Raw genomic sequence first — 72,089 nt, forward strand, 5'->3', positions numbered from 1 at the left:
TGATGAGATATTGAGATCATTTTATAGCTTGGGCTCGAACTTGCATAAGATACATGAATATGCATATCAACTTGATGAGCTAGGTAATGCTCAACTGAACCAAATTAAACTAATTTTTGAAATCCATTGTAGTCTCATAGATATTACGTACTACTCCCTCCGTCCTTTTATTACATGCCTGTATTCTTTTTTGGGGTGACAAAAATTAAGTGTATGTTTCTATTTATAGGTTGTACTTTTTGCCAATATTATTCTTGTTTTGATGATTTGTCATCTTTTTTTTTGTACTTTCAATTCCAATACTTTTCCTCTCCTAATTTTCAACTACTTTTTCTTTCTCTATATCTCTCTCTAACCCCACATACATATTTGTACTCTAATTTTTCGTTTTAAGGAATCTTTAACTTTCTCAATTACCGTGCAAAATGAGAAATAGGCATGTAATAAAGGGACAGAGGGAGTACTTTGTAAGGTAGATAATTTATTTATAAAATTATTTTGTACCTTTTTTATGGAATGTAGTGAACTCTCCTCCTACTTGTTTGAGTTGTCCAAACTCATTTTATATTATTTTAAATTTAACCAACTTAAAATCATAAACAGTCCAATATTTAATATATCTGAAATTGATTATTTTTTCATACTCTATGAGTCTTCACTCAAATCCATCACAACTCAACCCAACTCGATGTTGATTTCTAAAAGAAAAAAAGCTTGAAGTTGTTAGCAACACTTATAGAATAATGGGGATCTAATAATGTGGACTTTGATAAAATTGACCGACGCTTTCGTTGGAAGATCACGTGCAACAGATTGGAAAAATTCCAACTTCTCTTTCTTAAAACCTTTTCAATAACAACTAACTAAAAGCTAACACCATGTTCTCATATGCTTGGATTTTCTACGGTGGTCTATTTTATAGAATTGTTTAATTATTTCATGACTAATAATCGTTTGCCACTAATCATTCTTACAAATACATCGAACTTTCGCACTTAACAAGCACTACTCCTTGATTACTCTTTTATAATTTCATGAGACAAAGACAGCACCGCCTTCTACAAATTACTAACTACTATTTTTTTCATTTTTTACTTTTTATGATTCATTTAATAATTAATATGATTATTAAGGAAAGCTTTGGGTGGTAAGTCATAAAATAGTTGCTAGAGTGACAATGTCCTTATTGGCCATTTTGTATACTCATACAGTTTTAAAAAATCAACTAATTACTAAATGTTTCAGGGTTTTTTTGGAATCTCTCGGAAAATTGGTCACGCTCGCCGGCAATGAGACTCGGACACCTGCAAAACCACGGAACTCTGGTGATCGGAGACCCGTCTCTGACGATCAAGTTAATGATCGGAAAACGGAATAAGCTAGAGAGAGAAAGTATAGAGAAGTTGGAGCTTTTAGTGCTCTTTTTAAGGTTATACATTCACAATCCACCCATCCCATCATCAATGATTGAAATATTTATAGGGGTGGGAATCTGTGCCCCTTAGGGTAAGTGACCTAGGAAAATATGCTCTGATTGGTTGTGCAATTAGTGTAGGGCACCTGTTCTTCTAGGGCGCCGTTTTGCGGCTTTCAAGGGTAGTTGGGCCTCCTAATGTGAGGAGGCTTTTACTCTCTTTATTGTTCAGGTGCTCTTATGCTTTTTATACGTATCAGCTTCTTATAGTGACACGTGTCGCCTCTTGATTGGGCCACGTGTCACCATGGAATTGGACTACGTATTTGGGGTATTTTTTACCCTAAACACTAAACACTTTTATACAATCATCTAAGACAATTAGTTAGTCAACTCCGTAATTAATACAATCAGCTAGTTAAAATTAGCTACTACGGTCACATCTTTTAGCTTTTCATCAAATATGATTTTGACCTAATTAGCCCTTTAAAAAAAATCTTGTGCCTTGGTTAACTGTTAAAAGTATGTAAACACTTGTGTAAAAAAAAAAAAACAAAAAGTAAACACTCATATAGTGTAGACCTATAAGTATAAGCGAATTTTCAAATTTGAAGAATATATCAATAATGAACTAAACCATGAATGCCACATATGAAGGGTATAATCGTATAAATGACAACATAAGTTGCAAGAAGAACTAAATGATGGAGAATTTACAGTTTTATATTATAATCTATACTACATTATAAAAGGCGTTCCTATAAAAATATGATTATTGCAAGATTTGAACCCACGATCTCAAGTTTAAATTTTAACATGTTAACCACTAAACTATTACCATATTATATGTCATTCAATAAAAATTAAATATCAATAAAGATTTTTATCTTGAAAATAATGTAGTAACTCGGGGCATCGCCCGTGCCTAACACTAGTATTATGATGAAAAGTTGATTTAATGAAACTTTGCATTAATACATATTTGACAACTATTGTCACGATAACATTTATTTTTAACACATTAGTAATGTTGGGGTCTAAAATGACAAAAGTACCCTTCTCAAGGATTAAGCTCACCGTAATAAAGCTCGTTAATCCTAAATCATCCATCCCTTCATGCTACAATTATAGTTTTACCCCTAATTTGCAAAAGAAATACATCTTCGTCACATCAAAGTATGATAGTCGGAATAGCTGATTTATTCTAGCGAGAGATAGTCGGAATCACCCCTCTAACGATCGAGTAAAATTGTATTGGTCAAATTAGGATGGTTAACATTTTTCTAGTTCTAGACGCATACTCTCTACCGTCTCTCCCTAGATATACAATTTGACTTGATCCTCCCTAGATATACAATTTGACACGATTGTTGGAGGGGGTGTTTTTGAGATCAACCCCCGGGCAGCTTATTCTAGACAAATTTATATTGTATAATTAAACGTATTGTTAATGTGAAACAATTACTAAAAGTTACCGTGCATGGTACGGGACCTAACCTAGTATTATTAAAACTCATGACAAGACATGCAATTCTGTCATGTGCTGCTAATTATTTTGCCATAACTTGGCATATGATGTGACACTACTTCAAACCAATCCATTAATGATCAATATTATTTCCTCAAACAAAATTTGTTAGCATTAATGTTTGAATCCATGACCCTATGTTCATTTGTTAGCATTAACTAGCCTTTTGGCCCGTTCAATGCACGGGTTATTACTTGGGTTAATTATATTCATATGTAGGTATGCTTTTATACAAAGTAATTGTTTCTTTTCTAAAACTTAAAAGAAAAAAAGAGTGAGGGTAGAATTATGAAAGTACATGAAGGAATTGTTAGATATATCATGAAGAATGTGGGATATGAAATGACGTATTAGTTTTAATTATATTTAAAGTCTAGAAGATGAAAAGACAATTTTTATAATAGTTCATATGTTTATGTAATGTGTACAAATTAATTGAACATTATTTTATTATGGTGGAAATGAAACACTTCAGTTTCTTATGTGAATTTGCAAGTTGTAGAATACATAAAGACTTAAACATACATATTAAGGGAGGTGACATGTGGCATATGGAGTGATGAGTGACTTGTGAATTAAGATGACATGTGTCATATGAAAAATTTGTGGTTTGTGTTTTAAAATACTAAGTATAGATATAGATGTTTGAACCCCATGACCCTATGTTCATTATGATTAAATATATTTAAAATGATCCAGGGTATTGCCTGGGTTAAAAACTAATTTATATTCCAGAAACAAGTACAACTTAAAATGTATTTATAGTACTATATAAATAAAAAGACTTTTTGGTTGATAAATTTTGATTTTCCTAAAATACCCTTCAACATTTTAAAAATTACATTTTACCAAAAATAAGTGCAATTAAAATTAAAAAAAAAAACTATCTAATCATAATTCATAATTACCCCTCTCATTTTTGTCTTAAAGAAAACATAAAACAACTAACCATCTTAAAAAAAAAAAAAACCATTTAAAAAAAAAAAACAGAGAACTGATCTTGATGCACACTTACGAATTTTTGTACGTCTCTTAGCTTATATAAAATAATTTAAAAACTTAGAACTATTAATAACTTAATAATAAAACAGACACCAAAAGTGACACGTGTCACATCATGTATTGCCCCCCCCCCCCGGCCCCAAAACACCCCTTCCCTTTTTAAACTTTTCTTTTTTTGGTTAATATTTGATTTTTATAATTATATCATTTCAAATCCTTTATATTATCATTATGACAAATATATAAACCTTTTTTATTTGGTTACCTAAATAATTATTTTCCATTAAAAAAAAACCTAAATAATATTTCAACTTCTTTGAAAATCAATCAATCAATAACTTAACACTAAAACAGACACCGGGAGTGACACGTGTCACATCTTGGTGTTGTTTTTTCCCTCCAAAACTCCCCTTCACTTTTTAACCTTTTTTTTTGTTAATAATTGATTTTTATAATTATATTATTTCAAATCCTTTATATTATCTTTATGACAAATATATAAACCTTTTTATTTGGTGTTCATAATTACTTTATATACATGTACCTAAATAATTATTTTCCATTAAAATAAAAACCTAAATAATTATTTCAACTTCTTTAACAAAAAAATTATTTCAACTCCTTTTTTTAACTATCTTTTAAATGGAGTTTTATTAGATTTTGCCAAAAAGTTATAATAAATTGATTCATATGATAAATTTAAAGAAATTACTTTAAAACATCAATTATTATTTCTTTTTTTTTTAAATACCTCTAACTAATATTTTATTTCAATTCAATATAACTATACGTTCGAGTAAATTACAATTTTGTTTATGAAATTTTACTGCCATACATACATATTATCACAAATTGATTTATAGAGTATAGTATAGCTATAAAATAAATGTTGTGTTTAACAAATGATTTTTTTTAGATATAAAGGTGATATATTGTTTGTAATTTTGTGTATGTCTGCACTTTTACTAATAATTTTAGTTTGTTGTTCGATTGATTTTTGATGTTTATTAAAAATGCATTTATAAATAAGTACTCTAAGGTCGTGTTCACTTCACCTTAAGAAAATAATATTAAGTAAAAATAATTTCAGTTCAGTAAAAATAAGTTCAGTTCAGTAACATTAAGTTCAGTTTAGTAAAATAATTTCAGTTCTGTAAAAACAAGTTCACTTCAGTAAAATTCAGTTTTCTTTAAAGAAGAATTATAATAAAAAAAATCAGTATAAATAATTTCAGTTCAGCAAAAATAATTTCACTTCAGTAAAATTAATTTAAGTTCAGTAAAAATAATTTAAGTTAAGCAAATTTAATTTTGTTTCAATAAAAAATAATTTCATTGCAGCAAAAATAAGTTGAAGTGGACAGGGCCTAATATGGCCACTAGATCTAATCAAGCCCCGCCTGAAAAAATTTTGAGTTCGGGCAGACTAAAAAATTCATTTTATATATAATTTTTTGCTTTGCCTATGAATATAGATTATTACATTATAATTTCTATATATTCAATTAGTATGTTTTATCAAATTTTTATTTGTGAATATATTTAATTTTCTTAAAACGAAAAGAGTATTAAAAAAAAAGGTGGCCTATTTTGCTAGGCTGCTAGCCGCCATTGCTCTCAAGTAAACGCAACACGGAGTTCCAACTTCCAACTCAACGAGTAAAAGAAAAAATCTGAATGTGTCGGTGCACTTTACATGGCATTAATGCATAATAGGACCAATACCCTCTCTCGTTTGTCCCCACACTCCCACCGTCTTGTTTTTAGTAGTTTATTTAAGGATTGAGAGCAATAATTTTTTGGTTTGGAGTAAACGTGAGTAATAAACAACTAATAATGGTATCTTCCTAGAATATTTCTAAAATGAGTTGGCTTAAGACAACTTCTCTAATAGACCAATATTGTACCTTTTACTTGTAGCAAACTAGGCAACTAGCAATGATCACAAACGTCCAAGTAAAGTGATCTTTTAACTCTTTTGGTGTTTTAAATGTTGACTTATTAGTTTAATTATCTCCAAATTAATTCATAACCCCGATGTAATTAGACTTGACATAAATTTGTCTGACGTAAAACAAGTTTAATCAAACTTTAAATTGATTAAGCGCACCAGTAACATTTAACTTAATATAAAATGAAGTATCGCCTTGTACTAATTTACCACAATAGTAGCTATATACAATTTACCCCCCCTCTATTTAATACTTAAGCTATATGCATAATACGTTCCAACAGTTATATCGCTTATTCTCTATCAATTGATGCAAGGATTCTCAATTTTACTTACAATTCAATGTGTTTCATGGAGGATTCTTGGATGATCAACACTAGGGTTTGACTAAATTAATTGTTGACTTGTCTCTTTTATTTAAATAAATCCAAGCGTTCTTGAAAATTGTCATTAAATATATAGTACGTGGTTGAATTGAAGCATTAAAAGTAGCATGGTTGAGGCCCAATTAATGAAGAAAGTTTTCTTCATTTATCCTCTCAATAGGTATGTTTGTCTCGAAGGGTTGAGATAAACTTGCAGCATCGTATGTCAAAGAGCATTTCTTCATCGTATGGGGTCAGGTGATCGAAGCTATTGAGTTCATAGAAAAATTTGGAGGTTCATAAAAAATAGAGCAATTTCACACGAATGAATTGGGTGAATGCTTGGATACGAATTCCTCAACTTTTTCTTATATATAAGTGAATTTGATCTTGATTGTTTAATTGATCCAAGGGGTATAAACTGTCTAAGACAACTACTAACTAGGGTATTGTTAGCCACCTATAAAAGGGAGAGAAACACTTTGTAACTATTCACAACTTTTGCCAATATCAATATATGAGAATTTATTCTCTTACTACATCTTTGCCAACGATCTAAAATTTTGTTGTATGAAGATAAAAAACACTTGATTCATTAATCTTTGTGATTAATAATGAGTTACATTTATATATACTCCCTCCGTCCCCGAATTTGGGTTGATTACGCGGGTATTAAGAAAGTTAAATAAAAAAAAAAAGTAAAAGTATGTTGGAAAAAATTTACATGGGGTTTGTAAAAAAAAAATAGGAAAAATTGCCCAAAATAATCCGACCTTTGCCTCATCCGCCTAAAATAATCCCACCTTTCGATTATTTTTTTAATAATCCGACCTTTTATACCAATCTGCTTCAAATGGTCCCAAGTGACCTACAACCGGTTGACTAGGTAATTTTTTTTCTTATTAAGTTTAATATACACTTGTCACAACATGATTGATTAAAATTATAACTTTTAATTTTAATTCTGTTTAAGAAAAGATTATTACTAATTAATTTTAATTAACAAATTTAAAACTGACTTTTTAAAAAATTAATTAAAATCTAACACCACCACCAGCCTGAGCCAGAAACCTCCCCGCCCATCATCGTTCCAGGCCCCAGCTCCGGCGCCCAGATCGGTCATCAGCCCAGCGCCGATCGATGCCCCTACCCCGGCTCCTTTCGTCAATTCTAAGCCACCAAACGTCCAAACCAAGGCGCACGTAAAAAGAAGGGGTGGTCCTCGAAAACAAAACTAGGGCATGGGAAGGGGAGGGGGGCCGAAATCGGGGTGAGGGGAAGGGGAAAGGGCCGGAAAAGGGATAGGGGAAGGGAATGGAGTCAGAAAAGGGATATGGGAAGGAGGGAATGAAGGTCGGAATTGGGAGGAAGGGTTTTTTCGATGGTGGTTGGTGGTTTAGGGGGAGGGGGATAGGAGTCGGCGGTTCAACGGGGAGAGGGGAGAGAAGTCGGCGCGACACTCCGACGCCGGGCGACAGGCAGAGAGGAGGGTTGGTGGGGGTGGACAACCGTGGATGGTGGGTGGGCTGGTGGCCGTGTGGGGGTGATTTTTTTTTTTTTTTTTTAATATTTAGTTTTATGAAACAAGTGGTTTTTTAATTAATTATTAATTATAAATTTTTAATTTTTTCTTTTATTTTTTAAACCAATCAAGTGCCGACACGTGTCTTGTAACTTGCTATAACAAGCTAAATGACCGGTTGGGACCAATTAAAGCGGATTGGTATCAAAGGTCGGTTTATTAAAAAATAATCGAAAAGTGGGATTATTTTAGGCAGATGAGACAAAGGTCGGATTATTCCGGGCAATTTTTCCGGGCAATTTTTCCAAAAAAATAAAGAGAGAAAGTAATAAAATTACATGGAAAATCAAAATTTTATATGGGAAAGCTAATTTTGCACAAATATTGTTGTAAATTGGTGGATGTTTTAATGCAAATGGGTCATTCTTTTTGGGACTAAAATTAAGCCAAATAGGTCGTTCTTTCAGGGACGGAGGGAGTATATATATACAAGTAAATATTTTTTTTTTATTACAATTGTTTGATTTTCCTATAAAATAAATCCAAGCTACAATCCTTATAAAATTAATATCATTCTTGAAAAGTGAGCAATTTCACCATACATTAATTATTTTGTCGATGATTATACGTCATTTAACTTTACATCTATTAATCAACTTGTATTCATATATGCCCTATAAATCAAAGACTATCTAAGGTCGAGACTACAACCAAAACTTTTACTTCACCAAGTCACTCTTGGTCTACAAAAGGAACACTACTTCAATTTGAGTAGAGATTAATCTCTAATTCACAAAAAGTATCACATGCATCCACAAATTTTGGATGATCCACCAAATCGTATCACAAATAAATCCAATTTCCATGATTCTATTTTCAATGTAAGAAGACAGAACTTCTACATCACAATCAAGTAAAACTGTAAAAGGAGCAAAATTTACTTAAAAAAGGATAGAGGTTAAAATAAGGATCTGTTCACATTTACTGAACTGAACTGAACTAATTGGAGCTAAACTGAACTGAATTGAACTGATTGGAGCTGAATTGAATAGAGCTGAAATAAATATTTTATGAGAGAAGAAAATAAAAAGCTGAATTGAATTGAACTGATTAGAGCTGAACTGAAATGAAAATAAGCTGAAATGAACAGGCCCTAAAAATTTACAAAACAAACTAATAAAATAGAAAGTGGCTAGATTTACATGGAATGGATATAGTACATCAATTGATTAAATCCCCTCATTCCCTCAAACCAACCCACCACTTACTAAATACCATTTGTACATGTTTACTGTTTAAAATATAGGATATAACAAGCTAATGCTACAAATTAAAAGAGTGGAGAAGGAAAAATATAGGGTGAAGAATTCACATTTATGATTTAGAGATATTGGATACGTGATGTTGTGGGGAAAACCTTGAAAATAAGATTCGAACTATCCGAGATATAAAATGTGTTACGGTCAATTTGTTCCTCAAGATTAGAATCTCTCCCAAACACTAATGTATTTAAGGCCTTAAGGGTGATGGATTAGAATCATAATTTAAGGCCTTAAGGGTGATGGATTAGAGTCATAAGAGATTTGCTCAAAATTGTAATTATATATTTATTAATGCAAATCTAAAAGAAGAATATAATACAACACCATGTGTCCTTTCTTAATAAGATACGAGTAGCTTTATATAAATCTAGCCTTTTGACTCGTTCGATACACGGGTTATTATTTAGATTATTTTTCTTGATATGTGTTGCATATTTGTGTTATATGTATTGATGTTGTTTTGGAATTTAGTTAGGTATATATACATATTTATTAACTTTTTTTTTTTTTTTTTTTTTTTTGACAACAGCAGAAGCAAAGGAAAAACAAAACAAAAGAAAAACTAAAATACATCAAAAGTTGCCGAGGTAGAAAAGCTGCTTGCATTAACTTATTATGGGGTTATGAAATGATATATTGGTTTAGGTTATATTTCAAGTTTAGGAGATGAGAAGACTAATTTATTGTTTATATAATGTGTACGAATTAGTTTAACTTTAATTTATTATACGGAGTATATTAGAAATGAAACACTTCATTTTCTTACTTATTGCAAGTTTCAGAATGCATAAAGACTTAAAAAGGGAATATAAAAAGGAAATATTAAGGAAAGTAACATGTGGCATATGAGTGATTGATGTGTCTAGTTTATGTAGTATTTTACCCCCGTCCCTTGGTCATTATTAGTAGTGTTTTTGGCTCTTTAAAGCCACTTTTATTACTAATATGTGTTTTCTAGTGTTTTCGTAGTTTTGGTTGAGTTTTGTAGGGAATTGCATCTTTGGAGTACTTTCCTGGGATTTTATGGAGCAACTACGAGCATTGGAGGAGCACGGCCATCTTTCGTAGCCCAAGATTGGTTAGAGTAATCAAACCGGTGAATAAGGGCTCGACTTGTGTGAAGACGAGGCATTTGGACCGAATGATTAAAGCCCCAAAGAGGATATTTGGTTTGGGCCAAGTTATGAGCCTAAACGAGGAGTCCAAGCGGCCCAAGGGTGTCCGCCCGATGGTCCGCCCGATGGTTCGCCCGGTGGTCCGCCCGATGGCGCGCCCGATCGGGCAAAAAAGACTTATATCGCAGCAGCCCTTCGCCCGATCAAAAAGGCGCGCCCGGTCGGGCGCGTGTCTCTGATAGATCTTTTAAGCATCGTTTAGTTTGTTTTAGTTTAGGATTCTTGCTTATTATAAATATGTTTTCGTTAAGCAAGTTTAGGATTCTTTTTTGACACTTTCTTATTTCTCTCTTTACTTTTGTAATTCTTTCTCTTAGACTTTCTCTCTCTACTTAAGCTTATTTTCTCTCTCTACACTTTATACTTTGTTCTTTACTCAACTCTTTATTCTGATTACTTTGGTAACGATTTCTTTTCTCTTAATCTCAGTTATTTATTTTATTCCTTCTATCATGTTTTATTTTATTGCTTTAATTAGTTTAGATTTAATTATGTGTGAGTAGTTCTCTTTCTAGGGTTTATGGGGATCCATAAATAATATGAAGGGGTAATTTATTGTCGTTAATTATCAATGCTAGATTAATTTCCTATTGATTGATTTAATGCTCTGTGACTAGATTAGGCCTGATCTTTTATGCATGAGTTTGACAATATTGATTCGAGATTCGAGAGATGAGAATTGATGTTTAGGTCTAGTTTCAATAGGCAGGTTAATCTATAAATGGTTAAGTCGAGATTCGAGAGATGAGATTTAATACCGGTAGATTAATTCTGTGATTGTAATACGTAGCGAAAGCCCTTTATTATCTGGTTAATTGATGCATTAATGATTGGTTATTATGTTTTACCCTGGAATATTATTTATTGGTGAACCTATGCCCTAGGTCTTTAATTCATTGATTCCTCTTATTTTATTCTCCCTACTCATATTCTTCGTAGTATAATCTTTAAATCACAACAAATTGTTACTAATAATTTAGATTGCTATTAATTAATTAGGAATAGAAAGACTAGTTTCCCTATGGATTCGATCCTACTTCCCTATCTACTTTAGTTAGAGGACTTAGGTAATTACTTTTGATTAGGTGATACGACTTTAGCCTGTCAGTGATTATGGTGACATGTGGCTTAATATAGATTTGTGGTTTGTGTTTTTAAATACTAGAGTATAGAGTATAGATAGATAGATATAAATATAGATATTTATTATAAAAAAAGGATGTTACAAACTTCATAAACATAACAATCAAATAAATGAGAATATCAAATAAATAGTTTTTTTTTTTTGAAAGGGGGGAGAGTAAAATTCATTAATAATAAGCCATACGGCACTTACATAAGAAATCGTAATCGAATAATACAAAGACAAAAGAACCAATTACAAGTTCAAAATAAAGGAAACTACAATTGCACGTGCATAATGACTTTCTAAGATACTCTTGGCTCATATAACGCTGTCCTATGCAGCCTCTTGCAAGGGGGTCTGGCAATATGTTGTAGTTTCTGACGAGAACCTTCATTGGCTCAAAATCCTGTACTCCTCGACCTGAAATCAAAATTGGTGTCGTACACTTCACCCTTGATAAGACAATCTCCGATTTAAACACATATATCGGCATGGAAGCATAACCCTTTAGCCCAAACCAACAGAAGATCAAACCAAAGCCCCATAGCCAAAAAACCCGGTTCAAATCCTGCACTAGAAGATCGGTATACCGATCTGCACACCCCATAACACACCAACACACCACACAAAAAGAAAAACTAACAGACCCAAAAAACACACAAAGACGGAAACAGGAAACCCAAACACTACACACACCACTAATAGGAAAAACAGGAACAAACTTAAAAACAAGAACTACGAACGGAACCCTAATAACCCACCCCGCCGCCACTCCGAGCACAACCACCAAAGCTCCGAGGTTCACCAACCTAACCCACCTACCGCCTGACAATAAAACCCGAACCACCAAGGCCCGCCCGAGAAGCCCAAACCCCCCACACCCCTGAACCGCGGCCGCGACGACCCTACGCGAGGGACTTAGAGGGATCTCCCTCCCCGTTCTCGAAAAAAACGACGCAACGACGGACAAAACGGAGGGGCATAGACACAGCGGGGAAGCGGAAACCAAAAGCGGCGGCAAGCCGGCAGCAAGGCCGGTGAGGAAACGGAGCGGCCGAAAATGGGAAGCGGTGCATGATTCTAGGCCAGAAATACAAAAAACCAAAACGAAAACTAAGACGCAAACGAGAAAGGAAAAAAACCACCTAAGGGAGTAGATCGGAGGCTCGCCGACGCTGTGGCATGGGCGGTGAGCCGCACGCCGGCCGGCGAGCCTCATTTTCGGAGCAGTTAAGGAAGCCGAAAGGTTTTTGAGAAAGAGAGGGGGGGCGCTAAAGAGAGAAAGGTTTTTGCATATCAAATAAATAGTTAGTAACCTTCAATTTAAGGTGGACTAGCTACCGTTTTCATAACACACCATCAATTTGGGGGTTTCAAGAAGTTGTTTGTTTAATTCAATTCATAACAACAAAGACAAATTAAAAATTCCAAGAGAAACTTAAATAAGGCTTTTGAAGCCATAAATCCAACATCCCTCGGTCCCTACTTACCTATATTTTGACTAAGCTATTCACACAGCTCACTTTGACCATCTTTCTATTTTTTAATTATTTTTTATGAAAGTAAAAGTTAACAAGTATTCGGTATAATGTTGTGTCTATTTAAATGTATACTCTCAAACATTTTCTTTTAATTATAACATTTTGACTTTCACGTTTATTAATACATAATTAAATTAAAACCCATATCTAATTATAGTTGAGTAAAAAACATAAAAATTTGATAGTGTAATAGAAATTGAGATGAATGTAAATATGACATGACTAGCTATATATTGCTCGACATGTACATTAGCAAACGTATACAAATGTTAGAACAAAAATATTATAGTGCTATTTTCCAAATGTTAAAATTAAAAGAGAATAGAGGAAGTATTTTATTAATATTAACTATTCTATAATTTTTATTAACATGTAATCATATATATTGATGATTAAAGATATGCATTGACAAAATATATCTTTTATTCTTTTTAAAATTCTATAAGTAATTTGAGACAAATATCTATCTATATTATAGTTTAACTGCATTTTTTCTTATCTTTTTACCACAACACCTCCAAAACTCCATCCTTGCAATTCTAGATTTTTTTTTTTTTTTTTTTTTTTTTTTTGAGGGAATGCAATTCTAGATTTCTAGTCTATCTATATTAAAAAAAAAAAATATTCATTTTTAAAAAAATAACCAATAATTGTCCATTTTACTTAATATAAAAAAAAAACCTTATAGTATTATATTTTCTAACAAATTTTTTTAAAAACCCCGATAATGCAAGATATATATCCCGTAAGCACGAGTACATTCTAGTAAATAGAATTACCGAATATTTCCCCTCCCCCTACCTACCCTTTAAACCCTTGTCCTCAAATTTTAAGGCAACCACGAGTCCACGAGGCATTTCCGAGGGTTGGTGTACTCTATGGTCTCTAGCATATACTTCTTATAGCAGAAAGTAGCAACATTTATTGATATGTGTATACTTTTTATTTTTTTTGTGGGTTATATACTTATATGTGTATATTATAAAGTAAAAAACAGTCTATATTAATCAAAATTCATAAGTGGTGTTACATCAATAATAACTTCCAATAACAGAGTCCAGCCAGCCACGAGTTCCATGTGACGTGAACGCGGTAAGCCGGGTAACAATTAGAATTAGTTAGATTGAAACTAGCACGTAGTAATTAATTAATAACTAATTTGTTGGCTAATAGTTCTACCGTTTATGGTGAGGCCAATCACACTGTACGACAAGCTGATACACTAAAACACTAACTGCGTAATCCTTAATCGACTAAGTAACCTCTGGCCAATCGTGTAATCTTTATTCGAGTAACTCCTAAGTCCTAACCGACCAAATCCATAAGTTTATAACCGACCAAGTAAACCAGACCACATATGAAAATTTGTGATAATTCTAATATTAAAATATAAAATAAAATGGAGGACAAAATCGTCAACAAAATAAACAATATTTATTATTTTATTTATTTATTTTATTATTATTATTTTTTTATTCTTAATTGTGTATATTTGTTCCTGTATATATATATAGCGAGCAGCCGGTAGGCAATACATACAGAAAATACAGGGAAAAAAACGTACGCTTTTCTCTTTATTGTGTTCTTGAATCTAGCATGCTCTGAAATTCTCCATTGAAGCGGCTTTTCAGCTTTCTCTCCTCCATTGAAGCAGCTTCTAAGGTTGGACTTTGTTTTAATTTTTGTTCTTCGTTTTTTGTTTTTGTTTTGGTTTTTTAATCGTCGAATTTCAATGTTACAATCTTGTGTTAAATCGATGATTTTGTTTAATTTAGGGTTCTTCTAAGGTCGATTGATTATTGAACTAGTTGTTATAATTTGATTACTAAGAATTTTAACGTGGAATTTGTTCTAGAATTTTGATTTGATTAGTGATAATGTGTTGTATGATTTTGTTTATTATATGTTAGGATTGAAGTATGAAAATTGAATCTTTATCCCCGGATCTGAGATTTTGAATGCTTTGATCAAATTCTTTTTTTTTTTCTTTTCCAATTTTTGATTTTATTTTCGAATCAATGATTTTGTGGATTTCAGTGAATGTTAGGCTTGTTAATTTCTATGTTGCACCTTGGATCGTGTGCTATGATGTGAAATAGTGATCAAGTAAATAAATTTCTGTTTGGAATGTTGTCACTGGGGCTGTGCAATTTCCGATCTTGGATCAGAAAAATTGCGATCTGTATCCGATCCATGGATTGGATCACAGTATCATCGGGTTTTTGGATCGGATCACCGGATATTTTGAGAGAATTCAATCCGTATCCGACCCAAAAACCCGAGTTTTTTCTAGGATTTTGGAAAATTATGTTTGGATCACCGGATTTTGGGATTGGGTGAAACGGATCAGACATTGTTGCACAGCCCTGGTACACTAGTTGTCTCAGTATGTGGGGGAGTGTGTGCTCTGAGTGTGCATCTTGTGGTTCTTCGAGATTTGTTATGTTTTTGTATAATATGAGTAGGATCTGACTTATTTCATGGTTATGGATTGTTTGTTGTAGAAGGTGGTGCAATCATGTCTTCATACACCCCAAAGAATATTCTAATTACTGGTGCTGCTGGATTCATTGCGTCTCATGTCGCAAACCGACTCATTAGGAGTTACCCTGATTACAAGATTGTTGTTCTTGACAAGCTTGATTACTGCTCAAACCTTAAAAATTTACGTCCCTCTCAATCATCCCCTAATTTTAAGTTTGTTAAAGGGGATATTGCTAGTGCCGACCTTGTAAACTACCTTCTCATCACTGAGTCTATTGATACTATTATGCACTTTGCTGCACAAACCCATGTTGACAATTCTTTTGGTAATAGCTTTGAGTTCACCAAGAACAACATTTATGGGACCCATGTCCTCCTAGAAGCCTGTAAGGTCACCGGGCAAATTAGGAGATTCATCCATGTTAGTACTGATGAGGTTTACGGAGAGACAGATGAGGATGCTGTTGTGGGTAATCATGAAGCTTCTCAGCTTCTTCCAACAAATCCATACTCTGCTACAAAAGCTGGTGCTGAGATGCTTGTCATGGCTTATGGAAGATCATACGGTTTGCCAGTTATTACTACCCGTGGAAACAATGTGTATGGCCCCAACCAGTTTCCTGAGAAATTGATCCCAAAGTTCATTCTTTTGGCCATGAGAGGAAAGCCTCTTCCAATTCACGGAGATGGGTCTAATGTGAGAAGCTATCTCTACTGTGAGGATGTTGCTGAGGCCTTTGAGGTCATTCTCCACAGGGGAGAGGTTGGCCACGTGTACAACATTGGAACCAAAAAGGAGAGGAGAGTCATTGATGTGGCCACAGATGTATGCAAACTGTTCTCAATGGATCCAGATGCAAGCATCAAGTTTGTTGAGAACAGGCCGTTTAATGATCAGAGGTACTTCCTTGATGATGAGAAATTGAAGATTTTAGGGTGGTCAGAGCGCACCACTTGGGAAGAGGGCCTGAGGAAGACAATGGAGTGGTATACCAGTAACCCTGATTGGTGGGGTGATGTCTCAGGAGCATTGCTTCCTCACCCAAGGATGCTGATGATGCCCGGTGGGATTGAGAGGCATTTTGAAGAAGCAGACAATGAAAATGCTGCTTCTTCTGAATTTTCCAACACCCAGTCTAAAATGGTGGTACCCCCTGCGAAAAGTGTCAGTTCTCCTCGTAAGCCATCTTTCAAGTTCCTGATCTATGGTAGAACTGGGTGGATTGGTGGTCTTCTTGGCCAGTTGTGTGAAAAGCAAGGTATTACATTTGAGTATGGAAAGGGCCGTTTGGAGAACCGAGCATCTCTTATTGCTGATATCCAGAATGTCAAGCCTACTCACGTCTTTAATGCTGCTGGTGTGACTGGTAGGCCAAATGTTGACTGGTGTGAATCTCACAAACCAGAGACAATTCGCGCCAATGTTGCTGGTACTTTGACTTTAGCTGATGTCTGCAGAGAGCATGGGCTTTTGATGATGAATTTTGCTACTGGTTGCATCTTTGAGTATGATGCTGCACATCCTTTGGGCTCTGGGATTGGCTTCAAGGAAGAGGATACACCAAACTTCACTGGTTCTTTCTACTCAAAGACCAAGGCTATGGTATTATTTCCGAGTCCTTTTCTCTTACTCCCATCCCTTTCATTGCAAATTTCTTTTGTTGACTTGTATAACTACTCCGTATTACTTGAAGTGCTATCTTAGTGGACTAACTTATTATTATATCTGACTTATTTTTTTTCAGGTGGAGGAGTTGCTGAAAGAGTTTGATAATGTGTGCACCCTTAGGGTCCGAATGCCCATTTCTTCTGACCTCAACAACCCACGAAACTTCATCACAAAGATCTCTCGCTACAGTAAGGTGGTCGACATTCCCAACAGCATGACTGTTTTGGACGAGCTTCTACCCATTTCCATTGAGATGGCAAAGAGGAATCTCAAGGGCATCTACAACTTCACAAACCCAGGGGTGATTAGCCACAATGAGATTCTCGAGATGTACAAGAATTACATGGACCCAGAATTCAAGTGGGCAAACTTCACACTTGAAGAGCAAGCCAAGGTTATTGTTGCTCCAAGAAGCAACAATGAGATGGACGCCTCCAAGTTGAAAAAGGAATTCCCTGAATTGCTGCATATTAAGGACTCGCTAATCAAGTATGTTTTCGAGCCAAACAAGAAGACAAACTATTCTGCTTGAGTGAACTTTTCTGCAGAATTAAGAGATGCCGTAGTAAGCAGTATTGCAATTTTTTTCAAGTAGGCATTGCGGTTGCATAGCGATATTCTATTGGGTCTTGCGCAGAACATTCATTTATTTTAGCTTCATATTGTGCTGTTTTTATATACCTAGATTGCCTGTTCGTAGAGTTTTTATTAGGTGTTCACATTTCCATCTTTTACCATTTTACGTCTTCTGTTTAAACGTGATTACACTTCCTCTTCCCGTTCCCGGGAATTTGAAAAGAGATAGTAGCTTGTTACATATAACAGTTCTGTTATTTGCTCACCCATTTGTAACTTTCATATATTTATTGATTGTCAAATTGTTTTTAAACTCGTTTATTGTTTAGATTGTATTTACGTTCTTTCTCTGTTGATCTGTATTTCAACCATATTAGCGCGCCCATCTGATGTTTTCCACATTTCCGAGTTCTTGTATACTTGGGGCTATATTGCTCATCTCTTGTCAAATACTCCAAGCATAGCTCGACTTCTGGTAAAGGGCCTTATTTTCTGCAATGATTTGCAATGCTTGTTATTCTATGTTTCCACCAGTCCACCACCATGACTTCCGGAGTCGGAGCTATTCTTCTAACGCCTCTTCCTCATAAAATAAAAACTACAGTAATTAAATCTGTCCATACTCTGTCATTTATTATATTAAGTGTAAATTGGCACAATAATGTTTATTTATTCTAAATTTGTCTCTTTTTTTTTCAGCTTCTTATGTGTAACCCTTACGACTATATTTAGTACTCAATATCATTTTCCTTTAAAATTAAAGAATTTGCGAGAAGAAAAAATTGGTATATGTGTAGACTGAGGAGTGAGTTAGGGTTAGTGGGTTTACAAAAATGAAACTGACTTCTTTTGAAATTTGGGATTTTTTTATTTATTTATTTTATTTATTATTTTTTTTTTATATATATAGAACGCATTTTTAACGGGTTTCAGGTCCAGACCTGAAAACCCCGGGTTTGGACCTGATCCGGACCGGGACCGGAAACCTTGATTTTCAAGGACCGGGACCGGACTTGAATCTACAGGTCCGGGTCAGGTCGGTTTTCAGGTCCGGTCCGGTCCTGTTCATGTACACCTCTATGTGTAGTAGTGTGAAAGTGTGTCACTTAGGAACAAATTAAATAAGTGATTATGAAAAGTGTGTCACTTAAAAAACGTGGTAAATCAAACATTAATACCAAACATTAATTGATAACAATATACTCAATCCGTCCCCTTTTGATAGTCCTTTATGGGCAAATTTTAGTCTAAAAATGTTCACCCCATTTGCTTTTTCCAAAAACCATTAATATTAATTTTTTTTACCAAAATTCCCTCCAATTTGCAACAATACTTGTGCAAAGTTATATTTCCCATGTAAATTTTGTTTTTCCATGTACTTTTATTACTTTTTCTCTCTACTTTTTTGCATACCCAATGTCAATTTACCTTTTCAATGTACTATAACTATTCTTCTTTGTGTTTATTAATTCCCGTGAAAAATGCCCATAAGGGACTATCAAAAGGGGACGGAGGGAGTTTTTTTTTTTTTTTTTTTTTAAATGCAATAAGGAGGGGTGATTTAATTAAATAGTCCGTAATAATAACAATAATAATCAATCTGCACCGACCCATAATCAATCCGCACCAACCCAGCATTGACCCGACCATTAACCAGTTCTACTTACCCTCACAATCAAATCAAACTACATATATTTCCCTTTTTTTTTTTTTTTTTTTTTTTTTTTTTTTTTTTTTTTTTTTTTTTTTTTAACAAAGGATACAAACAAGAAATTACATATATTTCCCTAATTTTGTGTTGCACACACCTACACAAGCCACCATTAATATTTTCAATTAACCCTTCTCTATTGTGTCCCATTCCTTAATTATCACCTATATTCAGTTGTTATTCTTATTTTTTTTTTCTTTTATTCTTTAGTTATCACCCATAGACCCTTTTATTAAGTTTTTAATCTACCAAAACATAATTATTTATATCTTGAGTTGAAAGAATACTAAATTTAGTAACCTTTAAAAAAAAAAAAACCCTAAATGTAACCCAGTAGCCCAAGGATAGAATATACAGTATATTATTATCTGTAGTTTAAAAATCAAAGATAATGCACGTATAAGCATTAACATAATGTATATTTTAATTATTATAAGTCTTTAATCAAAAAAGAAATATTAATATCAATCTAAAATCTAAATTATTACTTTTGGGTTATTTTTTACTTGCCTTGTTTCATTTATCAATTATCATGCATGTTTGCAAATGCTGAACTTTAGTAATTCTAATAACTTTGATTCTCCATAAGTAAAAATTATAAAAGTTACAAAATATATATTATGGTAGTATTTATTGTGACGAAGATTTAACAAGATCCCACATGAATATGTTCTTGCATATAACACAAATTCTCCGACTTATTATTGTGCATATAATTCACAAAAGACAGTCAAATAAAAGGTGATAAATAGTGTAAACGTTTAAACGGATCAGTAAAAGAACGGAGGAAATATGACAAATTACACGTTAATTGATATAATTAATGTTAGATTAAACTTTATACGTTAAATTTTGACCTCCTATATGTGCAACGCTAAGAATTAAACGTATTATATACCGATTTCAATAATTTAGAAAACGAGAGTTGTAAGAAAATTGTATGGAAATGGAACTACAACTCCACCTCCCCATACTTTACGGATCGATAATCCTAAACGACCTTTTTTGTCAACTGCCTTATGAATTACACATGCGACCCACTTACTAAATCATACAAGTATCATTCTTTTAAACAAGTAGGAATATCATCATAAACACATGACAACATAACATGCATGAAAGAAATAATTTTTACCTCATTAAAATAAATCTTATATGTCGGGAAACAATTATATGATCATTAAAAATAAATAATTATTTTATCTTGCTAACGTGTTAATGTGTATGATTAAACATTTAACATAATATTACCCAAAAAAAAAATAAAATTTAATCAATCGTGACAACTTTTTTCGAACATTTCAAATATGATTTTAACACACAACAAGTATTGATCGGAATTGGATCGAAATCTTGAAAGCATAAGTTTATACGTAGATGTTATGAGAGATGATAGTGCTAGTTTTGCTAGTTATACTAGAATGATCAAGACAATATACATTGATTATTAGCATTTCTATAATGTAGAAGTATTGTGACTTCCTTTGATTGATTAATGTCGCTACTACATGTTATTATAACTACACTACATGACTACAACATATTGTAATATTGTATATCAAAAAATGGGATCACAACCTGTTTCAGGCTTGAAGATCTCCATCGATTGTGGCAGTTCATCCGATTGCTCGATTATGAGAGCGCATTACAAATATAATCTACTCATTTAGATTAGTACAAAGCCGTAACAATACAGGCTATACAGCTAATTGAAGCTTTACAGCAATTGCAGACCAACACTTTTCTTCTGCCATTTGATACTGTCAGAAGATTATTCGAAAATCCAGACTAATAAAATCAGTTAGCAAATTAGCAGTCTGAACTACTCCGTATCAGACACGCCTTGTACTACGCTCTACAACTATTCTGGTTATTCATGATGCCTATATGTAGCAAGAATTAACGATGCTATACAAGAATTGCGACTAGGGTATAAGGTCAGGATTATGAAGTTGATGTCACAGCTTCAGCTAATTTTGTTAAAAGTGAGACGACGTCATCTGAAGATCCTACTGTGTAACGAGCGCTGGTACGAGTTCTCCCAACAGCACAGGAGAAATAGTTATCTTTCTTAAGGTCCAGTATGTTCCAGATGGTCTTCTCTGATGATTGCTTCTGTGAGAGCCCACCATCGCCATTATTTGTCATCTCCTCTGAGTTTGAGGTTGAATGTTGGGTCTTTCCATGCGATGCTTTTGATCCACCTGGAGAAATTGGTGATGGCCATTCAGGAAATTGGTGGCTGTCATTGTCATTGGGAAGCTCTGGCTCAAAAAATGTGTATACATCTTCATCCTGGACACAATCAAATAAAATCTTTATGTCAAATTCAAATAAAAAATATCAACAACTAATAGAACAAAATATATGAGCACAGGGTTCAATCAAGAAAAATGCAAGTGAAGACTCTAAACAAAATCGTAGTAAGACTAATTCTGTGCAACTCATCTATCAGCCAGTTGCATGGAAACATTAATTGTTTCATACGTAGTATGGGATAACATGGTGTGCACAATTAAAATTTTAGTCTTCAGCATGCATGTAAAGAGGAAAATGACAGAATATGATAATTGGTAGCCTATTGGAGGGAAGCAATCCGAACAACATTACAGAATGGAAATAAGAAGACCTGTAACAGATGAGATATGGATAGGTTCAATACTAAGATGAACAGTTTACATTTTTAATGAATTGATGATAGATGTCCTTGAGTTATGATTAAAAATGACACTCAGAGTTGGCTTAATTTTCGGGCTTATCTGAGTCAGTATAAATGACCTAGATGAAATATCCAGTACAATGAAACATACACCCATTGGCAACACAGTTTCTCCACCTCAAGTTTAACTACTTCAACCTATATGAAAAGCAATCATGCTAGCAACAATCATATCAGATCTGTATTTGCAGACTAGGGCTGATTAACAAACGAAGTTTTGAGAAGAAAAACATAAAAAATAAGTGATTCTATACCAATGATAAGTGAGGTGTTGATGAGAGTTCCTTAGTGAATGGGCAAGGAAGTTTAACCGTGAACTATTCTTGTAGTACCCAAATACAATTTTACATGAAAGAATATGGTAAGCTATATAAAGGTGGGAGAGAGAATGGATCAATGGAGGGCGATTAAAACAATAAATAAGAGCGCTCTCAAAGTCCATCCTTAGTGATTTTCTTTAAATTGGAAGGAGAGGTGGAATAGTGAGGAATAGAAGGATATATGTACTTATATTATAAGAAAATATTGCAGTGACGAGAGATGAGCTAAAGTTTGTCATGAAAACTTTGGATAAGAAGTATATAAGGAAGTAAATTTATTTTGAAATCAGAGATCAAGTGTCAGTGGCAAATCTGGCAATGGCCTCAAAAATATTAAAATTGAACTTCTCAAGATGATTGTGTTTTTAATATAGTAGTATCTTTTTCCTTCCCTCTTCTGAAGTATTTAAGACACCTTATTCAGTCTTTATGCATTTTGGAACCTAAGCATGTTGGAACCTAAACTTTCTATAAAGAAACATTAGTGTGTTCCTGAATGGCGATTAAAAGCATTGGTTTGCTATTAGACATGAAGGATCAAATAAGGGCATTTAAACTTCACCGACCTATCATAAAAGGGTAACAAGCCAACAGGGTCAATTCAAGTACTAATCAGCTAATGAAATTATAAGTAAGAATGAATCATGCTTTAAATAAGCTTACAATAGACTAAGAACATCCATGGTGGGTTCTTAAAGGTCAATGCCTTTGACTTTATGCTGATATAAACATTAACAGATAAAATAGATACGAGAAATAATTTCTCAACTTGTTCCCATAAATATTTCAAACCTCAGATAGTGACGCCCCATGAGTTCTTTGATCATTGGCTTTAAACTAGTTAATCATATACTTAAAATAGAGAGTACTACATCAATTAACAAATATACTTATATATTTGGCACTGAGCATTGTGGCTTTTCTTAGACATCTAAACTTTATATGACCACTAAAATATTCATATAAGTCAACTCAATCCTGCTATCAATCCTCAGTAGAGAATAGATTAAACATCTTATCACACTCGTCTTGTTTTACTGCATGAAAAGCTATTATACAGCACCAAGTAGGATCTCTTGGAAAAAGATAGGGTTTAATGAAGGAGATGTTAGGACCCAACAAAAAATAAAAAATGCAATTACATTTATTTCCCTCAGCTAAAGCAACCAAGCAAAATGCTGGGATCAAAGATTTGAAATATACCTTCTCCAAAAAATGACCAATGCATAAGACATAATCAATTGGTGACTTCAATGGTTTGCTGTGCACTATCTCTCCTAGTATGAGATCAATAGCAGAGCCCTGCACTCAGAAGCACAAATGGAAAAAAAATTAGCATGTAAAACACCTTCCCACAAATGAAGATCAATAAAGCAATGTAAATAAATTTAAAGAGAAGAAAATTCACCTTTGTAATACCTACTGGTCGAACCTCAACAGACGTACTACCTGGCACAACTTCTACAGGTGCATTTGAAATAGGGCCAGTCCAAAGATGATGCAACATATCTCTTGCTTGCAATTTTCCAAACTCGAAATCTGCAGAACCCGAATCAAAATATACACGACAAAGAAACATGGTTTTAAAGGTAGGGGCCATGAAGCATACCAGCATATTTATAATTCCATAGAACGGAAATGTCACGATGCTCAATAGTTGAACGAGGAGTTCTTTCCTTGAAATACTCAAAAATATGCTGCACAAAATCAAATCAGACATTGACTATAGAAAGTAGATCATAATTAAAAGCAAAAATCGCTCAGAGAACTTGGTCAAACTTTCATATATGAGGTAGGGACAAGATATGTACATATACACTGGGAACCCAATCCAGGTTCAAATGTTCAGGCATTGTCGTCTTCCAATCTCCTCTTGTATGCCGTAAGAACATTCCATGTTCTGCTGCCAACCACATGTCATACTCCCCAAAGTTCTAGACAAATAAGATCAAAAACAGAAACTATACATGTTAAAAATAAACACCATGTCCAATCTCATATCTAATGATATGACAACTTGTTACTCAAAAAATAGCAAAATAACAGAAGTGACTCTAATTGAACCACAAAGCATACCAAAGAAGCAGAAAAATTATTATAAAAAAGGAAAAGAAAAGAAAAGCGTAGGACAGGTTAATACATTAACTAAATCAATTCTGCGACTTCCACTGAGTATAACAATTGTTGAATTTGGGTCTTTGCAGAGAGCACTCAGAGGTCCTTTCAGCTCTGGATTCAATTTAGAGTTCATGTCTTTCACTTGGTCTCTGCCCCTTCTACCAGAACTATCAATTGGCTCAGTCAAAGCAGCATTGAATCCCTGTGATTCAGAAGACATCTTAGTAAAGACAGATGTAGTAGCTTAATGAAAATTATCAAACAAAGGTTTACATCCACTGGTTGTGGAAGAAATGGACTGTTAAAAGACAAAACTCTCTAAAAAAAGAACATTAACAATCAAAAACAAATCCCAAAGACTCAAAAGGTACATAGACTAATTAATTCAACATCAACATGTAAAATCAAAAGAAAAGCATTCTGAGAACATGACAGTTAAAGATTGAATAGCAACATTGGATACCATGACAGCGGACCACTCCCTTGGTTGTATTAACTGCACTTAAGTAAAAATTGATACACTGATTACTAAAAGAGGTCAATGGTGGTATCTTTTTGCAGATAGAGAATAGGAACCTGAAACCTGAAAATGATGGAGGTTACCCACAACATTTTCATACAACGGAAAATATGCAATATGACAATTATAGTAAAGCTGTAACTTTATATAAGCAATACATCCCAATTCTAGTTTGATTCAGTTCACCATAAAAAAACTCCAGCTTTAAAATTACCCTAATTCTAGGTCCTAACTAAGGAGTTTCTTGCTGGGCCAGTCAGGATCTGAAATTGTAACAGTTGAGTTTATTAAAAAAAATGCTAGGAAGGAACCTGTAATTGATATAAGAAAAAGTAGAGAGCTTAAATTAATCTCAGAAGGAAGTGAAGTATTTTCCAGTTAAGTCCATTTTGGTGGGTGGGAGTTGGAATCAATAATAATAAGAATAATAAAAATAAAAAGATGCATTAAACTCTAATATATGAATTGATACGGTTGTATTGAGTTAGTTAAGGATACAAATAGGATTCTGTCACCTATTTACCTCCCTTGGAGAATATACATAATGGATTTTAAAGTGATTTTTTTTTATTTTTTATTTTATTTTATTTTTTTTAATAGGAAAAAAGATCTTTTAGACAAATGGCCAGTTAAAGAAATAAAGTTAATAATAGGTTAAGGGGGACAAGAGCAGGAAAAAATGACATAAATTTCAACTCTAATTATTTCCATGCAAATAGTTACAATATAGGAACTATAGTCAAACCAGGGTATAAAGCTTGGACCTCACTTGCACATATCAAAGCTACAGCACGGAGGTACAGCTCATACATGGATATTAAGACTAGCACAGCACACAAAGATTTATAGTTCTGAACATTGATTCAGCTTTTTTGAAAGAATTGGTATAGACCATGGAGCAAACTATGTATAATAACAATAAGCAGCAAAATCAACATAGAAGAATTACATAAACTTGCATGCAAACTTGCAGCTAAATTAAGCGAAAAGGAAGGAGTACACATAAGGAAAGTTATACAATACCAGTATGAGTAGTCGGTTGCTACAATTCAGGAAATTGTTCACCGCTAAGTCGACTGGAAGTACAGGGCGGGTTTGAGTTATCCTCAGTTGAGCCTCAACTGTTTCATTCAGCTCGCTACAAAACGAAGCAACAATTAAAATGATAAACAACCAAGTCAGAATTTTAGGAAAGCCTAACTTCCCAAACTTCTTTTGTTTACAGCTGAAACAAAGGAGAACAGAGAGAAAGGACAAGCTGTCCATTAAGTACAAACCATATTACAGACATCATTGTAACAGTTTGGTGCTCTATAACTTTCTCATCAGTGTATCGGCTAGGTGCTATTTAGAAGGTCTTGTTTCAAGGTTTCATCTTATTATTTTCCATTATAATTTCATTAAATAAAAATTACACTCATCATTGAAACAGCTTGGTCCTATTTAGTAGGTCTTATTTCAAGGTTTCTTCCTACACACACACACCCAATCTTGACATTCAGGTGGCCATTGTTTCATTAGTTGTTGAGGCAGGGTTTGGGTCAAGTTGGGTGTCATTTCAATGTGTAAAGGAGATGGAGGTGACAGGAGGTTGTGGATGTTAAGACTTGCAGGATTTTGGTGGTGTTTGTTGTGTTCTGTGTGAGATGGGAGTTTGTGGGTGGTGGCATAAAAACTAGGATGTGAATTGAGGTCGTGGTAATGGGTAGTAGTTGTGTGAGTGTGTGTGTGTGTGTGAGAGAGAGAGAGAGAGAGAGCGAGGATTGGTGGCTGCATCTCTGTTTTTGTAAAATAAAAAATAAAACTATTTAAAATGCCAAAAATTTACAGTTTTGTATGGAAAAGGTTTGTGGGGGCATTTAGATGGAATAGTATTTAGGGAAAATTAGTTTTCATATATTATTAGGTAAGGAAAGATCCACTTAGGTTTTATTTCTGAATAAAAAGTCTTATGTTTCATACACGATTCATTCATTCTCGACAATTTGACATAAGTTCGAATGTTTGTTTCAGGTGGCACAGATGCAATACAGTTTCACAAAATAGGGAGGGTACATTAGCTAGCCAGAATGCAGCATTTTTCAAATAAGTCAGTGTTTGAGAACGATATTTCAATTACCAGGGTAACGAAAAGTATTTTATCGAACAACCAAAATTTTCATAATTAACTCATTTCTGGAATAACTGTGAAGTTTTTATGTTATCCTTGCACAATCCTACTGTGCCAGATTTTTAAAGTTGTCTTATGCATGTATTTGATACAGTGAATGGATTTGATGTCCATGGAAATTTAACACAAGTAATAAACTAGAAAGAATAACCGGAAAAATGACTATATTCACATACCTTACAATAAATTCAGCCCACTCCTGAGGAGTATGCTCTGTAACATGTGAAAAGTTAATTTGGTGCCTATTTGTTCTCTCTTCATCTGACATATCTAAGGCTTTACCAATTGCAGCAGCTACCTCTGTGATATTCCATGGGTTTACCAAAAGAGCGCCAGCTCCTAAAGATTGTGCAGCACCAGCAAACTATCCACATAAAAATTTATGTTGCACTCAGCCACTAAGGACAAGAAAAAGGAAAATAACTTTGGGAACAACCTATCAAGAATTAGGAAAGCATTTTCTTATAACACCTCACTAGTAGTGTAATATGTTTAGATAATGATGAATTCAAACTTCTTTAGTATATTCTTTCAAGGAAATATTCTTTAAGATTCATAATTTGATTCAAAATGTATTCTCCTATATAATTTGTTAACTATAAGTATTGCTAATTGACTTTTCCTCAAAAAAAAAAAAAAAAAAAAAAAACAACTTAAAGCTACAATTTGTAGATTAATATGGTCAAAGTTTTCTAGCTCATAAACTCACACCATATTTAAATACATAAGCTGAGGACAGAACTCATCATACCGAACAATAATTAGCGTAAATTGTCACATTAGCTCGCTAAGCTAAATGGTGAATGACGGTAGATTCATGGCCTACTTTAAAACTCACATCATGCATCACTAAAACACTATTTACCATGAATGTGCGTGTGTGCATGAGGATGAAACTACAATTTTGAACTACAGGTACGTAAATTTTTAATTTTCCTAAAGTCAATACTATAAATATAGCTACCTGATAAAAAATAAAGTACGTGTACAGTTCAAAAATTATGTACCTAAAAGAAGATGAAACTGTAATTCAAAAGTTATGCATCTTAAGCAGACAATTAATGTACCACGTGTTTTAAAAAATGTATTGTCCTTCTCACCCTTCTCTTTGTAAGAAATTTCTCATTGGATTACTTCCTTGTGTGTGTGTGTGTGTGTGTGTGTGTGTGTGTGTGTGACTGGAGTGTGTGATTTATTTAAAATGAAAAAAAGGCAAGACATGAGTAATACAACAATGAGGCACATATGTAGTGGCCAATTGCAAGATTCATCACTGATAATATCCAAAACTAGACTAATCTCTAGAGAATGTGATTAGATTGCCGTCCTCATATGCATATACATGGAATTCAATAAATATTAACAAAAGTAAATAAAATAGAATGGGCCAGTCAAGGTTCAACACCACCCAAATTGTCATGTTCAGAAAATAAGAGATTTACATTATCATGCATTTGGTTTGACAACAATTTTTTGCTAATATTGTCAAAATCGACCTCAGAAGTGTCCTCATTTTGGTGCATGATGCATACATATAATATATATCTGTACAAATCTTAAGTCTTACCTCACTAAGAATGAGCACTCCCTTTTTTTCATCTTGGCAAGCCACGAACTCATAGCTGACCAGATTCATGCCATCTCTCAATGAAGTGACCAGTGCCACATCTGTGAAGTGATGGTTATTATAGAAAAACAATATGAGTGAACATAAACGTGCAGATAGATGTTAGCTGATATTACAGTAAACCAAATATTACAATAGTGCCATGAGTCCTGTACTTTGGCTACAAATATTGGCATCTCAACCAGATTTTAAAACACAAACACCTCAACAAACACTTGAATTTAACTGTGGAACAAAAATTTTTAAACACCCAAGAAATTAAAATAATTTAGATGTCAGTGATAGACTTATACCAGTCACTGCATATAGAGCACAGAGAGCATGGAAATCCAGAGAACAATCCTGCAAATAGATCATACATCTACTTCAACTTTGGGTAGGAAACCTAAGAAAAAACTAAAGGCAGAATGATTATATGCCGCAGATGTATCCAACAAATCATGCTAATGAGATTTCACAGGGTCACATCCAACAATTTCATTTCAATAATGAGACAAATAGAGAAACGGATGCTTGACCGGATGGAAGAGTATTAATTTTTCCAATGAAAATTATGAAATTAGAGATGACAACAAGAAGCTTGATGAAAAAATTGATCCCCATGCACAAAGGTCAAGGAGGTATTTTTAATAATTTTTTTATTTTTAAATTCACTATCTTACCTGAACAATATAAATCATAGTGCAGATCCCGTATATAGAGAGTTTCATATGCATGCAACTCTAGCACTGGCCACTTAGAACTGGTACAAACAAACATTGTGTTTCAGCAAACATCCAACCCAATCTTATGTTTGAGGCCTTGGCTATAACATTCCATAAAATTGGTGTTGTGTAGTTCAACCTAAAGACCAAGGTGGCAATGGTGGATGTCCTGATTGGACAGCTTATACAAACATGTCGCGATGATGAACCCACAAAAGGAAAATCAAGTACCAAAGAAAAGGAACCCCTCGGCTGAAAAGAAAGCTCTTGATTGAACAAGGTCGACCACTCGACCCACAGAACAACATGGTCGATGGCCATCTATTGCAATCTCTCTTAGACATTCATGGTCCATCATCACTTACCGTTTCAATATGTCAAATGGTCCCCACCCCCAAAAAGAAGCTTATGACAGAAGCACAGAATGATAACTTGTGTATAGTTGTGACTTACTGCAACACCCAACCCTTGCCAGCAGAAAACCATATGCCAGTAATGTCCAAACTGACCACCTATGCAGGAGCACACTAACTCACTGCTAGGTAATCGAGCTTCAGCTTGTACATATTTGTGAGCAATAGACATTCTATAAAGAAAGATATATCCTTATGAAATAAGTCTTAAGAAGATTTCAGTAGTATCCCTCCTAACCAAAGGGGAAGACAGCAAGTAGAAGCAATATCTGAGTTCCAAGATGCAAAGCCCAACCTCAGCATGACAATTGATAACATTTGAATGGCTAAGCAATATTTAAGTTCTAAAAGATTACAAACCTAAGGTTGCCTATAGATACACCAACCTTTGGCGTATCACAATTCCCTTACATTTTAATTGAGGAAATTATCATCATATCACTTTCACAACATTCTCTATTTAATTCCTCTCTAAAATCCTCTCAAACACTTCACAAGAGGGTAGCTCATAAGTGTTACCAAGCAGGGTGTGTCCATTTATCATATATTTGTATGCTTATACTCATTGTTATCATTCTCCATTCACCAATAGAAGAACTTCCACGGGGTGTTGTCATTGCATCTCTCATTCCATCCTAAGATTTTTGTCCCTCTTGCTGATTTTTTTTACAATGGTCATACCTACATCACTTGGATTTACTGAACTTAAAATTTTAGGCATTGCAATTCCAAAGTATCCCTCCAAAGTATTACCTACTTATTGATGCCTTCTCAAGTATCATCCAGTAGGCCAATGTCACTTTGTCCAATCAGGTAACAACAACAACCTAAGCAAGAAGCCCTTCTCAATTTTGATCCTTCATCATAGGACAAGTGTAACGAAACTACACTCAGCATACATTGTTTACACCACAGACAGAGAATGAATCATGGGAAAGCATATCAAAGTGATCAAACCGAGTTAAGAAACAAGCAGCTTCTTTTTTGTGTCCCATTCCAGTATATTTAGTCTGCAAACAATCAATTTCATTTACAGAAACCAGCACTGTGAAATTTCTATCCTGCCTCACACAAAAACATGATTATCACTTACAGGGACTGAAATACCGACAAAAAGCTTCAATCTTCAGTATTATATTGACTACATCATCCCCTGGAACCCTCAAATGATATAAATCATAAAGATACATCAAACAATGAGGTAAACACTACACAGAGGAGGTTAGTATAAGCTTTTGACTCCAGATATAGATGAGGCCACAAATTTAACATCTTAGCAGAAAAGCAAATATAACCTATTCAGAGCTCTATTTGGAAAATAAATAAATAAAGAAAGAAAAATATAAAGTAAAATAAAATCTCAACTCCCGATTCTCCCTTAGCAACTCAAAAAACTTATCTAGAATTATTGAGATTACATGCATAAAGAATCATAGTAAGAGTTTAGAAACAGACCAAATGATGTATAGGAACACGCGTATAAGTTCCAAATCTCCCATTTATGCGTCCGACTATTTCATGAACTTGACTAGTAAGTTTTTGATCTGTAAAACGATTATAAAATAGAGAGTGAAGATATAAATAAACACCAGAATGTGGAAATGGAGCAATAAAGATAAAGAGCATAAACTCGAGCAACTCATGGAGCACAAATAACAATCAGACAACATTGCAAAAATACATTACAAATCGGATATGTTAAATGTGCCACATATACCTGCATTATATCCAGAAAAAATGGCATCATTTTGCGATATCAAATTGGAAAACAAACAGATCCTAATGCAATGAGATGCAATCTAGTAACATTATTTAGACCTGGTTATTAGACAAGATAGTCCAATGATAATACGGTCAGTGCCAAGCTTATAAGGTCCTTATTGGGTAGGGTCAATATAGGGCCAAAATGTTTGTCCAATTTGATACATAAAGAAAATAGATAGTGTAAGAAAATTTACATACATATTATGTATTCATATGTACTTAATTATGGCTTTGTCCAAAATTTAATTTTAAATTGATATTTCGTTGGCCCGCCCATTATTGACCCACGACCCGCATTGACCCTATAAAACATGACATTTTTTTACCCAACCCGTAATTGACCCGCACCGACCCTGACCCAACCTGCCCAATAACCAGGTCTAGTAACATTGTTGTGTCCCTGAATTAGTGAATTTACCACATGCTCTTAAAAACTTTTAGCCCATAATAGATAATTTTATTGAACCATTTATCATCATGTTGAACAAAATCTCAACCAGCATGAAGCTATTCAGCTCTTTTAACTAGTGAAAAGAGTGATGCAAAAGAATACTTTTACAACAGTAACATTCAATATATGCAAGCAATAACATGTCATTTTCTCATTGAACCTATAAGAACTTAGATTAATTTATAATGGAGAAACAAGCAAAGTAAATTATATCCCATTATTGCTATTATCCATAAATTATGCTCGCTCTAATATAATATCTCCTTAGCTATTCATACACGTACAGTTGTGTGTGTATGTGCAGATATATGCATATGTACAATTTATATCATTCTGAGGAGAGGCAGGTTGTTGGGGCAAGAGCTTACATTGAGTAACATCTGTTCTTGTTGGAACAGCAATTTGGAGCAAAACAACTCTATCCCGCCAGGAAGCATTTTCTTCCAGAAATTTTTCAAAGGCGAGTATCTTTTGTGGAATTCCTTTTATCATGTCAAGCCGATCAACACCTAGCATTACCTGCCACAGAAAATTTCAGATAGCACTAGAATATACAATTGTGTAGCATAGTGATAATTTGACAAAATTCAAATAGACGATTCGGAAGAATATAATTAGCAGTAGCTTTCCAGATTTTGCACGTGATAGGAAAATTGAAGACTGCTATTAAAGCACCATAATGCAATTTAACTCACTCACCTATTTATTAGACATTTTTATTTTATTTTTTTTTACTAATTGAGGTTTACAGTGGGTTTGGATAGAGAAAGAGGAGGAAAAGAAGGGGAGGGGAGTAAAAAATGATGAGTTTTCCTTCCAAATCTCTCCACTATTGAAGAGATCAATATCATACTATTTGATCCCTCTCATTTCTCTCCCCTCCAATTCCCTTTCTTCCTCATTTGTTATCCAAATGATAGATAACTCCATTCATTTCCCTTTCCTTCCTTTCCCTCCATTTCCTTCAATCCATACAAAGTGGATATTGATGGTTGAACTTATAAATTGATTAGTGTGTGTGTGTGTGTGTAAAATCATGCTTGTAAAATCTAGAATGTACGTATTCATGACAACCGTAACTGATTCTCTCTAAGGGCCCATTATAACGCTGTCCCTTTTACTAACATATAAATTTACTATATCACCCTATGTTGCTCATACTCGGATTTGGGATCAGACCCTCCAACACGATAAATTTTCATATAAAGCCACTATATATTTGGGTGTCGCGTCGTGTCGTGAGAAAGCCAATGTACAACATGCCAACAGGGTGTTGAAGTAACATAGATATTACCCCTTATTAAGAAGGGGCATTATTCATTAAATCATCCCAAATGGAACCAAATACTCTTAGAACATAAAAATCTGAATATTGAAAAATTTCCCTAATATTGGATAGCTTCATATGGATATTCTTGAATAATACCAAAACACTAAGGACATTTAACAAAACAGAATGTTGACAAGCAGAAAACCCAAGCCCCATTTTCTCATTTTTTTTGCTTGGATGTTTGATGTTGCTCAGCTTTTGTGTATGACAAGGTTTTAATGGTGAACTCAAAATCTAAAATAAGTTGTGACTTGAGAATAGAGGAAAAGATTTGGAGTGAGCCACATGGATGAAATAGTAGTGCTACCAAAACAAAAAGGTCGACATAGGTAGTTGTATTAAATAAATAAAATAAAAGAAAGAAATAATTAGCTAGTTAATTCCAAAAGGTGAGCTAAAAATAGACAACAGCCTACCTTCCGACCAGCAAATCTTTCCATTAATTCCTTAATACTCTTTTGAACTTGAGGAACTTTAAGTGCTCGAATGAAACGATCAGAATCAAACCCGATAGGAAACTGAAAATTATCAACCATGATGCACATAATTCAAGAATTAGGAACCAGGAAACAGAAACAAAAAGAAATTTATAAAATGAAACCAAATAATATATATCAGCTAGTTCTAAATCAACCAGCTAATCAGAAAAACATATTGCTTGAACATACAGCTACCACACGGGTCAATCTGCCTTGATCATCTTCTACACCTTCAGGTCTGCCTTCAAGTCCAAGAATATGAGTGCAAGAACTGACAAAGTGCCTCGCATAATCATAGGTATGAAAACTGCAAGGAACAGCATTGATACTACAGTTAACAAAATTTGAACAGTATAGCAACTTGAAATATTAAATTTTTATAGTTGAAGCACTTAAGTCAATATGTACACATGAGTATCTAGTTGATGTCGAGATATAATTCACTGCTGTCAAAAAATAAAATAATGCACAAGTGCACAACTCCGGAAGACCAATTGGTAATATATAGCCAACCACCAGACATTTAAAGGAGTGATTCTGTACACTCTCAATAGTCAGAACTAACAATATTGGCATGACAACAACTTAAACTCTATCACTGAAAATGCAGATGTAAATTCTCCTTTAAGCTAATGAGTATATTAACGGGTCAACAAAATGACCTATTTTTTAATACAGATTTTACATAATTGATAATTTGAATCAGCATTCATAAAATGATGATGACAAGAAGTCTAGAAACATAACCTATCGCAATGCCACTCAAAAACTTTTACCAAAATACAGTTTTGCACTGAGCTGGGATAGATCTATGACTAAAATATAGCTATGCAGCAAGCAAAGGAAACCTATCAAGTGAGCGAAGCAGCCATAAGATCATGTATAAAATACTTACGTCCTTCATAAAGTGTTACTCCATACTATACTTGGATTTCACCAATTTCTAGAACATCTATCCATCCAGTATTCCAATGATTTATTATACTACATCCTATGAAACATTTAATAACCAGTTACATAACATAGGCACATATTAGTCCCAATCGGCCAATCCTTGTGTCAATCACAAGGGGTTCCGAGACTCCCAAAAACTCTGACAAATTACTTACAAAATGATTTACTAAACTGTTCATCTAAGGTTGTACAACTGAGATTCTGAGAATGAAATTTGTTCACTCAATCAACATAACAGCATTGGTAAACAGAATCTCAAGATGAAAAGGCAATATTTGAATTACTGAAGAGTGTCAAAGCTAGATAGATAACATTGTTAACACTCAAGCACTAGTCTATACGTATATTATTGTATTTGATGAAGGCATTAGTCTCAACATTATAGATGCAGGACTAGGATCAGGGTAATACTTGTGATAGATATGACATGGACAAATCATAGTTTGTGCTTGTAAGAGATATATACAGAATACAGACAACGCATTAACAAAACACAGTGATATATAGAGGATGACTAACCCAATCAAATCAGCAGCAAGAACTGCACGGAGCAGTTCTGAACGAGATGGCAAGGTTCTGTGGATTTCAGAGGAAGGAAATGGAGTGTGGAGAAACCATCCAACCTTCATCTTGCTGTTATGCCTTTTTAGGCACTCTGGGAGGAACATGAGATGATAGTCATGACACCAAACAACATCACCTTCTTCATAGTGCTGATTTACTACATCAGCAAACATCTGATTCGCCTTTTTGTAAGCAGCAAACTGAGATTGAAAATTTCTTGTGGTAGCAAGCCTATCCTCTTGAGGTAGACCAAGATAATGAAAAAGAGGCCACAATATGTTGTTGCAGTAACCATTATAATATTGATTCACTAACTCTTCATCTAGAAAAACAGGTATACACCTCTGCAATTGCATGAGATCGAAATCTTATAACAGATGGAAAGGTAGCGCATTAAAAATACTAAATGTCATGCGGAAGGAATTCTTGCAAAGAAAGTTATGCAGTACATATGTTCCAATAATTAATCTAAGTAAAGTAACAAACCTTCTCTGCAAGAACCTTAGTGAGAGCTTTTTTTCCGACTTCATCAGGAACATTAACACCAGCCCATCCAATCCACCTTGCCTCAAATTCCTTTATACCTTTTGCATATAATTCAAAATTCTACTTGATAATTGAACTTTAGGAAGCTTCCTACAATATAGTTCCATGCACATAATTTCAGAAATGACTGATCAAAATGAAAGAGTAAGATTACCTATAAGTGCACTAACCAGCCCTCCAGCACTAACTTCCAATGACCAGTCTTCACCTCTCCTAACAGCAGACACCGGCAAACGGTTAGCAACCACTAACAGTCTTTGGGAAGGACTTCCAGCCACAGCATCTGCTACATGCGAAAAATCATGCCTGCTACCAAGCTTGGGGCTATTGTTATCATCCGAAATTTTATTTTTAGCCCTTTTTGTTCTTTTTAACTGCCTCAGTTCCAGTAGCCTGGATATTCTACTCGTTGGTGCATTCGAATCACCATCATACTTGTTTCCAGGCATATGCTCAATCTGTAACCCACAAAGAATATAATACATAATTCACCCCTAAGAAAATTACTACATTTATAATCTGAAGCATTGAACATTCAGGTTTTAAAGATATCTTATCTTAGTCCAAAATCAGTACACAATCAAATAATGCAAGAGGCTGTTACATAAGAATAAGCTACTGCAATAGTGCAATGAATTATGAAAAACAACAAACAAGAAATTCTTGAAAATCCAGTTGGAAAAGTAAAAAGAACAATCCAAAAAATGAAAATAATTTGACTTGGCTTGACCACAAAGATTAGCATCAAAACACAAACATAATTCAACCTATAAAATTGAAAATTGAACTGTAATCAACCTATAAACTTCAAAAATCAATAAAAACAACAAATGCCCACCACAAAGAAACACATAAAAATCAACACCCATTAAAACAAACATAAAAAATAAGAGATTTCAAGTAAAATTACAAAGACCCACCTCAAATAAACTGCATATAATATGAAATTAACAATGCCACAATACTAAGCAACTACAAAATTAAATTTAGTCTCACCTTTGGAGTCAAATCGTCAGAAATTGCTTAAAATTAGTTTGATGAATCAAATTGCTTGAGAAATTGATCAAACCCAGAAAAATTCAAGAACATTAAAGAATTGGGAAGCAATATAAATTCGTGGGGAGTCTAAAAAAAGAAGAGAGAATCTGGGGTAACAGAAAAAAAAGCAAAAGAAAATGATATGAAAGAAAATGGGATCCTGGTGAAAGCTTTATACGGTTCGACTGGAAGGAAGCCATGCAAGAGCTCTCACCGTTATTATTAATATTGATTGATTCTTGAAAAATGTGATTTTGTTATGTGTGGTACTGTCGTATACATATTACATAATAACATAATATTCCAATTTTAATCGACTGCTATGCTCTTTTGAGCTTTCACTAGGTGAAGCCCGTGCAATGCACGGGTCGATCTATTATTTATGTAATTACATTTGTTATTTTATTAGTTCTACGTAATATATCATAATCCGTATTTGTTTTAAAATATTAGATAAAATTTCTAATCTCAAAAGATAATATTTCGTATTTAATTAATGTAACTATTAAAATCTCATTGGTCAATTATGCTTATGTGGCACTTGAATCATTTATTGGATATAGCTATAATTTATAATCCTACGTAGCACGTTAACTTATCTTAGGTGGCATAATCCTATTGTAGTTTTTTAAAAATATTAATCCTATGTGGCGCTCTAATAATTTTTAAAAAATAAAAATCCTACATGGCGCTCTAAAATCTCGGGAAAAAACTCCCCTTTATATATATATATATATATATTAGATTAGATTAGATTAGATTATTTTACAATTTAAGAGGTACACCCAGAAAAAAAAAAATAATCAATGCCCGCCAACGAGAATCACCACCCAAAAAAAAAAAAAAGAGTCATGTATTAGGAATTGTGAAACTAAAGCCCCGTTCTTGAGAGCTGCTCTGCTGAAATCTGCTCTGCTCTGCTCTGTTTAAAAATAATACTTAAAATTGAATTATAATAATAATAATAATAATTAATATTTAATAATAATAATAATAATAAATATTTAATAATAATAATAAATAATTAATATTTAATAATAATATTATTATTAAAAATTAATATTATAATAATAATAATAATATTAAAAATTAATATTTAATAATAATAATAAATAATATTAATAAGAATAATATTATTAAAAGTTAATATTAAATACGAGTAATAATAATAGTAATAATAATAATAATAATAATAATAATAATTGATTTTTTTATATAAAAATTAATATTTAAAGATAATAACTAATATTTAAAGATAATAATAATTATTAATTTTTAATAATAATAATATAAATAGTATTTATTAATTTTTATTTAATAATAATATAATTATAATTAATATATAATAATAAAATTTAATGATTGTAATAATATTGCGATAATATTAATAATAGTAATAGTAATGTTTATCAAAAAAAATAATAGTAATAGTAGTAGTAGTAGTAGTAATAATAATAATAATAATAATAATAATTAATATTTAATGATCGTTGTTCGTGACACCATTGTTGATAATTGTTTTCGGTCTGGGAATTCCGCTCGAAAGGAGGTTAACGTTGGGTTGACTGGAGGGAATAACGGGGCTCTTCGACCAGCAGATGTGTTGCTTTATTCCTGGGATAGAGGCCTTGATGTATGTGTTGACTTGACGGGATCTTCACCTTTGACACAATCGGGGTTGTCCGACTTCGATCCTAATTGTGTTGTGGCTGCGGCGGCTCAGCGGAAGCGGGACAAGTATGGGGCGCGTTGCAGGGCTATTGGCTATGGTTTTTTTCCTTTCTCCTTTTCTTCGTTGGGGGAATCAGAAAAGGATGCTATTGCGTTGCTGAAGCAGGTTCAAGCGTTCGCTAAGACTCAGGATATTGGTGCTCGTGCAGCTACTTACATCTTCAGCAGGATCGGGTTCGCTATAGCTAGAGGGGTGGGGGCCCAGATTGTATCTCGGCTCCCCACTAATTTCTTGTAAATTGATTGACTTTGTAGGTTTTTTGATATTTTTATAATAATAATAATAATAATAATAATAATAATAATAATAATATGATAATAATAATGATAATGATAATAATAATGATGAAATTTGCTCTGCTCTGCCTAGAAGCTCAAAAGAACAGGGCCTTAGTACAATTGTACGTATGGGTCATTACTCCGCAAAGACTAAGGTAATCATCAACTTGTAGTAATTTCAATAAGTTAGACTAAAAACAATTAGGAGTTATCAATTACCAACCAAACACAAAATAAAACAGATAAAGCAGGCTAATAACTAGCAAATACAATTTAACTAACACGATATCAAGACAAATAAGATAAGGGAAATGGATCAAACACTGATAACTTGTTATTTGATACGATTTTAGGGTGATTTTGAGGCGTGTTTACTCGATATATTGGCATTTTGGTTCACTTCTATCCTATTTTCGTTCAATTTTTGTGTATCCCTTGCTTCACGGGTTGTTAGTGTTTTTGTTGAGATTTTAGGTCAAAAGACGATCATTTGAGGCATATGGATGATAAACTGAGGTTAGAAGCCGTGACAATGGAGCAAAACCGAAGAAAATGTGAAGAGAAGGGCCTAGAAGACCCTGCACGGCCGTGCCATGTCCTGCACGACCGTGCAGGAGTGTCCCAGCAAATCAGAGCTACTGCCTGATTTGGCACAGACGTGCAAGGCTTCAGCACGTCAGTGCAAGTCAGCCAGCACGTCCGTGCCAGAAGCTGCACGACCGTGCAGCTCACTTGGCCCAAGTTGATGCTACTGTCCAAATCTGCACGGCCGTGCTTAGGGTGGCACGGCCGTGCCACTAAGGCTACACGTCCGTGCCACCCCTGGCACGTCCGTGCGCACCTGTAGCCGAACCCGACCCTTGTTTTCTCTGTCCTTTTTATTTGAGGGTCATATAAATACCCCCCTTTGCTCAATTGTATGGATCCAAGTTTTTAGTGCTTCCTCGTAGTTTGTAATTGTAGAAACACAAATACTCTCAAATCATCAGTTAGATTTTAATTATTAGTTTGGAATTTTCAATCTCAATTATTGTAGAAGACAAGTTCCTCCATTGTTATTCAAGTTCAAGCTTCTAGTAATATTTTTCTCACTCTTTTCCCCTATTTCTTCTTGCTTTGTTGTTAATTATTTGCTTGATTCTTGTATGTTTAGATTGTTAATTAGCTTAATTCTTAGTTTAATTATGCTCATGAGTTGTTTGAAATCCTTAATTGCTTTAATCTCCATGGATTGTGAGTAGTCTAATTTTCTAGGGTTTGGGTAAAACCCTCAATGTAGTCACTAATTACTTGTTGCATGTACTAATTTGGTACTTGTTGGGTGTTAATTAGTTGAGTTTAAGTGGTTTAATTGCTTAGTTCTTGTATATGGCCATTGCTAGAACTATTATCTAAGCTTTCTCAACGAAGAATCGAGAGATGAACTTGAGTTAACTCCCTTATGCTTGATTGACTTGAAATGCCATGAGAATAGGAATTTCTAGTCAAGGGAATGTTTATGTCATCGTGATTATGCTTTAACACTTGTTTTATGCTTTGTAACCACGAGAGTAGGTTGTATTCATGATTCAAGTAATCCCTCTAGCTTGAGAGAGTAGTTGGGTGCTTTAGATGATTTCCCCTATTATATCCCTTATTTTACCTTGTTAGTGCATGCTAATAGTGATTTGTGATGAAGTTGAGTGGTATAACCCGAGCCCTAGAATCCTCTAAATATTGTAAATTTCCCCTAGCTTTAGTTGACTTGAACTAGTACTTGTTACACAAAACCAAACCAACTTCGACTTCATTTAGCTTATTTATGCGGTAGTATTTCGGTGTTTTTGCCTCTCTTGGGTTCGACCCTTTCGTACCCTTGCTATTAGCTACTGAGACCAAGATAGGACTTATTCTTTGGTAGGCTCGACGACGCCTTATCAAATTTTTGGCGCCGTTGCCGGGGAGGCAAAGTCACATTGAATGTATTATTGTTGAATGAGTCTAAGTGTGTGAATTTTTGTATCATAATTTTTCTTATTTATTTTTGTATATTTGTGTTTTCATCTTGTGATAGTCATCGCTAACGTTTTTCTTAGCTTTGTTTGACTTTGCATGACACGGAAGAGTAAGCAATCACCGCTTATTCCCGTTGATCCGGAGCTAAATAGGACTTTGAGAAACGTCAGGAGACTTTTGCAAGGCACACCCGAGTTCTCCATTGTGTATTCGGATTCAGATCCGGAAGAAATCTTTTCAACTAATGAAGAAGAGAACATGGGTGATGACAATCCTCCTCCACCGTTGCTACGAGATTATGACCACCCCAATGCCTTCACACTTCGGAGCGGCATACGTCTCCCCACCACTAATGCAAACAATTTTGAGCTATCGCCTCAACTCATTCGTATGATACAAGGTGATCAATTTGGTGGGAGTTCTCATGAGTGTCCTTTTGCTCATTCAGACAACTTTCTCGAATTGTGCACCACCATCAAGCAAAACAATATTACGGAAGAGTTCATCCGTATGCACATGTTTCAATTCTCCCTCCGTGACAAGGAAAAGCATTGGTTGAGAACGGTTGAAGAGGGATCATTGACAACATGGGATGAAGTCACTAGAGCTTTCCTTGGAAAGTATTGTCCACCCGAAAAGACCGCCGAACTAAGGAGGAAAATCACCAATTTCAACCAAGAGATTGATGAGACTTTAAGTGAAGCTTGGGAGCGTTTCAAGGACTACACTAGAAAATGCCCACACCATGGTTTCACATCATGGATCATTGTTCAAAGCTTTTATGATGGTCTTACTCCTACTTCAAGAGCCAATCTTGATAACGGGGCCGGTGGTAGCCTTAAAAAGCTATCGGTGGATGAAGCATACAAAATGATTGAAGAAGTGGCAAAGCACTACGCATATGGAGGTGATAGAAGGCAACCTCAAGTAAAGAAGGCCGGAATCCACGATCTTAGTGCAATAGACCTTATTGCATCAAAGTTTGACATGCTAGCTCATAAGCTAGATCAAGCCACTCTTACATCTCCAAGCTCTTCCTCACAACAAGTCATGTCTTGTGAGACTTGTGGAGGAAATGATCATATGTCCTCTTATTGCAGCTCAACTAACCAAGAGCAAGCGGCGGCAATTGGGCAAAGAAATGAGCCATACCCCCAATCCTACAATCAAGGTTGGAAACCCCAACAAAGTACGGGATGGAAGCAACAAAACCAAGGGCCCCCACAAAATAGCTACAATCAAAGCCAAAACCAACCCCAAAACCACTACAACCAACCTCACTCTCAAAACCGACAAGCTCCATATCGCCATCCCAACCAAGACCAACAAAGACAACAATATAACCAACCCGCTCCCCCACCTCCTCAAAAGTCTAGCCTTGAAGCCGCACTTGAGACCTTCATTGCACAACAAGGAAGAAGCAATGCGGATATGCAAGCGAACATCCAACAACTTCAAGCACACAACAAGATAATTGAGAATCAATTGGCACAAATAGCACAACAAGTTGGGAGTTCATCCTCAAGTCCTAGCGGTCACTTCCCAAGCTCAACGGTGGTGAACCCAAAGGAGAAAGCTAAGGCCATTACTTTGAGATGGGAAGAGGTTATGAGGGGCCGTTCATGAGTGAAGAGGAGCCTCAAAAGGGAGATGAGGGAGTTGTGGTGAGAAATGAGGATGACTTTGAAAATGAAATAGTTGATGTCGAGAAAAAGAAGCAACAAAAGAGTGACGAGGGAATCACAAAAGAAAGTGAGGGAGATGAGGAAAGAGTAGAAAAGCCCCCAATGAGAGTATACAAGCCTCCAATTCCATTCCCTAATAGGATTGTAGAAAAGAAATTGAATGAGAAGTTTTCAAATTTTCTTGAAGTCGTGAGAGGACTTCAAGTGAACATCCCCTTTCTTTATGCCATGTCACAAATGCCTACGTATGCAAAGCTTTTGAAGGATCTTCTATCCAACAAGAGTAGGCTTGAAGAGAGTGCAACCATCTCCCTTCCTAAGGAGGTGAGTGCGATCATTCAAAACAAGCTTCCTCAAAAGCTTGGTGACCCGGGTAGCTATACCGGTGAAGATTGGAGATATGGAAGCTATGGATGCTTTATGTGATCTTGGGGAAAGTGTGAGCTTGATGCCCTACTAAATTACTAAGAGTTTGAAAGTTGGAGACTTGAAGCCAACAAGAATGTCCTTACAATTGGCCGACCGCACGGTTAGGCTACCTTTGGGAATTCTTGAAGATGTGCCGGTTCAAGTTGGAAGAGTGTTTGTGCCATGTGATTTTGTGGTAATGGAAATGGAAGAAGATACTACGGTGCCCCTAATCTTGGGAAGACCATTTTTGAACACCGCGGGAGTGGTGATTGATATGAAGCAAGGAAGATTGACCTTGAATGTGGGAGATGAGAAAATATCATTTTCATTCCCACAAGCATTGAAAAAGCCATTGTATGATGAAGTTCATATATTTGATACTTTGGAAAGGGACTTAGAGAAGTTCCAAGAGAATTTGTTTGAAGGAGATCCTTTACAAGCTATCCTAACGGGAGGCTTAGTTGAGGAAGGTGAAGAAACAAGGGGGTATGATCTTTTGCTCAACCAACCTTTAGTCCATAACGAAATGAAAGTGGAAGTGCTTAATGTGGAGGTAAAAGAGGAGAGGACTACGCCTCCTCATAAGGTTGAACTTAAACCCCTTCCTCCTTTACTTAAATATGCTTTTCTTGATGATAGTGAGAGTTATCCCGTTATTGTCAATGCTAAGCTTGATGACACCTCTCTTGGGAAACTCCTAGATGTTTTAAGGGAGTATAGAGGTGTCATTGGTTATAAAATTGATGACATTAAGGGGATAAGTCCTACTATATGCATGCATAAGATTTTACTTGATGATGATCATGCTTCCTCGATTGAGCACCAAAGAAGGCTCAATCCAAATATGAAGGAAGTTGTGAAAAAAGAAGTTTTAAAACTTCTTGAGGCGGGCATAATCTACCCTATCTCCGATAGTAAGTGGGTTAGCCCGGTTCAAGTTGTTCCTAAAAAGGGAGGCATGACCATCATCAAGAATGATAAGGGTGAGACCATTTCTACGAGGTCGGTCACCGGGTGGAGGATGTGTATTGATTACCGGAAATTGAATAAGTCCACCCGGAAAAACCACTTCCCACTCCCCTTCATTGATCAAATTTTGGAAAGACTAGCATCACATAGTCACTATTGTTTCTTGGATGGATACTCGGGATTCTTTCAAATCCCAATCCAACCCGAGGATCAAGAGAATACTACATTCACATGCCCTTTTGGCACCTTTGCTTATCGAAGGACGCCATTTGGACTTTGTAATGCACCTTCCACATTTCAAAGGTGTATGATGTCTATTTTTTCTGATATGCTTGAATCATCAATTGAAGTATTTATGGATGACTTTTCTGTTTTTGGTTCATCTTTTGACATATGCCTTTCGAATTTGATTAAAGTGTTGAAAAGATGTCAAGAGGTGAACTTAATCTTGAATTGGGAGAAATGTCATTTCATGGTAGAGGAGGGCATTGTTCTTGGTCATGTGATTTCTAGTAGGGGCATTGAAGTTGATCGTGCCAAAATTGAGGTCATTGAGCGCCTCTGTAGACACTTAAATATGTCTCCCCAAAACCAAACCCGATGATGAACAACCTTTCACCGCCACTATTGGTTGGGTTCAGTATTTAATCCCGAGAGTGCTTAAAAATCATATTTAATTAAATTCGTATTTCTGAACAGTCCATGGATCAGTCTTAATGTTTGGTAAAAGCATAGTTTTAATTTCAGCCCAAAATCTTTTTTTAATTTATTGTTTTATTATTCATTTTAGCCCAACCTTTTTATTTATTTCTTTTATTTATTTTCTTATTTTAGCCCAATATTAATAAATCAGAAAATGGCCCGAAATTATCAATCGACACTTAAAATGCTGAACGAAATTAGGGTTTAAATTGAATTTAGATGGGAAAACGGACAAAAATCTCCCGCGTCACGGCAGCAGTACACCGTGACACGGGAAAATCTCCCGTCTGACGGTAAGATTTCCCGTGTCACGGGAAACCTGCTATGACACGGGTGTATTATGTGTGACAGGGTAAAGTCGTATCACCTAATCAAAAGTAATTACCTAAGTCCTCTAACTAAAGTAGATAGGGAAGTAGGGTCGAATCCATAGGGAAACTAATCATTTTATTCCTAATTAATTAATTATAATCTAAATTATTAAAGTAACCAATTGTTGTCGTTTAAAGGAATTATACTACGAAGAATATGGGTAGGGAGAAATAAAAGTAGGGGAAAATCAATGAATAAAGGACCTAGGGCATAGGTTCACCAATAAATAATACTCCAGGGTAAAACATATAAATCAACCATCAATGTATCAATTAATCAGATCATAAAGGGCTTTCGCGTATTACAATCACAGAGTTAATTTACCGGTATTAAATCTCATCTCTCGAATCTCGACTTAACCATTTATAAATTAAACTGCCTATTGAAACTAGGCCTTAATATTAATTCTCATCTCTCGAATCTCGAATCAATATTGCGTAACTCATACAATTAAACCAGCGCTAATCTAATTGCATAGTATTAAATCAATCAATAGGAAATTAATCTAGCATTGACAATCAACAATAATAAATTACCCCTTCATATTATTTATGGATCCCCATAAACCCTAGAAAGAAAACTACTCACGCATAATTAAATATAAACTAAACAAAGCAATTAAACAAGACATGATAGAAGAAATAAAATAAATAACTGAGATTAAACCAAGAGTTGTAGAAAGAGAAACAAGAGAGAAAATAATACTAAGAGTTTAATTAAGGGAGAGAGAGGGAAAAGTTAGAGAGTGAAAAGAGAAAAGAAAACTAATAAAAAACTAAAACTAAAATCAACTAATGAAAAGCCTACCCTCCTACGCACTACTACCTCCCTTATATAAGGAAAGTAAGATTAATCCCACCAAAACTCAAACTAAATAAAGATAAAAATTGTGAAATAAAATCCTAACAAAGTAACTAAGCATAAAACAAATCCTAAGATTCCTACCAAAAGTCTGACAAGTAAATCTTAAAAATCCTAATTCTAACAAACTTATTCACCCCGCCTAACTCCTCCTTCAAAGCCCAGACATATCCAAGCCCTAAACTAAAAACCGACAACTGTAGTTTTAGCTGAAGACGTGTTTGCTTGATCGGGCCCGAGTAGTTCTTTTTCAGTTGGGATGCCGGGCTATTTCTTTTGGGCCCAAGCTTTCTTCCTTGCATTTGTTGGTTCGTAATAATAATATACGAAGTACAACTTGTATAATCTTGGACTTTCTCATGTATCGAGCCTTTAATCACCGAACTAAATTTCTTTAACTCGGTCTTGGGCTTTAAATATACGGTCATAAAATACGCTCCGACTTCAATGTCTTCGTAGTAGCTCAATAAGCTCGGGAATTATCATAATTCTGCAAAATCCTACAAAATAAAACCAACTCTACAAAAACACTAAAAAACGTATATTAGTAATAAAAATAGCTCCGTTGAGCTCAAATAAGCACAAATATGACCGTGGGACGGGGAATAAAATATATATAAAATAGACTTATCAATGTGTCCTTTCCGCGTAAACCCTAACGCGTTTTCTTCCCCCGTTTGCTAAAAATATCCCGCGTCCCACAAAACTGCACCGTGTCACGGGAATCTTTCCCGTGTGACGGTGGAATTTACCGTGTCACGGTACAGTTTACCGTGTCACGGGATACCTTTTTAGGGTTTTATCATTTTAGGGTTCCGTGTGTTCCCTCAGCACATTTTTTCTATAAATACCCCCTTATTTCTGATGTACGGGGCATCAATTAACTCTCTCATTTCTCTTCTATGCTCTAGCCTAAACACTAGTCTACCCTTCTTTCTTTCAAAATACCTTCCTTAAGCACTTCAAGGAGTCCGTACTTTACCCGAGGTTCTATCCTTAAACCACGGCGTGAAAGATAGAACTGTTTGAGGGTTTGGCCCCAAATCAATTCCATTTAATTTAATCTAATTCCATTTTAATTATTGTTTTATTAATTTTCCTTGAAGTTACTAACGCGTTTATTGTTTTTTATAGTAGCAAGCAAACAAAATCAAAGTAAGGAATCATGTTCCTTTTATTTCTATTATTTTTCTAACGATTTTATATTGTTGGATTTATTGCTATATTGCTTTCAATATTAATGTTTATTTATTCTATATTTATTGATCACGATATTGCATGTTTAAAAAGAATATGTAATTGAAAATTACGCCTAATAAGATAATTTGGACAACCGGTTTAGGTTTCTTTTTAATCTTGTTGTTTAATCAAGTGATCACTAATATTTTAGAATTATATGTTGCATTAATATTAAACCAATTTAGCATAATAATAGTTTGGAGCGAATTGAATATTTTGTTTGTATGCCTTTGAGATCACAGGAATGCTTTTCATAATAAGAATCGAGTAGAGGCCAATACGGGCGAATGTGACTCCATGACTCACTTCGTACCATCATCCCCGATCCTCCTTTCGTGGTTCCGAACCATATGGAGTTAGTAATCTCATGGATTATGAATGGGGTGTAACCTTCACGGGTCAATCGTTGTTGCTTTCGTTGTCCCTTAATCGTGGTTGCCTTAAATGATCCGTGAACGGTTTACAAGTTCCTTAAAAACTTGTTGGCGGCTCCCTACTTTCCTTGTCCCTAATCGTGTCCCTAATCGTTATGTCAATTCCCACTTCCTATGAGTGCCAAGCATATTCACCACATGCTTAAACGTAGGCGCACTTCAAACGACGCCTACAATTTGGCGACTCCACTGGGGAGGATTCTTGGTTATTTATCTATTTGAGTGATCGGTATTTAATTGAGATGAGTGGATGAGACTTGAAAGATTCTTGAAAAATATTCCTGTGATTAATTTGGCATTTTTGCATAAGCATAGATGTTTTAACGTCGCATTTAGATCTGTCCCGTAGGAAAAATTGAACAACTTGATTGTGTACGAAGAAAAACAGGGCACCAGTCAGATTTCCTGACTGCCGTGTCACGGCAAAAACTGCCGTGTCACGGTGCAGTTTACCGTCTGACGGTGAGCAGCATCGTGACACGGTGGTCAATGCCGTGTCACGGTAGTTCTTAAATCAGTCCAGTGGCTTATTTTCTCTTCTCACAGTCAACTTCCTTCGATTTTTCTGAAAAATCGTATGTGTTCTACATACGTCTTAGCCCCGGGGGATTTAAGCTCTATCAACCCAAAAACGCTCATGGCAATAAGGGTTCATCCGAGTTATTAAATCCACCCAAATCATGGAGTCGAGTTCGATTTCATCACGAACTCGCGGAGCCGCCCGTTGGCATACACCCTCAAGGGAGGCTGCCTTGCTAACGCGTCCAAACTCTTAACCATGGTACCCTTTTGACACCCAAAGCTTGACCATAGTCGAACATAGAACTTGACCTTAGGTTGAGAACTTTTTGCAGCATCGTGACTAAATGCTACGTGGTTTATTTGGTGCTAACCCACATGTGTTTGTTCATTTTGTTTTTGGACTAATCTATGACCGAGGGTTTTTATTTCCACTTAGTAATTAGTACGGACCATAAAATCGATTAAAATCTGGAAAAACGTCACAAAAAGGCCTGGAACTGAGCACCGCGTCACAGCAAGTCTTCCGTGACACGGTGAACAGTGCCGTGACACGGGACTCTCTACCGTCTGACGGTGGACTGTACCGTGTCACGACAGTCAGCACCGTGGCACGGTGCCCAGGAGAATGTCCTGTCAGTCCATATTTTGGTTCTGTGTGCGTACGTATGTGGTTTATGTGTCCAACTTGGTGTCATGTATAGCTGTACGGTCATAACACGTGTCCATAACCTCACTTAATCACTCACAAGTCGTGTCGAGTTCACACACTTTTCCTCGAGTCATACACTTTTTTTTTTCGTGACCGTACATCAGGAAAGTCTTGCGTCTTTTTTCCGTTTTTTTTAGAAGTAAGTCGGATGGTATCCTCCCATACATGCTTTTTTTGTTTTCAAAACTTTTTTTCTTCTTTCCCTTCTTATTTTCCGGGTGGGTCAAGGATAAGTCTAGTCATTAAATGTGCGTTTGTTTCAATGTCACAACACTTGGTCAAGAAGCAGGGGTAGACTGTTACGGTTTGAGTCGCTACCTCAACAACCTCTTATACCTAGAGGCGTACAAGAAAACCACCACAAGCATCTCTACAGAATCCATCTCCCATTTACTTTCAACCAATGGCCACTAAGGAAGATATGGAAAACATTAACCATGCCATTGACAGGTTATCTACTATGATGGAAGCACTCACTACCAGGGTTCACACGGTAGAGCAAAACAATCAAAGTAATGCCGCTGTAGCTGCAATGGACAAAATCAGAGAACAAATGAGTAAGATCTCTAAAGAGTTTACCTATATAGAACAACCTGCCACTTCTCTGAACATAAGGGACAGGCTCCCTGAGAAGTTTTCCACTACTGACATTCCCAAGTTCAAGCCTACTGATAACCCTTTGTTTCATTTGAAAGCCTTTTCTGCAACCATGGCTCTTAAGGGGTTAGATGTGACACTCTTCCCTACTGTGTTCCCTCTTTCCCTGGAGCATGCCTATTAACAATGGTTCTACTCTCTGGAATCCAAGCACGTTGCAACTTGGGAGGACGTTACTGAAAGTTTCATGAACCGTTACAAGTGTGACATCCAAACCAAAACTTCTGAACGTGAACTCTCCATTCTCAAACAGAAAGAGAATGAAGGCTTCACTACTTATTTAAGCAGGTGGAGGGAAACAGTTGCACTCTTGGTGGATCCTCCCAAGGAGAAAGAGATGGTTCGCCTATTTATTGCAAATCTGACTCATAAGTATAAGCAACACTTGAAATTCCTGCCACTGAACACTTTTGAAGCTGTGTACGATATTGGGATCAATATCGAAGATGAACTGATGAAGACTGCTGGTAGCAACAACAATAATAACAACAACACTTGGAAAAACAAGAAGAACGACAGTCCTTCTTCTTCGTCTTCCAAGCCTAATAATGCTACCAACAATGTCAATATCAATGATGTGCTGGCTCTTAATGCTGCTCCTCAGAGGTTCCAAAGGCCAAGGAGGGTTTACACGCCTTTGGGAATGACTTATGATGCTGCTTTTGATCGCTTGCATAGTCAAGGACTGATTATGCCAATTGGACCTTTTCCAGAACCTCGACCAGAGAACAGACCTGCTAGCTATGACCTCAATGCTCATTGCAAATTTCATCAAGGCAAAGTTCATACTACTGAGAAGTGTTGGAAATTGAAGGATGCGATCCAAGACTTGATTGATGCTAATCAACTTCCTGTCCCTCTAGGGGGCAAGAAGCCTAATATTCAAACAGGTCCTCTTTCTGATGCTTTGGCTATCATGGGAGATGAAGTCTCCTTTGATCCATCAATACTCATCCAACCTGTGTATGAACCTTTACCAGAAGTTGTTTTTATTTCAAGCTGTGAAGAAGTTAACAGAATTTGGGATAGCAATGATGAAGACGTCTATCTCAAAGACATAGTTTGTTCATCTCTTGGCGCTGTCAATCTGAAAGATAGCGAAGATGTTTGGGGGGACCCTGAAGTCAAGGTTCTCACTAGAATTGGAAGGTTACAGCAACCCACTCCATCTACACCTCCACCGCTAGCACAACCAATAGTTGATCCCATCGACCCTGTAAGCAACGATGTGATCAAACAATTGCAAAAGACTAAGGTGGAAATGAATGTTTGGAAGCTGTTGGCTACGTCTCATGAGCATCGGAAGGCTGTGATGAATGCTCTTGTGAAGATAGGAGTTGATAGTGACATGACTCCTCAAGGACTAGTCAGCTTTCTCACTAATGAATTGCTAAGTCCTAGTAACTTGATCTCCTTTTCTGATAAGGATTTACCCCCGGAAGGGGATCAACATAACAAAGCCCTACACCTTACTGTGGTGTGTAGGCAAATGAATGTTCCCATGAGCCTAGTTGATAATGGCTCAGCAATCAATGTATGCCCGTTGCGCACTGCAAAGAAGTTGGGCATAAAAGATGAAGAATTAATTCCCTCTACTCAGGGGATCCGAGCTTATGATAATACTCGCCGTCAAGACGTGGGTACTATCATGTTGAATATCACCACCGGAGCCATTGAACGTCGCACCAAGTTTCAGGTGGTGGACATCAAGGCTTCTTTCAACCTATTGTTAGGTCGCCCTTGGCTTCATGAGTTAAAGGCGATCCCATCATCGCTGCACCAGAAAGTTAAAGCTATAGTTGGAGGAGTTCCAATCACCATTGATGCCTCTCCCATGCGTATTCAAGTCATTAATACCCCCATTGTTCATGTCGAGCATGATGAGGAAGATGAGGATCTCTAGGGGTTTTCCCTAGAAGATGTTCTTATGATCGAGGAAGATGAGAAGTGCCACCTCGAGTTTGACCCTTATTCAAAAGAGAACATTAATGCGATCATGAAGAAGCAAGGGCATTTCCCTAGGATGACCCTTGGCATCAAAAAGAAGATAGCTGAACTTTGGGGCCATCTAGGCTCGTTAAAGAAGGACACCTTTGGCCTGGGATTCATACCAACAAAGGAAGATATGAAACAAGTTGTGATCAAGATGGTTGCTCGGAACGCAGCTCGAAAAGAGAACAAGGAGATGGCTATAAATCCTTATCCCCTTACGCTCAATGGTCAATTCGTCAAGGAAGGAGAGGACTTCCCGTGCTACAAATTTCCTGAACCTCTCATCTACAAGGGGAAACGTGAACCAGGTTTTGAGGTGTTCATGGATTGTGACTTCATTGACGAAGGTGATGTCTCCTCAACATTTGAAGAACCAACCAGCCCAAGTTCCGATGATATGAGTATTAATCTTCTTTTCGGGTTGGAAAAGAATGAACCTAGGCACACCAACAATGACGACTCTATGCTCATTCAAGCGGTCGTGTCAAGCAAAGATTTTGATTCCTCAGAGTTAATTGCCCCAGCTGATGGTGTTCCGAAAGGATGGAGCAAGACGGTGAAGGTTACCATGCCGAATGGAGAAAAACTTGAAGTAACCACTGGCGAAGGCCCCATGTTTGATGAACCTGAATCGTTTGGGTCCGAGTTCGAGTTTGAGTCTGTTAATGAACCCTTAGGATCTAAGGCCGACCCCCTTTCTGCTATCGAGTCTTTTTCTGTAGTTCCCTCTAGTGTTGAGCCTCTTGTTGAGTCTTCCCTTTCAGTTCCAAATAATTCTGGCGAGGTCGCAGCTGACCTTGCCCTCCTTGATGTAATAACCAATGATTTCAATAAAATGGGTACCTTTGCTTACGATGTATGTCATTCCCCCAACCCTGATCAATACTGCTTTGCTAATGATAAAAATGACAAAGAAATAATAAAAGCAATGGAAGAACATGATAATAAAACGACAATTATTGAAGATACAGAAACAATCAATATTTCCAATGATACGACTACTAAAGAAGTAAAAATTGGATTAACACTAAGTCAAGAAGAACGTAAAGAGTTAATTAACTTACTTAGTGAATTTGTTGATGTATTTGCTTGGTCTTACCAAGACATGCAAGGTATTGACAAGGATATTGCGCAACATACGATACCACTCATTCCAGGTATGAAGCCCGTCAAGCAGAAGTTGCGTCGTATGAAGCCGGATGTGGCTCTCAAGATCAAAGAAGAAATCAGAAAGCAACTAGCTGCAGGTTTCATCAAAGTATCCAAGTATCCGGAATGGATAGCTAATGTGGTTCCAGTCCCAAAGAAAGATGGAAGGGTCAGAATGTGTGTTGATTACAGGGATCTCAACAAAGCAAGTACAAAAGATGGGTTCCCTCTACCTCACATTGACATTCTGGTCGACAACACAGCAAACCATGCACTTCTCTCCTTCATGGATGGTTACGCTGGATATAACCAAGTGCTTATGGCCGAGGAAGACATGGAGAAAACCACATTCATCACACAGTGGGGAACATATTGCTATACGGTAATGCCATTCGGGTTGAAAAACGCGGGTGCCACCTACCAAAGAGCAGCCACAACATTGTTACATGATATGATGCACAAAGAGGTGGAAGTCTATGTTGATGATATGATCGTCAAATCAAAAGATCTCCCAGGCCACATCATTGCACTTCGCAAGTTCTTTGAAAGACTCCGCAAGTACAACATGAGATTAAACCCAGCAAAGTGTGCATTCGGAGTTACATCAGGCAAATTGCTTGGCTACGTGATCAGTTCTCGAGGGATTGAAATAGATCCCACGAAAGTCAAAGCAATCATGGCCATGCCACCACCCAAGTCTGAGAAGGAGATTCGAGGTTTTATTGGAAGATTGCAATACATAAGTAGGTTCATATCCAAACTCACGGCGATATGCGAACCTATATTCAAAAAGCTCAAGAAGAACGTTCCAATCACATGGGATGACGATTGCCAAAAAGCTTTCGACAAGATCAAAGAGTACCTGTCAAACCCACCTGTGCTAGCACCAGCAATGCCTGACTTTCCTCTTCGACTCTACCTTACGGTCACAAGAGAAACGATGGGGGCAATGCTAGCACAAGAGATTGAAAGCAAGGAGAATGCAATCTACTATTTGAGCAAGAAGCTTCAAGGATATGAGACACGATACACATTACTTGAGAAGTTGTGTCTCGTACTTGTGTGGGCCGCATAGAAATTAAGGCATTACATGCTTACTCATACAGTACATGTCGTGTCCAAGATGGATCCTCTCAAATACTTGTTCGAAAAAGCAACACTCAATGGTAGATTGTCAAGATGGATTGTCAACCTTGCTCAATTTGATTTGAAATTCGTACCACAAAAGGCTATCAAAGGTTCTGCGGTCTCTGACTTCTTAGCGGACTTTCCACTTGAAGAAGTTGAGAAAGAAGAAGATTAGTATGATTTCCCTGACGAAGACCTACTTATGACTGAAGACGATAGATGAACGCTCTATTTCGATGGAGCTTCAAACCAAAGGGGGTGGGGTGTAGGGGTCTTGCTCGTATCACCTAGTGAAGAGCACATCCCAATTTCCATGAAACTCGACTTTGATGTCACCAACAATGCCGCAGAGTATGAAGCATGCATTTTGGGATTAGAAACAGCGGTGGCCTTGGGAATTAAGAAGCTTAGAATTTATGGTGATTCATCACTAATCATTAACCAGATCTCCAAGAGATGAAAGGTGAGAAGTGAAAGTCTTGCTACGTATCAAGCTCATCTGGAAACTCTCACGGAGTAACTAGATGAAGTGGAATACACATACTTGCCTAGAGAAGAAAACCAATTTGCTGACGCATTGGCAAAGCTAGCATCAATGGTGCGCATTCCGACAGACACGATCAGGATGCCACTAACTATAGAGCGAAGATATGAGCCAGCCTATGTTCATGCACTTGATGATGAACAAGAATCACAAGAAGAAGATGAAGAACCATGGTATATGGATATCCTTAACTACGTGACCAAGGGTGAATATCCTCCTAACACTGATAAAAGGGCACGCCGTGCTTTGAGGCTCCTGGCCTCATAGTATGTGCTCATCAGGGGAGAACTCCACAAAAGGACTGCGCTAGGGAGAAATCTCTTGTGCATAGCTGGGAAAGAACCACATAAGACCATGGAGAACCTTCATGCCGGAATATGTGGAACGCATATGAATGCTAAGATGTTAGTCCAAAAGATTCAACGACAAGGATATTATTGGACTACTATGGAGAGAGATTGTCACGAATACGTCAAGAAATGTATGAAGTGTCAAGTCTACGCAAATTTGCAGCACGTTCCACCTTCGCTTCTCTACACATACACTTCCCCATGGCCTTTCTCTACTTGGGGTATTGACATCATCGGCAAAATAACGCCACCAGGACAAGGAGGACATGAATTCATCCTCGTAGCAATCGACTATTTCACTAAGTGGGTCGAAGCCGCCTCATATGCTAAGTTAACAGCAAAACATGTGGCTCAATTCATTGAGAAAAATATCATATGACGCTATGGGGTACCTCACGAAATGATCAGTGACAATGGGACACACTTCCAAGCCGAGTGCGCAGAATTATTAAAGAAATATCATATCAAGCATCACAGATCATCACCCTACAGACCACAAACAAATGGTGCAGTCGAATCGGCTAACAAAAATGTGAAAACTATCATCGAAAAGATGACGAAAAATTATAAGGATTGGCCGAGCAAGCTACATTTCGCCCTTTGGGGTTATCGAACTTCTGTTCGTACATCAATGGGGGCTACCCCCTTTTCTTTGGTCTATGGAGTCAAAGCCGTACAACCAATAGAGCTCCAAATCCCTTCTCTACAAATTGCATTGGAAAGCCAATTAGATGAAGTCGACTGGATTAGAGCAAGATATGATGAACTAGTCTTACTTGATGAAAAACGCTTGGCAGCTTTGTATCATGTCCAAATTTACCAACAGCGTATGGCACGACATTTTAATAAAAAAGTCAAGACTAGGAATATCAAGGAAGGTGATTTGGTACTTAAAGCACTTCGCAAAAACGTGCTAGATCCAAGAGGAAAATTTAGACCAAACTGGTCAGGTCCATATATTGTCAAATCTATTTTGTCTGGCGGAGCAGCACAATTAGTAGACATGGATGGTAACAGGTTCCACAACTTAACCAATTTGGATCAACTCAAGAAGTTTTATGCCTAGTTGCATGGGTTCATGACCTAATAGAGCTACGTTTGGCCTGATTCCTTTTTAAGGATACGTAGGCAACCCCTCAAGGGGGCCCGGCCACTTTAAAAACAAATATCCCTTTTTCGTCGACTAAATATGGCACACAAGGCAGAAAAACGCAATAAAATTACAAAGGAGAATCCACCGTGACACGGTAGAAGCCACCGTGCCACGGTAAAATCCACCGTGACACGGTAGAACCCACCGTGACACGGCAGAAGCTACCGCGTCACGGCAGACCTGTTCTTTGATCATTAACGCTGCGCCACTCAAACTGCAACCGCGACACACCAAATTTTACCGTGACACACTATGATACACCGTGACACGACAGATTTTTCCGTGACACGGCAATGCAGATGTTGTAAATTTTGTTATTTTTGTTGCTTTTTCGAATACTTTATTCGATAATTATTATTATTCTTCCATTGCGTCCGACTTCTTGACTCGGATTAAAAAAAAATAAGGTCATTGCAATTTTTAATTAAGGCAAAAATAAATATGCTATTATTATTGAAATAAATGTGACTACAATTATTGGCATCATACGCCTTATTTAAAAATTAAAACTTAAAATCATATATGCAAAGCAATATTGGTCTAATCCTTCTTCAATTTTGAAGCCTCATCTTTCTTTTCCACTAAATCGGCCTTCACCATTAGTGTGTCTCTTGTAGCCCGAACCGTCACACCTCTTGTCGAACTCTCACCCCTTTCATCCCTCTTATAGTTCTTAGGTTGCTTTTCCCTGTAAACCATCTTGTCTTTACCCTTTCCCTTCACATAAGTCTTCTTCTTAGGCATTATAGGAGTTTTAAACTCAATTCCTTGTGTTCTCGGACCAAGACGATCTTTAGGGGCGCCTTCTTACTTCCAAGTCATTCCTTCATATCAAATTTACGTGATCCAAACCTCTCCCTTCTACTCCGAGGATTCAACCATGCTTGTATGCACTAGACAAGGGGGGAGGAGCTTGATCACTCGCATAAACGGTCCACATAGGCCTTGCAATCCAATAGAGCTCATACTTGTGAACATTACTTTCATGCAATGATACTTCACGAGGACTATCATTATAGCGTGGAATTAATTGTTCAAGTCCATATTGTCGCATCACTCGAGAAGGGAAATAAAAAGTCAACTTTGATATACTAGGAATACGGCAATACAGTATATCGTGTGTCCCAACCATCCTAGTAAGTCTCCACCAAGGCACCACCCATCGAATGGAAAATTCTCTCTTTGCAAAGAACACCTTCCAATCATCATACGACATGTTTGCAGAGTAATTTTTCTTCCTTCGGACTAGATCATTGGGACCATATTTTTCAATATCGCCGGGGGCTTCAAAGAGTTCTAAACCCTCCATCAACCAAATCTGCAAAAAAAAAAAAAAAAAAAAAAAGAGTTTTCACCGTGACACGGGAGACTGCACCGTGTCACGGGAGAGCTTTACCGTGACACGGTGCCTGCCAGATGTCACGGGAATTAACCAGAGGCCGTCTTTACCTGCAGCAGTACTAGAGAGCCCTTCCTGATGGCTTTCCGGTCAGATTTTGCTTCGTCAAGGCCGCGTAAAGTTTCTCCAAGGCAAGTAGGCATAGGGGATCTTCCATATTCAACATGTTCAAGCACAGACGCTAAACAAGCATGTCCTACCCTACTGTTTGCAAATAAAAGCTTGCTAAACATGCAAAAAATATAAGCCCTTCTACGGTATACATGATATGACTCAGAGACAGGGCGATTAAAATATAAATTTGCAATTTTTTCTAGATCTACTTCATTACCGCACACAATCCTATTCAAATCAGGATCTGTCAGATTCAGATGACGTTCAAAATCCTGGTAATAGTATTCGCACAGAGTAGGCATGGCAACGAGATTCCTAGCAAGAAAGCCAAAGATGGCACCAAATTCCTCCAGTAGAGGGCAGAGCTCATCATAATCAAACTTAAAGCAATGAGTCTCTAGACTCCAGTAATTTAAGGCTGCCCTCAGAAAATCATGTTCAATCGCGACATGCCTCAGGGCTAATAAAACTCTCACATAAAACAACTCCAATTCTCTTTTGTCAGCATTAGTCAAAGAATATGACCAATCACGCAATATGTTATCAAAATTCTGAGACATTATTATCGAAATATAAAATTCTAATTATTTTGTATTTTGTAATTATGCATATCATGAATTATGGGTCGTATTTTATAGGCGAAAAGGGTCAGAACGTGGAAAACTTTATCAAGTTACACTCGTATAAAACGCGGCTGCAGTTTTTTATCACCGTGACACGGGAATTTCCACCGTGACACGAGAATTCCCACCGTGACACGGGAAACCTTACCGTGTCACGGGACATTTTACCGTGACGCGGTACAATAATACGTGTCACGGTGCGCACGCGCTTTCTATTTTTTATCCTTGACCTATTTTTCCGGATATTTTTGTTTACCGTTTATCTTCCACTCTTGTTTCGAGAGTTTTAATTCCCAATAAAATTCTCCCTTTTTATTTTTATTTTTATTTTTGGGGAAGTTTTTAAACTTGCTCCGTTTTATTTTATTTTATTTTTATTTGCTCCTTTTTATTTTATTTTATTTTTGGGGAAGTTGTTAAACTTGCTCCATTTTATTTTTCATTTTATTTTTGGGGAAGTTATTAAACTCGCTCCATTTTTATTCTGTGGAAGTTGTAAAATTAGCCTTTTTTATCTCCTTTTTCTTTTGTTTTTTTCTTTTGGGAGAAGGTCGGTACCCTCCACTTACGAAAAATAACGGTATTTTTTCGCGTTGTTAATAAACACACAGTCACACACAACCAGTCTCAAGCACACACTAACATACACATTTATTAAATAAATAAAACCAAAAGCATAGAGTGTGAATAAAATATACAAAGTAAGTCATAGTACATAGATAGTGTCAAGTGTCATCAAGCAAAGTACAAAATAAAAACCCTCGGTCAAAAATCTCTAGAACTAGAATCAGTATCATCTCCAGCCTGAGTATCCTAAGTATACAAGGGCTGAGAACCAAAGAGTCCCTCCATCATTCGGGTACGAGGAGTAGTGTCCCTACTAGTCCCAGTAGCTCCAGTAGAAGACATGCTCAAGGCAGGGCCCGTCCAACTGGTAAACGGCGTAGATTGACTCCAAGTAGTAGGAAGCGTCGGTGAAGGCATCGTCCTAGACACTGGAACTGAAAACAAGCCAGGCACCGGTGGAGGCATCGCCCCAGACAAGGGAACTGAATATAAGCCCCGATCCACAGGAGTGATGACTGGACTGAACTCAGACTGTGAAGGCTGTGAAAATGAATGCTGCTGCCACTGACCCTGAAAATGCTGGAATGGCTGGGAAGGCTGAGGCTGCTGCCACTGAGCCTCACGAGACGGCTGAGAAAGCGGAGGCTCCCGCTGAGACTGAGAATGCCGACGAACCCCTGGAGATCGTCTACCACGACTAGGCTCCCCTTCGTCCGAGTCTCTATGCCTCGAGCACGATCGGGACCTCCGTCGCTCCTGAAAAACACGAAATCAAAGATGTCAATGATGCAAGACAGAACAAATGGTAAAAATAAAAAGGTGAACATACCTCAAGAACATCGCTAGAACCGCCTCGACAACTTGCTCCACGCCGAAGCTTAATGATGCAATACTTCAAAGCATCAACCAGCTTCATGAATCCCATCATCTCCGGGTGAGTAGGCTGAGAACAAAGCAAAGGAAAATCAGTAACAAGAGGTATTAAAAAGGGTGAACAATATATCAAAAGCTTACCGGCTCAAACACGTCAGGCAAAGACTCCTGCGCCTGTCTGAAACCCTCTGGCGCGTCAGCAATGTGGTCCTCAGTAATGCCGATAGGTCCCGGGTAACGGACAGATTGAGGTGGCACCTCAATCCTCCCTACAGGGCGAACAGTCGTCTGAAAATACGATCGAATAATCAGGTTATTCGACGATTTAAACAGAGACTAGTGACAAAATTCTCAAAAGAAACCATACCTCGGGAAGACGGGGTGGAGGAGCCAAAAGGGGAAGCACGTCCCGCGAGTAATCACCCTCCATGTGCACGAGCCCCTGCCAAGGGAAAGTGAAGCGTTCTCCTTTGTTTATCAACTCCCTAAGCAAGCATGAGTCCAACATCGACTCTGGTGGAGGCAAAGGCACCATAAAGCGATCATCACTGTGCTGGCGAACGACACGCTCTCCAAGATACCAAACAAAGCGACCAGTATCGACAAAAACAGTACGGCGCGTCGAAAGCTTCAAGGCCTCAGGAAGGTCAGTCATCCTAGCCCAAGGCCGATATTGGACATCAATAGCCAACTGAAAACCATAAAAAGTTGCAATGAGATGCTGAAAATGACGTCAAGATAAAGAATGGCAGGCTGCAAAACCCATTCTTACACCAACAGAAGAGGTGCCTCGGCGTAACAACCCGCGCAGCATAGAGACAGACTCCACTCGTGACTCGCCTCGGTCACGCCAGCTATCTCCAACAGGGAAGTCATGGACCGCTCCACGACGCCGACGAGGGGCCAATCCCGGGAAATACTCATAGAACCAAAGCTGCAATGAAAGAGTAATCTCTGAGCACATCAGTCAAACAGATTGGAGCAAAATAAAAAGAGGAAAGATCGTCACCTCTACGACTCTCCATAAGCCGTAAACAGTCAAAGGGGACTGGTCATTCAGCTGCCTGCAGCCATGACGTAGCAACAAGAGAAGATCCACATATCCAAGGCTAGCCCAGCTAAGGGATCCTATCTTGTTGATCCTAACTAAAGAAGGAAGATAGCAAACGAGCGCGCGTGAACTCCTATCAGGAGAAAGAGTCATAGAAATCAGAATCAAAATGAAGATCCGCACTCGCTGCTCAGGAGATGTCTCCTCCATGTCAAAACCCTGGGCCAGAACGGAAGCCAGCTCTGATCGCCCGCTCCTCGGACCACCTCGAGGTACCGGCCGAGTCCTAATATACTGAACGACCGGACCTAACAGATCTGCTACCTCAGCCGCCCCCCAGCTAAGGTCAGGAAGCTGTCGTACGGCCTGATCGGTGAAGCGCAGACCGGTAATCATGCTAAAGTCCAGAGGGGTCACTGTCATCTCCCCCCAAGAAAAATGAAAAGTGTTGGCAGTATCCCAGAAATACTCCAACAATGCACGAACAACTGTCGGGCCGCAACCCCGGGGGCTGCGAAACCCTACGACCGCTGAATAGAAGTCCACTTAACCAGCAGATACCCACAAGGCATTCGTAACAGGATCCCTCGTGATAATCTCATGCAGTCGAGGAATCAAATCTCCAGCTCCGGATCCATGATGGCGAAGCGTGCCATCGACTATGCCGGCAAGTGGACGGTGAGAAACGTGGTTCTCACGACAGAAAACCAACTCATCGGGTGTCCATGGAGGTGGAACCCATCTACCCCTACTCGAAGAAGCGCGCGGCTCGGTCTCTAAGACATCGTCCTCCACGCCCTCAGGAACTGTGGGAGTGTCCTCCCGAAAAGCCTGACGCTGGCCACGTGTAGAAAGATCGCAATCCCGCCGTCTAGGCATGCTATTTCAAAAATAAAAATCTAAATGCTTAGCATCATTTCCTAAGTTATTTATTTATTTATTCAAAAATGGCTTATCAATTATCTCCGGTTGCATTTTCTGTTATACGCTAAATTTTTACCTCAAGGCTGAAAATTAGCAAAGTAATAGAATTATTACTAGTATTAAGTTTCTCCATGACAAACTAATACTACAGTTCTCCTAGCCGCATGATACTATGTTCTCCACGACAATATAGTACATACACAAAAATATGTTTCGAAATTGCACAAAAACAATAGATCAACACATCATGACATATTTTATGAGATCTACCACCAATATTTCACCATTTCAAGTGCAAGGAAGTAACATGAACAACAAGGACATCATTTCACAAGAAGTAGTACCCAAAAATGGTGTTTTGTTCAATTCTCCACCAAATCATGCAATTTTTGTCTCCAATTTCTCACAAACGCATATACATACATATACAAGTAAATTCATGGCAATATTTGTGACATATGACCTCAAAATTAAAAATCCCCAATTTGATTTTTCAAGGTTTTCACATGAAATTTGAGGCAAATTCAAGACAAAATTAAGAGGGACTTACATAGATCCTTGTAGAGGCTTGAATATGGGGAATATAGCAAAAAGTTGGAGTTAATTTGGTGAAAAATCAAGCAGCAAAAGCTCGAAAATAGCTCCGGCAAAGCACAGTTCACCGCAGCTCGGGAGAGCAAAACCGTGAAACGGCGGCTGAAGCCCGTGTCACGGTGAAATGCATCAACGACGGTGACCCTCTGGCAGCGACGGTGAACCTCCCTGACAGCAGCAACGACCCTCTAGCAATCGGGGTATCCTCACGCTGCAGCAGCAGCAATAGAACACAAATAAAAAAAACCGCCGTGTCACGGTAGTCGGATCCGTGTCACGGTGATGCGAGACGAGCACCGGTGAATTAAACCGAGGTGCGGTAATTTGTGTGAGAATGAAAATGAAAAATGGAGAAGTATGAGCAGCAGAAAAAATGAAAATGGCGAAATGGTGAAGCAAAAGGTTGATTTTAAAGCTGAAATATTACCGTTACGCACTCCGTTTCCCGTGCCACGGGGTCCGTTATCATGTAACGGATAATACCTGACGTGGCGCGCTGGGATTTGCATGTCAAACGCATGAAAGTCCACGCCAATTGACCGGTTCAAACGAAAAAAATGCCCCGTGACACGGGGTATTTTCCCGTCTGACGGGTAAACATACCGTGTCACGGCATTAAGCCACGTGGCCCGGTGATCCTGAAGCATTGTCAGCGAATATTCCTAGCATTGTTGACCAATTTGAATGTTTTTCGAAGCTTTTGGGCAGTTATTTTTCGCTGGAATTACGCGGAAAATTCTAATTGATATTTAAAGGGTACCAAAATTACCATTTTACCCCTATCAAGCATCAAAGTCTATTTTTGGACATTTCTAACACCTAATATGGTCGAATAGTCGACTTGAAGGTAAATCATCTACGGCCCACGTTCGGGGACAATCGAACCACTATCATTCCGGTGCAAGGTTCTCGATACGTAGAGACTTGTAATTTCAATAGACAAATTTTTCCTCAAGCATGGAAAATTGTCGGTCGCTGTCACCTCTCAACACGAAGAAGTCAGCGATTATATCATCATCGACTTTCCTCAGGCGTGGAAAGTATTCATTCATCGACTTTCCTCAAGCATGGAAAGTTTTTATCTATCGGCTTTCCTCAAGCATGGAAAGTATTCATCTTTCGGCTTTCCTCAAGCATGGAAAGCATTATCGGTGGATTTCTTCAAGCATAGAAAACCGCCAAAATCATCTGTCGATTTTCCTCAAGCATGGAAAATGTTATTCGGTAGATTTCTTCAAGCATAGAAGGCTACCAAATTCATCAGTCGACTTTCCTCGGGCATGGAAAGCATTTCAGGGAAACATCATCCGGTGGATTCCTTCAAGCATAGGAAGATACCAAGCATCATTTGTCACTGATACACTGGTGTCAGATACGTATTCTATCCCTTTACTCTTTTATCTGTAGAACTAACATTTTTCTGCAGGTATCGGCGTATACAGAGTGATTTAGGGTCGCAGAACGTCTTAAATCATTCTCCGTCCCTATCGACTACTTTGACTATCTTTTCGAAACCTACGTTTCTACAAACTCAGTCAAAGTGGGGGCTTCTATAGACACCTAAAAATGTCTCCCCAAAACCAAACCCGATGATGAACAACCTTTCACCGCCACTATTGGTCGGGTTCAGTATTTAATCCCGAGAGTGCTTAAAAATCATATTTAATTAAATTCGTATTTCTGAACAGTCCATGGATCAGTCTTAATGTTAGGTAAAAGCATAGTTTTAATTTCAGCCCAAAATCTTTTTTTAATTTATTGTTTTATTATTCATTTTGGCCCAGCCTTTTTATTTATTTCTTTTATTTATTTTCTTATTTCAGCCCAATATTAATAAATCAGAAATGGCCCGAAATTATCAATCGGCACTTAAAATGCTGAACGAAATTAGGGTTTAAATTGAATTTAGACAGGAAAATGGACAAAAATCTCCCGCGTCACGGCAGCAGTACACCGTGACACGGGAAAATCTCCCGTCTGACGGTAATATTTCCCGTGTCACGGGAAACCTACTGTGACACGGATGTATTATGTGTCCTTTTATTTCTATTATTTTTCTAACAATTTTATATTGTTGGATTTTTTGCTATATTGCTTTCAATATTAATGTTTATTTATTCTATATTTATTGATCACGATATTGCATGTTTAAAAAGAATATGTAATTGAAAATCACGCCTAATAAGATAATTTGGACAACCGGTTTAGGTTCCTTTTTAATCTTGTTGTTTAATCAAGTGATCACTAATATTTTAGAATTATATGTTGCATTAATATTAAACCAATTAAGCATAATAATAGTTTGGAGCGAATTGAATATTTTATTTGTATGCCTTTGAGATCACAGGAATGCTTTTCATAATAAGGATCGAGTAGAGGCCAATACGGGCGAATGTGACTCCATGACTCACTTCGTACCATCATCCCCGATCCTCCTTTCGTGGTTCCGAACCATATGGAGTTAGGAATCTCATGGATTATGATAGGGTGTAACCTTCACGGGTTAATCGTTGTTGCCTATCGTTGTCCCTTTTCGTGGTTGCCTTTTATGATCCGTGAACAGTTTACAAGTTCCTTAAAAACTTGTTGGCGGCTCCCTACTTTCCTTGTCCCTAATCGTTGTCCCTAATCGTATATGTCAATTCCCACTTCCTATGAGTGCCAAGCATATTCACCACATGCTTAACGTAGGCGCGCTTCAAACGACGCCTACAGCCTCCCACCCCCTATAAATGTGAAGGGGATAAGGAGCTTTCTTGGACACGCGGGTTTTTACCGACGGTTCATAAAGGATTTTTCAAAAATCGCAAAGCCGCTCACTCAATTGTTGGTAAAGGATGCCCCTTTTGTGTTAACTAATGAATGTTTGCTAGCATTTGATAGGTTGAAGGAGGCATTGATTTCGGCTCCTATTATTCAACCCTCTAATTGGGAGCTTCCTTTTGAGCTCATGTGTGATGCTTCGGATTATGCCATTGGGTCTGTTCTTGGACAAAGGAAGGATAAGAAGCTCCATGCTATCTACTACACTAGCAAAACATTAGATGATGCACAAAGGAATTACACTACCATGGAAAAAGAGTTTCTAGCTATTGTTCATGCAATCGAGAAGTTTAGGTCCTACTTGTTGGGGTCTAAAGTCATAGTCTTCACCGACCATTCGGCCTTGAAGTACCTCTTGTCAAAGAAAGAACCGAAGCCAAGGTTGATACGGTAGGTCTTGCTCTTACAAGACTATGATATTGAGATTAGAGACAAGAAGGGTGCCGAAAATGTTGTGGCCGATCATCTTTCACGGTTGCCTATCTTTGTAGTTGATCTTGATAACTTGCCAATCGACAATTAATTCCCGGATGATCAACTATTTGCTATTCTCCAAGCACCGACACCATGGTTTGCGGATATTGCAAACTACTTGTCTTGCTCTATTTTTCCTCCCGACCTCTCTTATCAACAAAAAAGGAAGTTTCTTCATGATGTTCGCCAATACTTTTGGGACGACCCCTTGCTTTTCAAACAAGGTGTTGATGGCCTTTTTAGAAGGTGTGTCCCGGATAATGAAATTGAAGATGTTATCACAATGTGTCACTCCTCACCTTGTGGAGGACATATGAGTGCTAACAAGACCTTGGAGGAAATATTGCAATGCGGTTTCTTTTGGCCAACAATGTTCAAAGATGTGTGGGGTGGGGTGAAAGTTTGTGACCGGTGTCAAAGAACCGGTAATATTTCAAAAAGGAATGAAATGCCTTTGAACAAAATCCTTGAACTTGAAATTTTTGATGTATGGGGCATCGATTTCATGGGGCCTTTCCCGAGCTCTTTTGGGAACAAGTTCATTCTAGTGGCCATCGATTACGTGTCAAAGTGGGTGGAAGCGGTTGCATCTCCTACTAATGATGCTAAGGTTGTGGTCAAGCTCTTCAAAAGAGTAATTTTCCCAAGGTTTGGAGTGCCCCGGGCTGTGATTAGTGATGGAGGTTCACACTTTGCAAAGCGATCCTTTCAAGCTCTCCATGAGAAATATGGTGTGAGGTACAAGGTGTCATTAGCTTACCACCCCCAAACAAGTGGTCAAGCTGAAATTTCAAACCGAGAGGTAAAAATGATTCTTGAGAAAACGGTGGATAGGTCTAGGAAAGATTGGTCTACAAAGCTTGATGATGCTCTATGGGCCTATCGCACCGCGTTCAAAACTCCTATCGGCACCACACCATACAAGCTTGTCTATGGGAAGTCATGCCACTTGCCGGTAGAACTTGAGCATCGGGCTCATTAGGCTATCAAAACATTGAATTTTGACCTTCAAAGCGCCGGTGAGAAGAGGTTGCTTGACCTCCACGCCTTGGAAGAATTAAGGTTGGATGCATATGAGAATGCAAGGATCTACAAAGAAAAGACCAAGGCTTGGCATGACAAGCATATTAGCAAAAGGGAATTTAAGGAAGGTGACAAGGTCGTACTATTCAATTCCCGGTTGAAGTTGTTTCCAGGTAAGCTTAAGTCAAGATGGAGTGGGCCTTTCACCGTTAAGAAGGTATTTCCATATGGAGCGATAGAAATCTCAAATGACAATGGTGAACCGTTCAAAGTGAATGGCCAAAGGCTTAAGGCATGCTTTGACGGTTTTGTGCATGAGGAAGCCAAGGTTGTTCACCTTGATGAGTTTGATGTTCCCTACTCTCATTGATCCCGCAATGTCGTCAAGCTAGTGACGTTAAAAGAGCGCTTCCAGGAGGCAACCCGAGTTTTTCAACTCTCTCTCTCTCATAAACTATTACTTAATTTCCATCACTCATACTATTACTAACTTTTCTCTCAATGTCTTTTGTAGGTGTTGATGAAAAGAGAAGTAAGAAAAGGTTTTTGTGAAAGTGAAGTAAAGGGAATTTAAAAATAAAAATAATAATAATGGTAACAATAGTAATTTTATTATTATTATGCCTTACTATTATTATTCAAAAAAAAAAAAGAATAAAGTGCAGCATCAGGTATGCACGGACGTGCAGAACATCGCACGTCCGTGCAGAATCAGGCAGGAACTAAGGACTAAAGCTTTGAAGTTAAGCACGGACGTGCCAAAATAAGCACGTCCGTGCGTGAAGGTCAGCACGGACGTGCACGACCTCGGCACGTCCGTGCCAAATCAGGCAGTAAGTCCCCAAATACTGCTCGAAACTGCACGTCCACTACCACAAAAACAAGAATAAGTAACACACAATACACAACGGTCAAGTCGCATAGGCGATCTCTAGAATTATATAGAGCGCCTATCTATGATAAGCGCCTTGTATGTTTAGCCTATAGAGCGCCTGTCAAAGGTAACCACTCTTTTTGATACATACAAATTTTAAAGTAGACTATATAGAGCGCCTCTCTTAGTTAGGCGTTCTATAAGTATTATAAAAAAAAAATAAAAAAAAAAAGAAAAATCGCATATACGATATACCACTAACCCTAACGCAAGAGCTAGTCGTCACTTATCTAATTTCATACTTGTAATTCGTTCCCCATCTCCCTCCTCTAAACCCTTACCCTCCTTTTCTCTCTTCTAAATTCTAACTTCCATCCCTCAATTAACCATGAATCTGCAGCCATCTCCACCACTCCAAGGCTCCAACCCGCAGTAGATTAAAGCCAACCCCCAAACTCTCGTTAGTTAGGATTCTGGTGCTGAAACTACTGGGTTTTTGTCTTTCCTTGGTGGGACTACTAGGAATGATGCGTTTTCTGCTGCTCCTACTGTTGCTGCTTCCCGTGTTTGATCTCGGTTCGAATCGGATTGGATTTGGGTAATTTCTTGATCGTCTTTGGGAATTTCAGATCAGATCAATGTTATTTTTTATGTTTTTTTTTTGTTTGTTTTATAATTGAGATCTTAGAATAGGGAAATTTTCCTTAATTTATATCAATCTAATTACGGATCTTTTATAGTAGTACATATGAATATGAATTTTTTTGTTGGATGTTCATATTACCTGGTTTAGTAATCTGTTGAATGATATTTACACGTTTAGGTGATTTACTGATTTTAATTTAATTTGTTTCATGAAATTATTGATTTTCGTTGAACGAATTCATTGCATTGATTATATGTGTGTAAATTGTTAATTGTGAAGAATCAAGAAACATAATCGAGGTTTCGAGTTAGAGGAGAGAATTGGAATAAAGTGCATTAGGAATTTGGAATCTCAAGTTTGTATTTCTATTAATCAAATTGAGGGTGCAGTTTTCTCCTCTTCGGATCTAACTAGTACTCGTAGTTATTCAACTAATTGGTTTAATTTGTTGGTTTTAATACTCATTTATTTCTAAGTTCTTTATGTTAATTATTTTTTTCTTTAGGATATGGATACTTGAAAGATGATGTTCACAAGGCGTATTAAGCTCGTTGAGTACGGAGTTTTTTTTTTTTTTTGTCGATGACGGTGATGATTTTAGCTTTATTGTATCAAATTCAAAATTAATGTAATCAAATATTTCATATATTTTTTTTTTTGGAATGATTGTAATCAAATGTAATTCTATCATACAAGTATATATTGGTGTTTATGTATCACGAAATTATTATTATTATTATTATTATTATTATTATTATTATTATTATTATTATTATTATTATTATTAAAATAATAGTAATAATAATAATAATATTTTTTTTATTAAAAAAGGTGAGGAATAGAGAGCGCCTATCTATGATAGGCGTTCTGTTTTTATGTAGCTAGAGAGCGCCTATGCGAAGATGGGCGTTCTATTTTCCTAGTTTTTTAGTTACTTTTTATATAAAATATGAAGCGCCTATCTTAGATAGACGCTTTGTATGGTGTTAGATATAGATCGCCTCAAAGAGGCGTTCTATAGACTTTATAGGGCACCCCCTCAGAGGAGCGCCCTACAGGCGATCTATATTGCTTGTTTTAGGCGATCTCTATTCCTTATTTTGTGGTAGTGGTCCGTGCCGATTTCAGCACTTCCATGCGTCCTCTGTTTCAGCTGTCATAAACACGGTTTTATACCTAAAAAAAAAAAATTCCTCACTCAACTCTCTTCTCACTCACGATTCTCACTCCTCCTCTCTCTAAAAACTCCTCTTCCTCTCCTCCATACTCACTCAATTCTTCATTCTCACCCAAATTCAACTCTTTATACCAAAATCTTCACTCCTTTTCAACAAAATCACAAACTACTACTCCTTTTATCACATTTAACCCCAAAAATCACCCAAAATACTCAAACCCTAACCTTGAAAAATCAATTTGGGGGTTTTCTTTGGAGTTGAAATTCAAGGCAATTGGTTGAAGGAGTAAGTTCAAGGAAGCAAAAGGAAGGTTAGAAAGGTTCATTTGCGGGTTTTACACCCACGATAAGCTCGGTATAATCGTTCCTCCCTTTTACTAATTTTATGTTTAAATCCTTGAATTTTTGCATGAAATTGCTTGAGAAAGTTTGTTGAAATTGGTTGTGAGTGATTGATAATTGATAATTGTCAAGGATTGTTGAGTTTGAATGAATTTTGGTATGTTTTGAGAATTGAAATTTTTGTAAGTATGGAATTTAGGAGTTGATTTTGGTGAAGGAAGAACATGCTTGTTTAGGTGGATTGTTGTGTTGATTTGTTTGATAATATTGCATGAAATTGATGAAGAATTGTTGTGGATGCATTATTGAAATGATCTTTGTTGCTTGGTGATTTACTTGTCTTAGGTGGGAGACTTAGAGCTCGGCTTAATTGTGTTGTAATTGTTGGCCTTGTTTGAGCTTTGGTTGTGTCTTAGTGGACTTAGTGCCTCTTGTGTGTTTATTGTGTTGATTATTTGGTTGTGGTTTGTTTAATTGCATTGCATAAAGACCGACCATGTCTAGAAAAAATCGACCTAGAAACACGGACGCTAGGTACCGCAACCCTTCTCCTCCTCCTCCCGTTGATCCACCACAAGTGGATACAATGGGAATAATCTTCAATAACCAAACCTTTTCGAACAATTTTCTAAGAAATAGTAGGAGGAGAATTAGGCCTACCAAATTCTACAATGAGGATGTGGCCGAGTCCTTGGGGGTAGGGGAGGACATTAGAATGCTATTCGAGGGATGTGGCCTAGGTGGTTGGCTAGACTTACATGCCCCGACCTACAAGAGATGAACTCTTGAGTTCCTTTCCACCCTCCAAGTCCAACGGGACACCAATAGGAGCCCCCGCCGCATTACCTTCCAATCATGAACACCCAACATAACATGACCATCAATAGGGTGAACCAAGCTTTTGGGTGGCCTACGAACGGAACCATTGGGGCAAAGGATAGGCCACCCCTTAGCTATAACGCGGGTGAGTTTTGGAGGAAGATCACCGGCCTTTTTAACTACAACCCTAGGACCGATAAGGCCACGGCCATCATCCACCCCGCATTTAGGATGTCACAGCGCACCATAGCGAACACAACGTTCGCTAGAGGTGATAGTTCGGGGGTATTGTCCACTAGGGAGCTTCACTTCCTATGGAACTTGAGTGAGGGTAGCACGACCTTAGATGTAGGGTCTTGGTTCATAGACCACCTAGAGGATTTTGCCACCGGGTCCGGTAACATCACCATAGGTGGTATGATCACTATTATTACTGCTGCTCTTAACCTTGATTTTGCAGATCAGGAGGTTTGCGCAGGTCCGACGCAGATTGATATGCAGTCGCTAAGGACGATGAGGTGGATAGAGGACGTGGAAGGACCGCACCCCTACCTGTGGCACGTGAGTGGGGGGTCCTACGCCTACCTCCCCGACTCGGAGCGGACCTTCATCTATGACGAGACCAACTAGGTCTTTGAGAGGGACCACGATTGGGCTCCTAGTGATGAGGACGAAGAAGAGGAGCAAGAGCAAGGAGAGCAACAGCAACAACCACCACAACAACCTCCACAACAACAATTCCAACAACAACAACAACAATACGAGCACCAACAAGGGTACCAAGGTCAAGGCATGGGTGAGGGCAACCCACCCCTCACCTTCGAGCAACAAATGCAGATGATGAACCAAGGGTTCAACCGGATGACCACCGAGTTCGAGACTATGAAAAAGTCTCACGAAGACATGAGGTCCTCCTACGACAACATGAGGGTTCAACCGGATGACCACCGAGTTCGAGACTATGAAAAAGTCTCACGAAGACATGAGGTCCTCCTACGACAACATGAGGACAAGCTTCGAGGGTCTTCGGTCAGAATTGGGTGAGTTCCGTAATGTCTACCGACATTGGTACCCCGGGGGCTCAAGCTCCCAAGGAGGCCCGAGCCAATGAGTTAGTCTCTTTCTCCCCTTTCTTGTGCTTTAATTGTTTTAACATTGGGGACAATGTTTATGATAGCTTGGGGGGGGAGTCTTTCTCTTTGGTTCTCATGTTGGTGAATACTTTGCATGTGGTTTGTTCCTTCCCCTAACATCCAAGCCTCTTAACATCCAAATTTGCTCCCTTTGAAATCCAACACCCTAAATCCAAATCTCTTAATGTGTGAATACTTCTTTTCTTTCCTCTCTTTATTTTTTTTTTTAGATGTATAGTTGTGTTTTTATGCTTAGCTTAGTTCTCCTAACTTTCTATCTTTTCTTGCTTTCTAGTAACCAAAAAAAAATATATGAAAAAAATGAAAAAAAAAATATAGCCCTTGGATGAGACTCAAATGACGATGCTTATATAATTTGCTTGCTTGACTCTTGAGTGATGAGTAAAAGTTCTTTTAGAAGGGTGTGTGCAAGAGTTGGGGTCATTTAGAGGCCTATTAATCTTGATTGCACTAGTGTATATGAAATGAAAACCGATGAATGCTCAATTGCACGTCTAGCATAGGATATTGTCAAATTTGCCCAAAGTAGGATATGTTTGAATCAAATTGCGGTCCCTTGTGCCCTTGGTGTGTCTCCCTTCCTCCCCAAAACGAAACTCTACTAGGGAATTAGTTCTATGTATATCT

The 72,089-nt window shown here is 37.0% G+C and overlaps 2 protein-coding genes and 1 non-coding gene across 4 annotated transcripts; 1 reads left to right on the forward strand and 2 right to left on the reverse strand.

Moving 5' to 3' along the window:
* Positions 1–14,454: 14,454 nt before the first annotated feature.
* Positions 14,455–17,940, forward strand: LOC145603714 (trifunctional UDP-glucose 4,6-dehydratase/UDP-4-keto-6-deoxy-D-glucose 3,5-epimerase/UDP-4-keto-L-rhamnose-reductase RHM1-like). Of its 2 annotated transcripts, none has more exons than XM_081659678.1 (3): positions 14,455–14,608; positions 15,451–17,033; positions 17,176–17,940. In XM_081659678.1, exons 2-3 carry the CDS (start codon positions 15,465–15,467, stop codon positions 17,629–17,631), a joined length of 2,025 nt encoding a protein of 674 aa, XP_081515804.1. In that variant the 5' UTR covers positions 14,455–14,608; positions 15,451–15,464; the 3' UTR covers positions 17,632–17,940. The 2 variants fall into 2 exon arrangements, with proteins under 2 accessions (XP_081515804.1, XP_081515805.1); XM_081659679.1 differs by having other exon boundaries at positions 14,477–14,608; positions 15,454–17,033.
* Positions 17,941–20,922: 2,982 nt separating this feature from the next.
* LOC145605179 (alpha,alpha-trehalose-phosphate synthase [UDP-forming] 1-like) lies at positions 20,923–37,322 on the reverse strand. The gene is made up of 18 exons (XM_081661214.1): positions 37,062–37,322; positions 36,220–36,523; positions 36,006–36,103; positions 35,475–35,863; positions 34,191–34,308; positions 33,939–34,040; positions 32,561–32,711; positions 31,433–31,521; positions 29,154–29,202; positions 28,801–28,901; positions 27,410–27,597; positions 26,087–26,201; positions 24,566–24,745; positions 24,237–24,359; positions 24,035–24,122; positions 23,834–23,964; positions 23,629–23,727; positions 20,923–21,681 (listed from the first exon to the last, which is right to left on the reverse strand). Exons 2-18 carry the CDS (start codon positions 36,512–36,514, stop codon positions 21,331–21,333), a joined length of 2,667 nt encoding a protein of 888 aa, XP_081517340.1. The 5' UTR covers positions 36,515–36,523; positions 37,062–37,322; the 3' UTR covers positions 20,923–21,330.
* Positions 37,323–41,753: 4,431 nt separating this feature from the next.
* Positions 41,754–41,860, reverse strand: LOC145606433 (small nucleolar RNA R71). The gene has a single exon (XR_014105310.1). It is a non-coding gene; the product is annotated as a small nucleolar RNA R71 (small nucleolar RNA).
* Between the last annotated feature and the right edge of the window lie 30,229 nt (positions 41,861–72,089).

This window comes from Chenopodium album, chromosome 22 (assembly GCF_948465745.1).
Source record: "Chenopodium album chromosome 22, dcCheAlbu1.1, whole genome shotgun sequence".
Taxonomy (NCBI): domain Eukaryota; kingdom Viridiplantae; phylum Streptophyta; class Magnoliopsida; order Caryophyllales; family Amaranthaceae; genus Chenopodium; species Chenopodium album.

Coding starts and splice junctions, on each gene's coding strand:
- LOC145603714 (XM_081659678.1), top strand. CDS start 15,465: ATGTCTTCATACACCCCAAAGAATATTCTAATTACTGGTGCTGCTGGA. Junction 17,034..17,175: donor ACTCAAAGACCAAGGCTATG/GTATTATTTCCG, acceptor ATTTTTTTTCAG/GTGGAGGAGTTGCTGAAAGA.
- LOC145605179 (XM_081661214.1), bottom strand. CDS start 36,514: ATGCCTGGAAACAAGTATGATGGTGATTCGAATGCACCAACGAGTAGA. Junction 32,712..33,938: donor AAAGATTTGCTGGTCGGAAG/GTAGGCTGTTGT, acceptor TTTCTGTGGCAG/GTAATGCTAGGTGTTGATCG. Junction 24,123..24,236: donor ATTGGGTTCCCAGTGTATAT/GTACATATCTTG, acceptor GATTTTGTGCAG/CATATTTTTGAGTATTTCAA.